Raw genomic sequence first — 72089 nt, 5'->3', positions numbered from 1 at the left:
ACCACCTCTTTAATACCTGTTTTACAAAGCTTGATAAAAGAGAAAAGATACCCTCAGTTTAGGTATTTGAATCAGTACCAGCAGACAAAAAGTTGGAGCTCTGCATCCCCCCTCCGGGAGATCAATTTATTATATATTATATGTTTTAATGGGTTTTATGTCTGTTATTTCCTTGGTGAGATAATTGCAGTAATGTAATTGCACCTCCCTGATCCATGGTCCTAGATCAGGGTTAGTTCTGGCTATCTTATTAAACCTAGAAACTAGTCACTTGGGCATTCGTAAAATTCATTACAGACGATGAAAATGTAAAATTACCACATGACAATCCTCTTAGCTACAAAGGTGGGGGAAACTGTTGTCAGGCAGGTATACCAACTTGATTTATGAGTACTGTAGTTTCTGTTAAAGTCTGTAGCGTGGCTATGTTTGAAATAGTACTCAGAAATTCTTGCTAATTTAATATCTGGGCATTTCTCGTGTACACAAAATCCACATACTTTCCAGTTGTAATGTATTACATAATCAATTTGATGTCATACTTATTATGAAGATTACATTAGTATCCGATTCTGAACACAGCCCATGTAAAATCAAAAAGAGCGCGGGATTTCTTTCTTGCCACACTAACTGGAATCCTGTTCAGAGTGCTCAGTGTTGCCGTTAGTGGCTGGAAGCTATATTTCAACAAAACTACAATGAAATTGGTGCCATTTATATACACAGGTTCTGAGGGATGTGTCCATATAAATCAACTATCTGAAAGGTTTGCTCACTAACCCTCAATCCTGTGAAATGTCCAATTTTTAATGTTCTGCAGCCAAAAATGTTACTACAAAAGTAACAAAAACTATTCCAATGCAGCTCTTGTGAACTATATCAAGAAAGGAAACAGCAAACTGCATTTGGACTGACAGCAAGATTGATTACCTTCAAGTGGTCGATTTTGGAAGGTGTCAGTGATGTGTGGCTGTCTCCCTGCTTTTAGTCTGGTCATAACCTATTCACGCCGCCTTCAGAGGAAAGACTTATCAGACACTGGCAACAAAACTAAAAGTGCTAGTAAAATGATTTAAGGTTGAATCACTGTTGTCACCATGACAAAAAGGAGTAGGCATTTATTTAAGCTCCACCTGTGACACAGAGCTTGCATTAAAACCCAGAAGGCTCTTATTGACATCACTTCATCAAACACAGCAGTCTTTCCTTCGCTCCACACCTTCACTCTATGACATTTAATTCAGCTTGCCCTTTAGAGTTTGTTGTTTCGCTTTACATACACAGTATATGTGAAAACCCTCCTTTTCCATCACTGTTGTCAGTCATTAGAGGATGATATATTGGACAGAAGCATAAGGTGTGTATGCTGATGCATGTTGCCATGTTGCATGTAGACATTTGAGCGTGACACTTGATGTAAGGTCACTTAAAGAAGGGCTTGGTGAAAATGCGCACAATATAGTGGGAGTCTGAATTTATAGATTATTTATATGGCTGTCAGTGACTCTCAGAGTCACACACAGCGGGGCTACGGGTGTAGGGAATGTGTGTGTGTGTGTGTGTGTGTGTGTGTGAGAGAGCCTGAGGAGGAGAGCAAAAGAGAAAGAAATGACCAGCTGAAAAAAGAGCATTTGAGCTCATCTTCAGAACCCATATCTTCCCAATCGCTTGCAACAAACACTGTCTGTAGCGAAATGTGCACTGACAAGCCCTGTAGACACAACATGCTTTCTTCAAAGACACACACACACTCAGGTGTCACTGAAAAGGTCGACTTTCTCTCTAGCTGTTCCTATCCATCAACCCTTAAGCATTTTGCTTACTCAAACGCTCACTCTTCCGATGGCTAATAGTATAGAAGTCTGCGTTGACTTAATTTTAACCACAAAGCTACATTTACTGCCCCTCACCTGCACATACATCACTAATGGACTGTATAGATTTTTACATAATATAGAGCTATTATCGACTGGGTTCTATTGGAGTCATTAACCGGAACATTTATAGACGTGCTTCAGGCCTCAATGATGTGTGTGTATGTGTGCTTGTTTGTAACATATAATGTACTCATTAAAGCAACATTTTGTTGTATATCTTAAATAACAGCAACAGTAATAGTTTGAATGACGTTTCTATCATTGCCACTGTGGGGCCAGGAAGCTTTTTATGGCACTATAAAATCCCAGGCAGGATTTCTGTCACGAGAACAGAGTAATTCTTTACTGCACCACAGCACATCAAGCTATAAGAAATATATCATGTCCAATGTAAGCTCGGTATTCTCAATATAGATATCATGGCAGAGGCTGCGAAGAGACCGAAGAAGACTTTGGAGGAAGCAAGGATAAGAAAAAGAGAGTGTAACCGAGCAAAATACTGAGCAAGAGTAAATACTGGACTGGCTTTTACTTGCCGGACAGATGCTGAGCTAGTAATAACTCATTAGCTGCCTTGCTATGTCTTCTGTTGTGTTTTTTACTCACTTTTGGTCTCTCCCACGACGTTATTCCTCTCTCCTACATCGTCCATCACAATTACATGCACCTGGCCAATTATACAAATTATCCAAAATTACATCATTTAGCAACTTCTAGCGATTTTTATGACAGCCAAAAGCTACTTTCCTAACTGAGGAGTTGGCTACACTGGTCTGTGATGTATATGATCACAGACCGATTTTTTTTTTTCAAAAAAGTGAAAGTATGAAGAACTTTGTGTGTATATGTGCCCACTGAGCAGCTTTTATTATGAATAGGGTGCCATCTTGGAGCACCTATCCAGTTTTCTTAATACGTCCAAGCAGGAAACAACATCCGTCTCCCAGTAAGTTAGGGTGTGATTACTTCTTGTTTTACTTTTGTGATAAAACTACTGAAATTTTCAGATCTGTGTAAAGTTCAAATTGATAAAGTGCCAGGTTCAACTCCCCATTGTGACACGTCCACCAATGTGTCCCTGAGCAAGACAGTTAACCCATAGTTGCTCCAGAAGCGTGCGACCTCTGTCATAAATAGCAATTGTAAGTCAATTTGGCTAAAAAGCGCCAGCAAATGAACAAATGTAAATGTAATGTACATGAGTGCTGAGCAACATTGCATTTTATCGCTTATCAATTCAAAGGAAGATTATTTGTCTTTCAAAAGTTAACTAGTTTCACTTTAAGACAAACTCCATGGATTCTCCATGCCAAATGTGCATGAGTCCTTCTAAATTTAAATAAAGAATTGGTATTGAATTTGAACGTACGTTTGGTATTTCAAAGTACACCAGTAAGCACTATCACTGCCTAAATTGTTGGGTTTTCAAAAGTATATACACATCATTTAAATTTCATTTTTTTTTTTGTAGAATAAAATCACTCAACTCCATCAGCCTCAGCAGAGTCATCAGCACCACCACCACCAGAGTTTGGACTCACGAGCATACAGTACCACCCTGTTGCATGCAACCACAAACACACACACACATTTACATAGGCCTACACAAATGCCGACACACGTGCACCGGCCCCCTGTTAGGCGTCTAAATAAAAATCCACCGGATGTGCATCACCGGTTGTCATGGGCACCAAGGAATATTCTTCCAAGGTTTCCAAGACAACAGCTTGGGAAACTCTTCGCCAGCCTGTCACTTGTAGAGAGTGGACGAGTGCTCATGATTATATGTGTGTTTCTTATGGCCACATGAGTGTGCGTGTGGAGAGTGAAGGGTCTGAATGACAGTCAGTGGGAGAGCTGTAGTGATTTATAATGAGGGAGAGAGTGGATGTGAAAAGCAGAAGCAATGAAATAGAGAGAATTTCATGTTTAGGCTACTTAATATTTTCTGAGTGAAGCACACACACAGAAACATCTCCGTGTGTGAGAGAAAATGGGAGTCTCTCTCTGTAGCAGCGAGTCATATCAAACTAGCCGCCACTCAAAGCGACGTAGACAGGGGACAAGGGAAAGAGAACGTAGGACCCAGTTGCCATGGAGACGCAATCAGCTTTCAGTCGAAGCGCTGGTCTCCAGGGTGCTGTCAATGTTCAATCTCACCTGCATGATAAACACATACATGAACACAGACACGCAGTGACAAGCGTATAAAGTAGCTACAGTGGAAAACAGCGGGGGGTTAGTGTAAACGTGTAGCTGCAGTCAGGACACTGGCAACAGGAAATATGAAAATATTTGGTTTATGGTCAAGGGTTCTCACATTATCAGGCGGATTCAACATTTTATTTTCATAATGTGCTTAAAATCTGATGTTTCCTGAGTGGAACTTTCTTGTCTTCCAGTAATGTACAATCTTCGTCACTCAGAAACAAAACAAGTGTCACACAGATTTCAGACGAAATGAAGCGATTGTCTCTGCTGCTGACTTCTACTCTTTCTTCACCACCTTTATCATTTGTTTTCTATTTTCCCTGCTCTTCTTCATCCTCATTTTTTTCTCTCCTCCTCCTCTTCCTCCTCCTCTCTTTCAGTTTCTCTCTCTTTCTCCTGCCCTATATTCATACTCTAATCTGGTCCAGTCGGACTTCTTGTCTGACTCCAGTAATCTTGTCAGGACAGATGGCCCACACACACACACACACACACACACACACACACACACACACACACACACAGATGCACATTTGCTCTTTCTCTGACCCAGATTGGCCTAAAACTCATGTTGCGTCATATTTCACACCATCAGACACTTGGATCTCATATTCCCCCCAAAACACACACACACACACACACACACACACACACACACACACACACACACTCACACACGGCTGCCATCCCACCGTCCAGCCCAGTCATGTGACCTGTTTAGGAATGGGCCAGAGATCAACAAGTCAGCAGATCAGATGTGAATGTTTACTTCCTCATACCTTGAAAATATATTGGATTATTGGTGTTCGATGTCAAAGGAGATGAGCAAGGTTAGAATTACTTAAAAAGCCACAAGCTTTTAGATTGCAGCTGTTTTTTGCTGATTGCTGTGCTGAGATGTAATGTCTTTATGTTTCTGTTTTATTATATTTGTCTTTTTCTTAAACTGCATATCAGCTAGTGAAAAGTGTCCATTGCATTTGAGCAACATAGTTCTGAAGGAACCACTGCTTACTATTAATTCTTACTAAAAATGTAGTGACTTTAAGATGATGATATTTGGTTCTTAAAATCTTAAAAGGAAGCAGGCTGTGATATATAACAGATTAAAATAATATAACAACATATTGACTGCATGTGGTGAAAAGGAAAACTCTGTCATAGGTGGATAACACTGCTGGACAATATAAAATGTTTATTATAAGACCAGTGTTGGCAAACCTATATAACTGGGTATAACCTTGGTGAACAGAGTAAAGTTCGTCTATGTCTAAAGGCGTTTATACCTGTTGCAAAAAGGTTCAACTTGAAGATAGGGCAAAAGATACATATACTTTATTTATCTCCATTGGGAAATTCTCATGTACAGAGAATAAAGCAAAAACAAAAGCAAATTTTGAGAAGAGTGAATCATACATATAACAGTGAAGAGGTAAAAATAGAGCTTGAGATAGAAGTTGCTTACATCCTCAGACCTGGCAAATTGGTACGTGAAGTGGACCACAGATTTTCAGTTTTGGAAATTTCGACATTGGAGAGGTGTGAAGGGGTCACTTGGGGGCAGCGCAACTAGATGTAAATACAGTTGTTATGGTGAATTAGTTACAAACAGTTGCCTATTTACATAGCCAGCAGACAGGGAGAAACCATTAGCATTGATTTCAAATTGTGTTTCTGGCCACCTGGCAAATGTGCGTCCATTATTCACCTCCTTTAAGCTTTGGGTCTCCACTAACTCCTGAGGGAAATGTTATCTAGATAAATGCTCCATTATGCACCCTGCTGCTAACTTTGTATGTCTATCATTCGTTGTTGAGTAGGTAATGCACAGTCGGTGTACCACAGCTTTATTAATAAAAATGGTTGTGTGGGAATGATAGGAACAGTGATGGTAAATCAAAATAGTTCATTTGTGAGTTGTAAAGTCAAAGCAATCACCTAAAAGATGCTAAAATGTTCTGTAGAGCTGAGGGGAACTGTAAAGTTGGGTGATCTGTGGGTTTGTGTCAATCTGTGAGCGACACTTTACAGGACCTAATTTGATCCATCGTTAACAATATTGCTTAGTGGAGCTTTAAAGAAAAGCTATATGTTATAAAGAAAGACTGGGTGATTTTGATATAAATAAGGGGGAAAATATCAGGTTGGAAAAGAGAGAGAAAAAAGACATCAAACATGTCACCTGAGTGGAAGATGGAGCAGTAAGTTAGCAAGGTAAAAGACCTCGCTAATGGATGACAAACTATTAGTCTTGTGGCTGCTCTGTCCAGACAGAACTAATCCATCTGAAGATCGTTTGTATGTCCTCTGGTGGTCTGTCACAAATTCCTAACGAGCTAATCGAATTCAGCAAGCCCAGGAAAGCATACCATGTACAGCCAGTAAAGAACTCAACACATGACTTAAGGGCTTTTTATACTGCATTGATTACCTTTGCGTGAGAATGAGGTTGCAATGTTAGCCATGCTGAACCTGGAAATTTACAACCCTCCTGTCTGTGCACATATCTGCTTGCTGATACAATGAGCTAACACTGCTTTTTAGTTTGACATTGGCCACCTGCAGCACATGTTGGTGTCTTGTGATAGACTTAAATGACAGGAATACAACTCTGATGATACTTTAAGATATTTTCTCCTTGAACTTTTAGGTACGATGATGGTGACATAAAAATAGGTAAGTATGTTTAAGGCTGTATGATGGAATGAAAAGGTATGGAGCATCGTGATGCTGTCAGAACCTACTCATCCCTCTACAAAGTCCATCCCTTCACCCCTCCATGTCTACTTACCTCTGCCTGCTTCCCTTTAACCTTCAGGGAGGGGAGGAGGAGAGATGAAAGCGAGGTGGAGTGTGATAGAGAGAGAGATAAGGTGAAAACGCAGATGAAAGAGGAGTGCCAGAGGGTAGCGATGGCCTTTACCATGAACTGTGATGGATCAGGAAGCTTGGACCTGAGCATTAAGACGAACAGGTCAGAGAGAGGAGAGGAGATGAGGCGCCCTGTAGTACCAGAGATGACTAAAGTTGGCAGCTTCATCAAAATATCCTCACTCCAGAGGATTGTAGCAGCTGGTAAGAACTACCAGGTGGTGTAAAACTTGGTCAGAATGTATATTTTTAGACATGATTGTAGATGTAACATTTGGCCATTTTAAGGTTAGTTAGCCTGTTTTCTTACTGTAATGATCTCTAATAGTACAATTACCACCTAGTCAATGTTTACCACCTTTAATAAAAGTGAGGATGATTATGCAATAGCTTGAGGTATGTCAATTTGTAGTGAAACCTGTCTGAGCTGCTGACACACGAAAGTGTTTTAGAGGTTTTTACAGAAACAACACTTGCAGGAAATATTACATTCATTGTTTTTGCATGAAAATATTGACGCAACAGATGGGCATCATACTGGCAGTCAAAATGACCAGGATATCCTGGTTAGTAAGCATGCATTACTTTACTAAACAATAACATTACACCTCATCTCATTAGATAGTCCTGTGTTGACAAATGACAAATAATCTACCTTGTACATTATCATTTTACCAACACAACTCATTATATAATCAATAATCAGCCAATAATTTGATTAATTTAATCACAGAGATTGTTTTGGTAAAATGTTACACCTGGAGATGATTACATCACATCTAGGAGAATCTTTTCCTTTTGATTTTAATCACCATTCAAATACTCTTTCACTACCTTTACATCATGATTTTAAAAAAAAAAGTAAGGCCCATCAATTGATTAGTGCACAGGAGGTAATGTCACAGGGTATGCATGTACAGTGACTGTGACTTGTTCAACAGTCTAAGGCGAGCATCCATATAAGAGCCCAGTTTTATTGAATGATGTGCCACTATGGAAATAAAAACTAGAGTAAACATTAGGGTGACATTAGGACTACTACTTAATACCTGTCAAGGTAAATGAGTGTGGGAATTTCAGTGGAGTTATCGCTATTATATTAACACCTACGCCCACTTTACCTATGTTTCTATTTAAAGTCCCTACATACCCAGACTCTTCTCGAGACTGTGTGGGCACATACAGAGTGTGACATCTCCCTCTTTAGACTTTTATGGTACGTAGAGTTTGGTGACTAAGCCTACACGTGTGCATTTCTTACTTTTACGTGTCAAAACGGCTTTTCTGAAAAGGGTCTATTGGTCTGCATTCGGCAGGATATCAAGGACAACTTGGAAAAGACCAGTTTGGTGCTGTACACATTTGTGCTGCGTGCAAAATCGTGATGTTCCTTCTGCAAATCTGATCCTATGGTGGTCTCCGAAAAACAGTGGTTATTTTTCAGTCTGAGAGAAGGTGAAAAGGCCAGGTGAAGGATTTCAGGTATTTTAGAGTCTTGTTTGCCAGTCAAAAGGATCATGATACTGAATAATATGTTTCAAGGTACAGTCTTGACACTTAACCTGAAAGTGAAGTAAAGCATTCAATTTACTCATCCATCTTTGGTCCAGTGTTGCATGGTCAAGCTCGTAGTAACTGACAATATGAATTTAAGCATATGAAATGAAGTTTGAGAGCACTATAAGGACCTAACACAAAAAGAGCCAGTTCAGGTGCACATGGAAATCCCTCTTTGAAGGAACTACAGTAGCGGGCAGGATGCCATGGGCACATGGGGATCATCAAGAGGAGCTGAAGAAAGCTGCTGGGGAAAACACAGCACGACTAACTATCTTCTGTCACACTACACATTTTCAAACCTGATTATTTGACATCTAATTATGAAAGGAACTTAATACTGATCAGTAAACATTAATAAAGGGAGAAAGGAAAGAGAAAGAGGTGATTTCTTCTTTGGTGAATGCATAATGTTTGGGTAATTCATATCACGTTAGCCTGTCTTTGCAACCCATCCCCCCATACACTCTCTCTCTCTTGGGTTTTAACTCTCACTTTCTCTCATATATACACACGCAAGGGGGGATCCTGCTATGGAAAAATATCACATATGGCATAGTAACAGTAGACAGGCAGATGGATTTGCTGAAATTTGGTGTAAAACAGGTTACACAGATAGAAAGTGATACTGGGGGTATTTTGGGAAGATGGATGATGTTGGGAATGGGAGACGGAGGAGGAGAAATGGAGAAGCATGTAGACAGGCAGCAACAGAGAGGGAGAAGTGGGGGTGAGTACATATTGGGGAGGGGGGTTGTGGTGGATGGTGGGAGACTAGGCTACATGACGTTTGTTTCCATGGTGATGGTCTCAGTCTCCCACACGTAGGGAGATGGTGCTTTATTGTGTGTGTGTGCGTGTGTGTGTGTGCATTTGCGTGTGTGTGTGTGTAATGGCATTTTTGTCAATAAATAACCAAGCGCTTGTTGTTGGCATAGTGGGCATTTTATTGATACAGTACTTCAGCACAACCACAGCTATGAATGATCCCATTTTCCATTCCCAAAGGCTTCCAGGCTTAACAGTGTAGCATACAGCACACCCTTGTTTCCTTTGGTGAAATAAAAGATGCTTATTCCAATAAAGACGCCGCACAAACCAATGTACAGCTAATTTGAAGGGCAGCTTTTACGTCTTCTCTTGCCACAAGAAGATGTTCTTGTGCCCGTCACAAGGTCTCACCATCCTGGGGTTCCATTTTGGAGACCAGACAGATGTATTTGACAGACCTTTTACATTTGAAAAATCCAAATATATTCTAAATCAATCTCTTGTCTGAATAAACTGTATCTACACAGCTACATGTGAGGCAATTCAATTATGTTTATAAAATGTGTCAAAATCTATGTGTCCAAATGCATGGGAAGACAGCCACCAAAGCCAATCAGTATGTATCATTTAGCAGTAATGTTCAGTTTGTTTTCAATTGGTTGATCAGTTGCAATGAATCAGTCTATTTTTCACCTGAGCTCTGTGTTGCTGCCATCCAGCCTTTCACTCATTGATGACAGTAACAATGGTTAAAAATAGGACTGAGTGGGCTGATGTCTTGCCATTTGGCTTGGAAACGCTGCGATATGATGGGAGGCTTTTAACTTTAATGAAAATAGCTGCAGTGTGGTGTAGGGCAAAGATATGAATTGAATTTGGGGTGGGGGGGTGGATGATTAAAATGCAGGACAGTATGCAAGCTTTGAGATGACTGTGTGTGATAGACAATGTGCACGCGTGCTCGTGCAGTACTTATATGCACATGTTTAGAGATGTGATCGTGTGTGTTGGAGAAACAGGCTGATATCTGTGTGGGGCGTGACCGGCATGGCGAGAGGATCCGACTGTCGCGCCAGATCCACCGAGCTGGAGGAGGAGGAGGAGGAGGAGGAAGAGGAGAATGTCGCTCGGGAATGGTCATGAATGTTGAAGGCAACATCGCCATCTGGTGTCTGATTAAAATGGAGGGTGTACAAATGTGAATGTAAACGATTAAAATGATACAGAATCACATGTAGAGCTGAAAACATGCATATACTAATTGTATGATACATGCACACCTTAAAATATGATATCTCTGTATCCAAATGCAGTACACACACACATACACAGTTGTGTTTCTGTCACTTCAGAGGGCAATACATTGACTTCCATTCATTTCCTGGAGACTTGCCCTAACCCTAACCACTACTTGCTTAACCCTAAGCACTACCCTCAAATTGTATCATTCATGTTATGAGGCTTAAATAGTGTCCCCAAAAGGAAGGCGAGTCTCACCAATGTGAGTGCGTAAACAGATGTATGTCCCCACAACATGAGTAATACAAGGCCTCACACACACTCCCTTATCCACATTCAGGCAGACAACCAAACACTCAATTAAGCATGCCAGACCAGCATTGTTCACTCGGAGGATTGGCAGATATCAGACATTGGAGCAGATGATTCAGATTCATTATATTATGCTATTCTATTAGAATTATAGTATTATTACTGATTTGAACAATGATGGTTTCTACCAAACATTAACATAGATGTATGAACATACCCACAAACTGTCAGACAACTCTGTCATGAAATGTATTTGTCTGTCTGCATCTCCATCAGCATGCTGGGATGGGCTCCAGTCCCCCGTTGGTTGTAATGTTTTTACTGGCTGAGGTAAAGGTCCCACCTTCAATTTCATTCTGTTGATTTGTATATTTTTACATCCTGTTTGTTTGGTGCCATTGAGTTCATATGTCACATGTGTTATGTGTGACCTCAACATTGACCTCAACAGTCTCTCTGTCTGTCTCTCAGACACATGCACACTGACCATATGGCAATTTATGTCTAGAGTAACAATAAACCTGAAACATGGGTTGTAAATAGCTGTTTGAAAAATTGACCTATACAGTTATTTTTCTTGTTAGGACAGGCTGGTAATTTCATGACAGACCCTTGGTACCCTTTTTGTACCAATTTTATTTCCTATTACATGAACAAAAAAATGAAATGACAACAAGCAAGCTTGGATAAGTAGCTGGTTAGTGAATAGGGATATGTGCAAATATGTAATTAAATTCAAAACATAAACATTTAAAGCTGAACAATCAACTAAGTCAAATAACTACGTGTAATTTGAACGGTGCCACTTACAGTCACAAAGAAACCCAACTCTTCAATTTCTCTCAGATCTATAAAGCGATTTTAGCATCTCAGCTCATTGTTTTACAGCCTCCATCTTCACTGTTTTGGTTCAGTCTCGCCCTTCTCATCAGCGTTATTTTCAACAGAGGCAGACAGCTGGTTTTACTGAAAAAGCTCTGATAAATCCATTGTACACTAACTGCCCAGCACCAGACGGTAGACAGTCAAATTTAGCAGCAAAATGCTCACCAGGTAGTTGCTAAAGAGCCACATACTTTCCTCAGGAGTTGGTGGAGACCATCATAAAGCCAAAAGGGAAGTAAATATACAATATATAACTTACATTGGCAGTTTGGCCAAAAACACAACTCCATATAAATGCTAACTTTGCTCTGAGTCCGGTAGATGGGTAAATGGGACATTGTTTGCTAAGATGTTAGGGTTATCAACTTTCCAAGGCCATAATATATTGCCAATATTGTGTTTACAGCTTGTTCAGCGGGTCACAAGCAGCCTTTGAATTTAATATTAACATAAAATGTTGTATGTTCTGTTTAAAAGCAATGGCACATCTTTGTTTTTAGTACCATTGTGTATACAGTGAATAAACTTCCTTGTCTGGTGACAGGTAAATATTTTTGCTTGATGCAACAAAAACAACTTTTGTTTTAAGATTTCAAACTAAAATCACTGTTTTGACAGTCAGAACTGAGCAGAGCCACAAGTGACCACTTGAGGGAGCTCTAGGTTTGTTAAGGGACACCCCGAGTCTGATGGCCACCTCTCTTTCAAGATAGTTCTGTTCATCTGTATCATGCCCTTCAGCCTTTTGATTGAGACCATCCATATCTGTCAGCTTTAACCCCCTGCATGAATTTCTGAAATCACCCAGGAGTTGAAGGTCATACAGGAAATTCACCACCTGCCCAAGCTCAAGTTTAGATATTACAGGCCAGTCCAGTCTTTTTGACACATATACAGTAACAGATCATGTACAGATGGTTAGTGTAATTACTGCAGACCTGTGTAAAGAAAACACAGATCAAAGTGGTGGTGCTGGTATAGTGCTTGTAATAGTTGTAAACAGTTTGCCACCTTTACTTTGCTTAAATGATAATGTAAATAATCCTTAGGCAGAAGGTTGCACGCTTCATTTCACCACCTGATGCATGAAAGACTTCAAGCTCTGTCTGCAGAACAAATGAGATGAAGATGTTTGTTTTACATACTAACTTCAGGATTTCCTAAATCACTTATAGCAAGCAAATATGGGTCAGTTAAGTTGTTCATTTCGTGTCCAGCTCACGCTGACATACTGTGTAAAATACTTAATGATTTGTCAGAAAAGAACATAACTTAATTCATGTGGCATTACATTGCAAGTACAGTACTGTACTTAAATACAACTTCAAGGTACTTTATACTTCTACTCCACTACTTCTCAGAGCCATGTATTGTACTAGACTATACTGTGTGGTGATGAGGCAGTGGATAAGACACCTGCCTTTGGTGTGAGAGATCCAGGTTCAATCCCCCACTGTGACTCATCCACCATTGTGAGCAAGACACTTAACCCCTACTTGCTCCAGAGGAGTGCATCTTCCTATATATACAGCGACATAATTGTAAGTCGCTTTGGACAAAAGCGTCAGATAAATGTACACTACATTTGTCTGTCAGACAGCACTAGTTTCTTTTCAGATAGAAAATATAATATTTCATACCCTTCCTGTCCAGTGAAAACCTTGTATCTCCAAATTTGCTAATTTAAGGATAACGTGTTCCTGTATGGGTCTCCTACTTGTTAAGTTAAATAAACAATTGAAAACAACCTTGGATTAGCTGGAAAATGCATTCTCACAAAGCTGAAAACAGCGTTGTTTTTCTTAGTTAACAACACAAACATATGATGATCTTATAGAATTTGATGCATTACAACAGTATATGAAGTATTGTACATTTTGCAATGTACATTTTTTGGTGTTGTTTTTGTTTTTGTGTTGTGGATTGTAACTTAGGTTTCTTTTAAATAATAATTACAACTTTAAGGTACTTTGAGTATTCCTAATTTCAGATTTTTACAGAACTACAGTCGCTAGCTACTTTGCATATTCAGGTTTTACACACAAAACATTTGATCAGTTTGTAGAATATGACGCATGTCAACTACATTACAGCATGTAAAGTAGTTAAAAGTGACTTCACTACAAGAGGAAGATGCTGCTTGCACAATAACCCATCAGTAACAATAATCCAATAACATTACATTCTGATATTGGGCAATTCTTCCCCATGATGTTTCCTCATACTTTTGATATAGTGAAATACATTTTTCCCTTAAAAGTTCAATACTTTTACTTTTCAATCTGATTGTAATAAACATTTTCATATGGGATATGCATAATACCTGTTGCTTTCGTGTCTTTGCCTTGTAATGTTCAAGGTCACATATTCAATTTCACCATCTTCATTTGTATGTTTCTGCATCCTGTTTCCTAAAGTCATAACCAAAGGAATGGCATTAGGTTTGCATAATTACTTTAGAAAAGGAGGGGAGAAACCGAATAAAAGTATGTTACTATTCACTAAAGATTTGAGTTGAGTCGGAACAAACCTCCCAGAACTGGAAATTTCTTCAATCTTGTGCTGTCGTTTATTTCTTCTTCTTCTTTCTTTGAGTTATAGCACTGATAAGTTGTTTCCCTCACTACAATAGAAGACGAGAATTATACATGTGATATGTAGGAAAGATTTAGAAAATGTAAATGCAAAGGTAAAGTTGGAAAGTAGAATTCTGCCTTTTATGCAAATAACACTTAAGCCATCATGCTGAGATTCAAGAACTGTTTTCCCCAAATTTGGCTCAACGCTAATCCAGTGCACATATTAATTTATCCCATCCCTGAGATTTTTCCAGGTATTTTTACTTTAAGGCAAAAAAGATTTTTTTCTGTTAGGTTCCTGCAAAGTACAAGATGTTCCTCTATTGAGGAGAAATGTGTTCTGCGTGTTTCTCTTTCCAGGATGAAGAAGGCAGTACTGTTTGTCCTCACTCTCTCAGGTCAGAGAAATTATAGTGTGTGAAAGTTGTGTGTAGGTATACATATTCACAATGGGTGGATGCAGTAAGACAAACACTTGACAGTATAATGCAATCCAGTGCAACATCACCCCACTATTGCTTTAAATTGTGCACAGAATTGAATCACATTATCTCTTTGACAGCCTCCAAAAAAGTGATCATTATATACATTTAACAGTCATTGTATTTGTCTATCAGGGCTGTCTGTTCTGGCTACAAACGTCTTCAGAGAGTACCACTATGTAAAGATGTTAAAGACCTGGGCTGAAGCTCAGAGTTATTGCAGAGAGACGTTCACTGACCTCACCACTGTAGACAATCAAAACGACAACGACAGGCTGCTGAGTGTATTGCAGGGCCTTGGAGAATATGCATGGATAGGGATTTATGATGACCTGACCAGATGGAAGTGGGCGCTGGGAAATGCAGACTTCAACAATGATACAGATTTCAGCAACTGGAGACTACAAGAGCCTAACAATGTGCACTCCCAGGAGAACTGCACTGTGATGATATCAGGTGGGCTTTGGCTTGACATTTCATGTCAGAGACTACAACATGCAGCCTGCTATTATGGTAAGATTATTTTTTACTGTTTATTTCCATCTTTAATAGAGTTTTAACACAAAGGAAAGAAACAAGATTGTTTTTGTATGTTTTACCCATGTGACTGTGGTTTTACCTATCCTTTTTTTTAACCATTAATTTTCTCTTTTCTGTAGAAGGGGGAAAAAAGAGCTTGTTTCTGATAGTCAGCCACACTAGTAAGATAGCGGCTCTGTACAGTGGTACTAAAAGCTGAATGCAACATGCAAACATGTTCACAATGACAATTAACATGCTGATATTTAGCAGGTATATTGTTTGCCATGTTTACCATGTTAGTTCAGCTTGTTAACATCCTACCATTTACTAATTAGCACTAAACACTAAGAACAACTGAGGGTGATAGTGGGGACATCAGTTTTGCTGGTATTTGGTAATAAACAAACAAAATGTTTACGTGATGATGATGTGTTACACAAAAAGTTAAGGGAGGAAAAACAGATATTACAATAACAATCGATCAGTCACTAACAACTGGACATATTTGTCATTTTAAAATTTCATATTTGAGTTCATTTTGAATGTATTATTTTCCTTGATGTAAGCCAGTTGTTCGCTTGAGCCGAAATTGGCATCCTAATGACCAATACCAAGCTGACAGTAGCATCTGGAAAAAAATTGGTTTTGGGGTCACTCTGTGGAAGAGCCATCCTGTATACCCTTTCTTTCTTTTTTATTTCTGTATAGTAGCCTATAGTAGAGTCCTTTAGCATAGTATCATATAGGTGGCTAGACCAAAAATGAAAAACAACTTTAAAAATAGCTTGAAAGAAAATTCTTCCAAGAAAGAATTACAGTCAATTAAAGTCAAAAATGCGATGAATCATTCCTTTATAACGCACACGGAGAGAAAAGATATGGTTCTCTCCCGACATTCAACATCTCTCTCCCTTAAATGCTCTCAAGTGACAAGGAGCCAAAAGGCATGGTGACCTCATGCAAATATTTATTAAGCCACGCCCTGAACTTTTACTCTGTGATTGGTAGGCTTTAGCTTCTGTCTTTTTGTCTGTTTGACAGCCTGAATTCAACCTTCAAATGCACAATGCAACTGCAAAACTGTCTTCTTTCTGAGATAGCTTTTTCCAAAAATTAGACAATATTTGTCCAGGGTGTGCAGTAATAGACAGTGGCAGCGCTGTGATAAAAGTCCGACAGGCCCGACAGTTTGTTGGACTTAGCAACAGTAACTGAGGGGGGCGTGGCTTAGTGAAGGGTCAATATTGGCATTTTGCATACAGTCATGTTACAAAGTGGTGTTTCTGTATGGCATTTGCAGTCCTGAGCACATCCTGAGCTCACAGTCACATTAATGTTCTAAAAAAGGTGTCATAAATGCCCCCTTTAAAATTGACACGTTGATCTTTGATATATAACACACTTTGATTTAAAAAAAAACAACAAAATTATTTCCAGAGTTAAATACAATGATTCCTAATAATCTAAAGTAGTACAATCTAAAATATTTATTTCTTACAATGGTGCAGAATGTAAATTATCAGAAAGCTTCCCGCTTTACCAGTAGGCCTATTAAACCAATTTGCTTTTGTTTACAGTTCTAACCAGTGTCATTCTAAAATGCAAACCACAGCCTAACCTACTGTCCTTACTTTCCTTCTGTTTTCTTACAGAACAAGGTCCCTCCATGTACATTTTAGTGCAAACCGATATGACTTGGGACCAGGCTATGAGATACTGTAGGTCTAATTACACAGACCTCGCCAGTGTCAGGTACATGTCTGAGAACAATCTCATCTCCTCACTGCTGACAAAAAGCACTTGGATCGGTCTGCACAGAAAGCTCTGGGCTTCCTGGTCTGACCAGACCCCCAGAACCTTCACAAACTGGAACAAGGGTCAACCTGACAACGATGTGCCTCCGTCATGTGCCGTGGTCAACACAACTACAGGAACGTGGTGGGATATCGACTGTGAGGCAAAGCACTACTTTATCTGTCAAAATGTGCTGAGCTCTCACTACAAAACAATGTTAAAGTTAAAGTTCCAGTCTGAGGCCGACCTGATTGATCCTGCAGTTCAGAAGCAGATTTTAGAGCAGGTACACTAAATCTGATGCTGCTCTGACCGTAATGCTTTTACTGCTAAAGAGTTTTGCTAGGGTTGTTGGGGTGTGAACCCACAGAGATGCTAACGTTAATTGAACTCTCATATAGCAGCATCCAGGACTGGCTGTTTTTTAATAGATTTAAAATGTCCAACAAGATGTCTGTTGAAGGTTGTAATGTTGTGATATTCACTTTTTTTTAAATTTCTCAACAGATGCATGCTAAGATTGAAAAATATGGATTACCAGACGTTAAACTCAGCTGGATTCAGACAGATGGGCAAACATTTCACAGGGAACAAAAGAAAGAAGAAGGTATTCCGTTTTTCTAAATAGGGGAGATGCTTGGTTTTTTACTTGAATGAAATATTTAAAGCAATAGCTGACAATATTCACTTTCTTGTTGAAAGTTAGATAAGGAAATCAAAACCACTCCCATATATCTTCAGTTATTATTAGCAGCCAGTTACAGCACAGAAAGGGAAAACAGCTAGCCAACCTCTGTCCGAAGGTAACCAAATCAGCGCACCAGAACCCGTAAAGCTAACAAATTAAAATTTTATCTCTTTTGTTTGTACTCCTGGCCAAGAAATAACCACAGACAGCAAAAGCCAGAACAATTAACCAAACATGAAATGGAGTGGTGCCAGTCTTCTCATCTAACTCTCTGCAAGAAAGCCAATATTATATTTCCCAAAATGTCATACTTATTAACTGCCATATATGACTTCAATTTTCTGCCTTTTTTAGGGTCAAGTGGCTGAACAGTCATTGTGTGGAGGACATCATGGCCTTACAAATTTCAATTAAAATTTGAACTGCTACTGTGACACAGTGCTTCAGTTCTATTTTCAGTTTCACTACATTTTTCCAGGGTTAATAAATGGCATTTGTGTATTTATTTATTTATTGGGTTGCATACTGTGTAGCTACAGTAAATCATATAAGCAATCACTTGAGTCTGCGTTGTTTGCATCATTTACAGTTCACTGCAAAATATTATAACTTAAAATGTTTATTTTACAGTTTGCAGTTAAATAAATGTTGAAAATACAGATATCTGCTTGTGAGGTTTGAAATGAGTTTGATATAAACATGTTTTTGTTTGTGTCATATCTAAATGTTTTACGAGTGCTTGCTGAATCACTTGAAATTCCAATTGTTTAATGCTTGACGTTTAGCAGTTTTTTCGTGCTTTGAAATTTGTGATCCTGTTAATGATCAGCATTTTATTTGACAATTAGTTGGGACTCAGCAATGCATTTCTTACAATGTGTTTTATCTTTTGTTTAAAGCAATGGCATATTTTATTGTATGTGGGATTATTACATATTGAGACTTACAGTATATTGAAACACACACATGGAGAGAGAGAGACAAATAACTGAAAGTGTGCTTTTGGCAGAATGAGGATAAACTGTTATTAACATTGGGCTTAACCAATATTAACCAATCAATGTTAAAGTAGGTTTGATGCCTGTTTGTGTAGTGTGTAGAAAAGAAAATATTTGATTTTGCATGTCACTTCAGGCCAGATTTTAATAATGATGTAAGAGCGTAATTTATAATTCAAATAAAATAGCAGATAGCATAACCTGTGCGTTTTCAAGACGTCCTTGACTGAGAAGTGCAGTATGTGTTGTGATGATTTGTCATCTGTCTGGCAGTACAAGCTTTGTTGCTAGTAGGTGGCATGAGGGGCCACAGAAAGTGCGCTGTTATAAAATATCAAGTTAGTGCAAGGTCATGTTCAGGCCAATATTAGCACTATGTGAAAAAATAGCCTCCCCATTCCTTTGGGGGTGCCAACGCAAAGGTCTCCAGCAACAAAAGTGAACCTAGCTCAACCTCTGTCGCAATGCTATTCTATACATCACCCAGGAATGCCTTGTGTTGGCCAATTAAATACATCCAAGTGCACATTCCTGGAAGATTGCTGCTGTCTCTTGGTCATGCCCCTTTCCTCTATACAACATAAGACAAATCAGGCCTTACCTTCCTCATTACACCACCCAGCTTCTGGTACAGGCCATGGTTATCTCTCGCCATCAGAGCAGGGGCGTCCCATTCTAACTGCAAGAAGCTCTTGAAAACTCATCTCTTCCAAGAACACTATAACACCTCTAACCCCTAACCTCTAACATCCACTTCCTGTACTCTTCTTCTTCTATCCCCTTATAATTTTTATCTACTGATAGCTCTTTCTAGTATTTATTGCTGCTCTTACTTGAGTCTATTGCCACTTGCAGATTGTTGAAGATTTTTATTTAGTCATGGTGTCTGAATGTTTTATATGCCTAGCTTGATTAGGATAATATTGATAATCTTTACTAGAGTAATGTTTGAGGTGTTTATTGAAAAATACAGTGAAACTTTGAGGTGCAGCTTTCTCACTCAGCCTGTTGCTCTCAGGCTGCAGCCGTCGTTGTAGAAAGACACAGAATTCACAAGACACACACACGTTGCCAGTCAAGCAGTGTTGCTAATTGGCTGAAGGGGAATTTTGGGTGAAGACCATGATTCAAAATTAATTAGTCATCAAAACGAGAGACAATGGGGCCTCGTTGGATTCTTACATAAAGTTGATAGCACCTGGGCCGAGGCTCAATAAGAGTAAACTAACATTTATAAACATAGGAGGCCCAGGAAAGGAGGGCCGGAATGGGAAGAAGACTAAGTTTATGAATACAAAGTGGCCCTTGCGAGAAGGCTGCAACTCTGAAGGTCAACATGTGATACAGCACACAGCACACAAACTTGTGTTAATGTGTTAACTGTGTTGACCAACTATGTAATTGTTTCATGCATATACATTGTTTGCTAATATCAAAATGATGTCTTATTTCTGATGTCACATTTCAGTTTTATTTCTTTGGAGGTATTTTATGTCTTTAGAAGTGCTGTAGGGTAGAATACACTATTGTTTTAATATTGATATGTGTGAAAGTGGAGGTGGGTCTGACCCTAAGAGCCACAAGAGGAGGAGTGAGACAGGATGTATCCATCAATGTAATGCAGAGTGAGATACAAATGTATTTGTTTTATTTGTTTGGAATTATAATTAAACTTGAGTTGATTTGAACTTTCTGGAGTCGTTGTCTCATTGAAGATTACCATTACGAGGGAAGGACCACAATCTAATCTAAATGTGTATATAACTGTGAGTTACAAGTTACATCCAAGAATACAAAGTGTGAGAGTGAGAGCCTGTTAGGCCTCTGGCCCAGTCTGAGGGGTTTTCCTCCCACAAGATCTCTTACTTTACTAATGATTAGGGATGGGGATCGAGACCCGGTTCCAAAAGGACCCGATTCCAAAATTTCTCAAAACCCGACAATCAAAGCAAAGCGAGGGGCTGTGCTGCCGCAGTGGAATACAGTGAGTGTTAAGTTGGCTCCAAACTACTGTAACGCTCGTTACTGTAAGTAGGTGCAATAAAACCTTTGCAAGTAAAAAGACAATACTACCAATACATCTGTCTGTAAGGTAACATTAAACATGTAGAAATGGTTAATTTAATCATCTCTGTCCTCAGTATCTCATCCTGTATGTTTTATACAATCACAGCTAACGCTAGCTTGGCATTAGCCAAATGTTAAAAACACGCTGATAGAAAGCTGTCTGTCTGTAGCACAGACTGGTCTGTAGTCTTAAAAACTCAAACCAACCGCTCCTCCTTCGACCTGGTAAAGTTACCTGCAGCCAGCGAGAGAGGAGGAGGGACTGATACATACTGTATTTCTTTCTAAACGTCACTCACTACTTGTGATGTCAGAAGTTATTGAGATACTTTGCTGTTGTAAACATTAATGTTGCTGCTGCTCTAGAAACAACATTTAGCTGTATTTGAAATATTAAATTAAAAACAACCAGGCAGTTAATATGTACACTTCAATATGTTTAATTATCGCAAGTGATAAGTCCTTTCAATATATAACGTTATCGCTCATTAAATATTTTCCTCATACCGTGCAGGCCAACCGCATGCCCGTTGGGTCTGGTCTTACCAAATAACCATCACTAAATAATAGTAAAGTATCGATAGTGGTATCGATAAAGAATCAGATCGTTAAGCAGTCTCAATAAGGGTATCAATATCAATAAAAATGAACGATCCCTACTAATGATTGTATGCTGTTCCTCAAAAGTAAATGTAAAGCCAAATGAGTAAATGTAATGTACTGTTTACATCATCAAGATCTTTTGGCTGCCTTCTCAACTAGGCATGTCCTGATCAAGTTTATTTGGTTCCTTTACCCATCCGAGTCCTTTAACATTGGCCATCTGCTGATCCCGAGTCTGATCTGATACTTTAGCTGAATGTTAGTTAAATATGCATCTGACACATAACAGGTGTTGCCTTCTAAATCAGTCCCACTTTATTTTTCACAAGCTATTTGATCCAAATCCTGTATGCCAGGCTTTCAATTACTGCTATAGTTTTCAACTGGAAAATCTCGACTCCTGAACACTCCTGACACAATCAATTTCTTGCGAAAGTAGCTTCAAGACCAAACAGCATACGCGATTCAAAAAAGTTAATTTGCATTGGACAGAAAGGAAATCATCTGGAAGCACCTACAATGGCAACCCGGTCTCACTCCCAAGTCGTCACATATGGACGCTTGGTCAAGAGCCATAATCGTCAGTTTGTGAGGCACTAGGGATCCCTTTGACGTCATAGTTCGACGTATTGAGGGAAGCCCTGTTGTGTCAGTTTTTGATGGTAAACGCAAGTATGATATTTAAGAGAAAAGACGAAGTAAGGAGGTGATTGGGGTGGATAGAGGGCCAGAACCCGGACCTTGAAGCAGGAGAACAGGGTTTGTGTCCCGTGCGAAACAAAACATTAAATGTTTTTATTTAGGCGAGTGAGGTAAATTGACATTAACGTTAGTTAACTTAAGTCTTAATTGACATACATAGCTATTTTAACCCAAACCATGATCTTTTCCTAACCTTAACCAAGTAGTTTTGTTGCCTAAACCCAACCAAGTACTTTCTGTGCCTAAACCTAACGAAACTGCAACGTTTCACGACTTTAATTATGCGCGTTTCAACATGGCAATGTATCGAAACGTTACGTTTTATCTTGAAAGTGTAACCGGATATTGCATATTTATTGTTGCTAAGCGTTGCTAACTTGACTGTGGATCCCTAAACGTCAATAATTGATGCAAAAGGGCTACCCAAGTCTTTAAAAAGCGACGACAAAGGGCCTTGACCATGCGTCAGACATTTGACGAGTAGGGAGTGAGACTGTGTTGACAATGGATTAAGAGAAGCTGTGACAGCCAAGTGTAGATGTTCCGCAGTACAGAGAATCTAATCAGGCCTAGAATATCTCTATATAATATATTGTAAAGAGCTTTCTGCCAGCAAAACAATTCCTGCTGTTTGTAATTAGTTGCGGCTTCCCAAAAGGAATGGCAGGTGGGCAGAAATCATATGCCAATCAAACAGTGTGAAATACCGTCACATGTCTCCCACCGGATATTCTGTAACCAAGTTTCTCTAAGTAGCTTTTTGTGAATACACAGTTCTTCTGCTTTGTGTTACAAACCAGGTCACCAGGTGTGTACAACAGCAAATATGTTTTCAGGGGCTGGCTTGAACTTAATTGGTTACATCATCTTTAAAATGAAATGCAAAACTTATGAAATGCTCCAGACTATTACATTACATTACTGTATGATTTATGAGGTGACTAAATAATCTATCCACTGTCATTTTGGAATAGAAATCATAAAATAACCCACACGCTCACCCTTCACCTATCCTTGACACCCCCCATGAAGCCAAAAACACCCACTGCATCCCGATTATATGTCACCAGTCTCCATGGTGACCCCAGAGCCATCTGGAGCACAACATGACACATCACACAAGCACACACATATACAAACATAATGCACAAGCCAGTAATTATCTCTTTGAGTCAAAATTGGATTCCCTGCTAGTTATCATTTCTTGTGTTAAACTCCCCCCCAAAAAACTCAGGCCTCAGCTATGTTTCTCATTAACCAGCACTGTCTGTGTGTGTGCTGCTTATGATAATGCACAACTGCATGGGCTTGCATAATTGCAGGTGCCACCGCAGTCAAATTGCATTAAAAATTGCAGTCACATGCACAGTGCTCATCTCCACCTGCTGCTGCACATTCAGGCACAGACACATACGCACAGACAGACAAACGGAGAGAAATAAAACAGTAGCAGTGCGATCGTAATTCAGCCGTGCTATCAGCTGGTGCAAGACCATCTCTGGCAACACCCTAAATTAGTTCTCGTGTCCCCCGCGGCAAGATGGAGCACCGCTGATAAAGCAGAGCCGCAGGCCTCTGCATTCTAGTTTACACTGCTACTAAATCACAGTTTGTCTCCTGCACTCCTGTCGGCTATACGTTCAGCAGGAGGACGAACTGCTAGCAGAGAAGGCAATTACATGGGTGAAGCCTTTGCTAACTGTGTGTGTGTGCATATGTGCGTGCGTGTGGTTATGTAGGTGATTGGTGAGGTGCACAAAATGATCACTAAAGTGAGCAGGAACTGGAAAGAAAGAAAAAGAAACAGTAATAAAAATTTTTTAATTCTAATGGATCAACTAACTATAACGTAAAAGGTGTCACTTGTGGTGACAAATCCACAGAGATTTACCCAACTTCACAGTTCCCCTCAACTCGACATAGCCTTTTTGCCTTTTTTAGCTCATTGTTTTGGTTTTCAGGCCCACACTCATCAATCTCTTATCCAGCAAGAGTGGGCAGTTTTTCTAGCCAGAAAACACCCCAGTGTACACTACTTGCCCAACACTTAACATAATCTGCAACTACAACAAAAATCTAGCTAAAGCAAAAAAGTGTTTTATCTTAATAGCTGGCACAAAATAGAGATAGGAGGAGAGTGAAAATTGGACATATATTTAAGTTTTATATAAGTCCAAATGAATACTAATTTTTCTCCATGTCAGATCACCACAAAAACTTTATTAGATGATAATATGGCAGAAATGTTTTCAGCTTGTACCGCTGCCCCCAAGAGACCAAACAATAAATCAATGTTGCAGCTTTAAAAGACCAATTTAATATCCTAGCCTGAACATGTCCCTCTCATGTTTTCAGCTCATTCTGCTGAGACTACGCTCCACCTGTAAAATTCATACTCCAAAAATAAGCGGGCAGCATATTATGTATCAGGCCACAACTGCTGATAACTGCCGTTAGCCAGTTAGCTCAGTTAGCTGTGCAACTAATTTATCAGTCCTATTAGCTGATTAGTCACCAGCACCGGAGCAAACAGGGGTTAACCCTGCTTTGGAGCAGGGCCAGCAATCCCTAGTCAAGGTCTTCCTAAGTGACAAAAAAGAAGACCACTCCCATAATGACTTACTGTGGAGGGAAAAGTTCCCTATTGAACTTGGTTAATGCAATAACTCAGTTCTCTTCCTCTTTTTACAAGCTGCTGCTGTTGAAACAACTGATCTGTTTTCTCCCTCTTCCAATAAACAATTCAATAGAAGGCTTTTAATGGGACTAGCAACAGATTCCAGTTGACACCAGCTCCATCACAATTAGATATAAGCTGTTTTCCAGCCCCCCTCTCTGTTTCATTTGTGCTCCATGATGTATGTTTGATGTCAGGGTTTAATTGTCATTCAGACTTGCTGTTGTCATTTTCAATCACTGCTGTTGAGGCAGATTATGACTTTAATTGAATATTGGCTCAGCACACATGCTCATTAGTGAGTTGAGTAAATAAGGTGCAAATCTTAAAGTAATTTTGCCAAAAGTCAGTTGGCAGCCATTAGTGCCAGCCAGAGAAATACTGTGAATGCCAGGCTGCCAAATCACGTCAACTCCAGTGTGGTTGAATGCAACCCTCAACAGAAACCTGTGATGATGATAAACAAAAGAAAAGCACATATAATGGAACATATGCCTTAATTAGGGGTTTGATTACCATTTGGTGGCATCTAAACTGATGTCAAAGTGATATAAGTGCGAAAATAGTGCAATGAAAAGGATAAACTACTTACCACCTGCCAAAAGGATCTATTGAGTCACATTTCTTGAAAATGAAAATGAACACTGATTAGGCCTTATACCATCTGTGTCTTTTGTCACACATGCACAAATACAAATGACAGCGCTATTCTGCACAGCATAATTCCTATAAAACATCTCCAGGTACTGCTGGGTTCATTACCAAACCTTAGCTGCACTGCAATTATGCCTCATTTTACCTCATTTCACACAATAATATCTGATGAGGGCTATTTGGAGCTGTCACTCTGCTCAGCCTTGACACTTCAAAAGCTACTCTGTCATCACTTGGTAAAAGTCTGACTATGAACTCCTTTTGATGGAGCGTATGTGGTGTGCAATCTGCCTCAGTTTCACTTCTCACTCGCTGGCTGTTTGACGAAGAAAAGACCATCTGAATGCATCACAGCAGGGGTATTTCTGATAGGAATGTTTGTTAATTCATGGTTTTTACTCTTTAACAATGCTCGTAGATGAAGGAGCATTACATTACAGCTTTGATTTAGATGTGTTTTTAAACTGCTGAGAGGATATTTAAGCAAAGAAATGGGAATTGTGTTTTCTTCTTGCCAGAATTGTATTTATGCCTATAATCAGCATATCAAATTCAAACACTATCATTATTATTTTCATATCAGTATTTTATTGTTGCTTGTGTTAAAGGTACATATTTGCACATCAGTAACAACGCCTGTGTTTGCAAGTCTGAATGCATGTATTTCCAAAGCATGACTAAATAGACTGGTGGTTTACGGAGCGATTATTTAAATACTTTTGATGAATTATTTCCAAGTCATCCCGCTATCAGTTTTCTAGCTACTGATTCTGGCTTGTGTGCAACAGTTCAAGTCAGACGTCCTTCTCTCCAGCATCCTCCAGCCTTTCCTGGGAATCCACAGGCATGCTGGGTAATAGTTCTTATAGAGGATCCAGAGGCTGCTCAAGGGTGCTCCTCCAGTTCAACACCAGTCCAGTTCAGCAGTTGAACTGTGTTCTTTTTGTGGACACTTTAGAAAACATGAAGGCTGGCCGGTAAATCTACATCAATTAGGGATACTCCTTGATGTGTGGAGTCAGACAGTGGTGGAATGTAAAAGGGTAAAGGTGCTTTATTGTCACATACACAGCTCGATTCATTCTTTTATCATGCTCAAGGGTGCAGTGAGCAGCCACTGGACAGTACCCAGGGGACCAACTCCAGATCTGAGCCAGTGCCTTGGTCAATGGTACTGACCGCAGAACCTAACCTAACATTTATTTTGATGGCGGGGGATACCGGAGCAGACACTACATTATAGTTTACTCTACACCATTTAGAGGGTAATCTTGTCCTTTTTACTCCACTACATTTATTTGAACATTTGAATATGTTAAATCTATTTCCTCTTTTTACATGATGTGACTCCACATCCAGCAAGAAAGACCAACCCATATGCTTTCCCTCCTGCAGGCCACCAATGCACTTCCTGCCTCGCCTCCTGCTGGGTAAAGGATTGAACTACAGTAATTTTATGTATTGAAATGATAAGTCCTTCTTCTACCTCTCCCTAGACACCAAACACTGCTTTAGAGAAACCTGAATGAGATTTTAGAGGCATCGAGAAACAGAGAAAAAAAGAGAATATGGGAGAGGAAGGAGATTTTGTCTGCCAGGTGACTTGTGACAGCACACACACCCAGTCCTCCCTCTGCTCACAAAGGCATTGTTGTGAATTAGTAATGGCTCCAGCTGATGCCTTGCTACCAAAAATAGAGACTGTGTGCACAGGAGCAGAAAGAAGAGCATTATTAAATAACCACTGACCTCTACCTCTAGACATCCTCCATCTGTGTACAGTATAGCACTGGGGTTACACTGTTGGTCGTCTGTTTTGATCTTCTACTAAAAATCTGATTTGGCTGTGCAGGTTTGGCTCCGTTGCCTCTAGATGCTTTCCCGCTCAAGCACTAACTTTGCTCACATGTCCTCTTTGCTTTGTCTTCCTCGACCATCAATCACAATCACTCAAACATCCTCTATCAGGCATCTTTCATCTGTTATCTTCCACTGTTGTTGTTGGTCGTTTATACTTTTATACTTATGTAAAAGAATCAACAAAATGTAGTATCAAAAAGGAAAGTACACAGACGCAATGCCCCCTGTCAGTACAATGTAATTATATATGATATATTTTCAATTATTTTTGATTAATTAATGTTTAAACAAAATTTTAACGTAGTAGCTGTTCACGGTGGAGCTAATATTTTTACTGAAATGACTGAATGTCATCATCACTTGTTTTGTGTAAAGAAGCATAAAAAATACTGCAGAAATGAGAACCTTAGTCATTTCTTAGTTAGATTTCACCATGGGGATTTCACCATTTCAACATACAATATTAGGGGACGCTAAGAGTAAAAGCAATATTCTTACAGGTGTGAATGTTACCAAACAAAGCAAAGTAAAACACAGTGCCAAATGAAACTTTTCATCAGACATCAACCCTATTTGTATTCTGAGCAGAAGAAGACCATGTGAACAGATGCACTGGCTAGTGAGTTTACTTTGTCTTGCTGCAGTGCTCCTTTTTTATGTATATAAACTACTGAACAGCGCACTGCATAACGCGCACTGGCTACAGTTTATGTGGAGTGTTTAAGTGCAACTTTTACCAGAAGACCCAAAAGCTTTTTATCAATGTTGTTTTGAAAATACAGAAAATGCTGAGTTACTGGCATTAATACACAACCCCTGGAGATATAATGGTAATGGTTTGTACTCATGAGCACAAAAATCATACTAACTGCATCTTAATATGATAGACAACACTTTCACATCAATTCACTTTTCCCACTGGCTGCACCATCATTATAATGCTAATGAAGGAAACGCTTAGTGAACAGCAGGATCATTAAACTGTGTGTGTAAAAGGATGAATAGAATGGAGACTCAGACAGGACTCTGGTGGTGATGTTGATGGTGGATGGATGTTTCCTTGATATGAAGGCTCAAGCCAAAAGAAGTTTGAAAGTAAAGCGAGGCATTTACTCCGCTCAGTCCAGCAAGGATGAAATGTGTCCCCATTCCCCCTTTATGAGAGCACACTGGCAATAATGTTTAAGCCTGGAGCCAAAAAAGAGAGAGAGGGAGAACAAGTATGGCGGTGTGTGTGTGTGTGTGTGTGTGTGTGTGTGTGTGTGTGTGTGGAATCAGTAGCGCCTTATAGATTGGAAAACAGGCCTGTGATGAACATTAACAATTGTTGGCTATCTTTTTCCAGTGCTAGTGTGCAACTCTTTGAGATCAAAAGGTAGAGAGACAAAGAAAGAGAAATAGAGAGAGAGAGAGAGAGAGAGAGAGAGAGAGAGAGAGAGAGAGGGAGAGTTGTGATGATGGCAGAATCCCATTCATCAAAAACTCAGGGATCAATCTATAAAATGTATTTAGAACCTGTTACTTTGCACCGCACTGACAAAAAAACGAACAGAAATGGTAATGACAGATACTGGAATAATGTGCGACAGACGGGGATAGTGACTCACACTCACACACACACACACACACACACCAGGTCTGTTACTGAAGTGTGCTGTCAGCATCAGCACTGCAGTTATTCATCAAAGCCTCTCCTCCCTATCGTCTTTCCCCTCATCTTCTCTGCTCCTCTTCCTCACCATCTCTTTGGCTCATCCTCACACACTCCCACATATGTGGCGGTGTGGGAACTAGCCTGACGATGAATGGAATTACACAATGTGGGAGGTACAGAAAACATTAAATGACCAAATTCCAGTAACTTTTCCGTAATCCAATGAGAGCAGATGTGAAAGAGCAATTTACCTTGTACTGATTTAATCACAACTCAGTGTAACGTCAGTTGCAGGTTTAAGGGACTTCCGCATTCGCCTCACTTCTCAGACCCGGAGATTCCCCCTCTGGCAAAAGGAGAGAGTTTAATTTCACAATAATGTGTTTCATGAAAGCATGTCTAATTAGAACATGAATCAAGCAGGACTATGTCTAGGAATAGTCATTGCCATCACCGCTATTATCTCCCCTCAGACATTGCGACCAAAAAAGCTCTACAGTATATATATACAATATTATGAAGTGGGGGTTAATCTGATCAAATGAGTCTTTTGGGCCTAATCTGAGCAACATGCCCCCTTTTATCTTCATCTGACAATGTGCGGGGATGAAAGTGACTTTAACTCTGCTCTACGTGGAGACGCGCTTACACTGTCACACGCATCTCTGGAATGTCACTGCATCTGAGCCAGCAGTATCTCCTTCCCATTAGGTAACAGAGGGGTTTGCGCCCTCAGCAATGGGCACCTGTACATGTCCTTGTAGGAGGAGGGACACACTGGCAAGCTAAGAAAAGACGCTGACATCGGGACAGCAGCCATTTACCTCCCTCTCTCTCTCCGTCTTTCCGTCGTTCATCTCCTTCTGTTCCTCCTAGGACAGTCCCTCTACCTGATGCCAACACTTCAATCGGGACCACTTAAGGAAATAAGCTGCTGCCATTTTTCCGCAGCTCTATGTTTCCACCATCGCACGCTGCAACCTGACCAGGGACCAGAATATCCCCCTTGGAAGACAACAGCATCCTTTCCATGTTCCCATGAGAATTTAAAAAACGAAGGTCTTAAAACCAAATCATTTGTCCCTAACCCCAACTTAATAGTTTTTGTGCTTAAACAAAACTAATCTGGCACCATTATGTTTAACAAAACCTTAAACATAATGGTGCCAGATCAGAAAACTGTGTTATTTGTGAAACTGCAGTGGCATCCTTCCAAAAGGGGTGTCAGATCAGAAAACGCTTCTACACTTCGTTCTAACCAACAATGTATTTTGTTGTTTGATTTGGAACATCCAGGCAATAAAAACTCTTATCATGTCAAACGATATGGCTTGAGTGGTGCATATTCCCAAACACATTTTCAAACAAACTGGCACAAACTGGTTGACACAGAGTCCAGTTGTCCATTTGCCCAGTTGCCTTGACTGCAAGTCCCTTAAGGCCCCTACACATAGCCTTTTTCGTTGTCTTGCCTGATATCATATCAGTGCTCATATCAGTGGGGAGATAATGACATCCCTTTACTGCCATTTTCTACCTGTCAGTGTGTAAGTTTCATATGAGGTGTACGGTATACTGTATATTTCCTTAAGCTCATAGTAAGGAATCTTCGACTGGGCACGCACAGTTGACTTCTCCATTCAGGCAAAAACATAACTGACATTACGGCCTTGTAATTTGTTAACAGGCCATATGGCAAACTTGGGACCATTATAGCCCTGAAATTCACTGAACAGCACAATACAACAGTAGACTTTAACTAACAGAGGATGACATTAAGAATTGCTTATATCATACTATTTCCTGTTGCAAGAACACTCCATATACAACTGACTGTCTCATAAAGATGAAAATGTTTTGCAGTGCTACAGTAACGCACAGTGGAGACATGAGAAAGGTGAATTGCTTTAGTCCCGTGAGATCTGCCTTAAAATTTGATTGTACCGCCAAAGACAAAAAGGACAAATATTCTGATCATGTCAGCAGCTCTTCGGTGGAACACTGTTTCAGGATGGCAGAATGCAGTGTGTGTGTGTGTGTGTGTGTGTGTGTGTGTGTGTGTGTGTGTGTGTGTGCGCCAGTACATGTGACATTGCGGAGGTGCCACTATGCTGAGTTGAATGAGTTCAGTTTGGCATCAGGGGGACTCAGTAAGGTAATGGGCTGAAACTCATTTTATTATCTCTATATTACACTCCAGACACTTTTCTTTCACTTTTTCTCCTCTTCACCTCTTTCAGCATAAAAAGTCTCTGTGGAGAGCTCTGTCCTTCTTTCTCCTTCTGTCTGTCTTCCCTTCTCTATTATTCAGAGTTTTTCTGTGTAATTTTAACAGTAACTTTAACTGTTTCTCAACTCTCTCGCCTGTAATAATTTTTCATCTTCATTTGCGTGACTCATCCATTAAAAATGACTTCCCAACACACACACACAGACACACACACACACACACACACACACACACACACACACACAGACACACACAGACACACACACACAGACACACACACACACACACACACACAAACATATAGTGTAATTAAACTGTTCCAAGGGCAGTTTGGGGGTTTGCGATGGAGGAAGCAAGGAAAAAGTGAGCGATAACCGGAACTTCAAAGCTGCTGCAGACGGCGCACATTCCCCTGCAGCTTCAGATGGATTAAGGCCACTTCAGACTTGCTTGTACCCCATCAGCTCCATTTCAGTCCCACACGTAGAACAGAAAGCTCTTCAGACCAAGTGCTTCCTTTGAAACTCCAAACTCTCAACATCCTCTGGAAAACAACCCAATCAAGTGGTCAGTATAAACTCGTAGATATCTCTATAATAACGGGTATTGGGTAACATAGAGATTGGCATAATTACTCCAGAGTTACGGTGTAATCTTTTGTACGATACATACGTTAAAGTACCAGTACAGTATATACACATTTAGAGGTACTGGGGGAACAAGATGTGAAGTTACGGGATAAGGGGTTAAGAACTTGGGATCTTACAAATAATTTATACTGTAGGCCTAGTTATTTTTTAACTACTGGGTACCTATTCTATTATTACAGGGTATGTCGAACCTTCTGAGCAATAATCTGGACCTTTGGGAGGAATTTAGACATAACTCATACTGTAGTTACAGTTGTTTACACACTAACACTGGTACGTGAGACAATGACCACAGCCTGCAATTCATGTACCCACCCCCTGAACCAATTCTGCTAAAATACAAGAACATTTCCTGTTTTTAGATGGCAGTTCTTTCAGTTTGTTTTTTTGAAGCATTACGCACAATTCTCTAAATTTGGCACAAACTTCATGAAGATGTTTCGGGCTGTAATCTAAAGCGGTAACGAATATTTAGGTAGTGTAATGTTTTCTGAGTCAGATCAGTGAATCTCAACCCAATCTTTAGGAAGCTAAGAAACCAGTAGGATAATTTACTGAAGGAATCACTGTTAATGGGAACTTTCCCTAATCCCTAGCCTTCCCTGGTCTAAGATATATTTTTTAAAACTAGTCTTTCTCAGCATATGAAGTTTGTTGTCTTACATATATGTTTAGTTAAGTTTTAATTATCTGTAAGTTTAATAATTTTCCTTTGTAAGAGGGTCAGCTTCTGAAAGTGTTCCAGCATACTGGTTAATGTGGGTTAGCTTGCAGACAAAAAATGTTGTCAGTTTTTTTCTAATTCTTTTCAAATAATCTAATCTAATCTAATAATTTAACCATTATTATTTAATCACACAAATCTGATCTCCAACACAAATTACATAGATAATATTTATGTTTCTACTATGAGTACAGACTTGAAATATCAGGTGTGTTATAAGTGAAAAGCAATTCATAAAACATCAATAATGAGTGGCTAGTGATAACTGTGACTTAAGCATAACCACTGAATAGTGTAGTATAAGATGTAACCACGACTTCAAAACATAGCCAGTTGTTCTCAACTAGCATTGCCACTGGGGTGGACTATGGATAAAAAAAATCCTAGACTTATGACTCAGACCACATTTGTTAAACTGATAAGAAATAAAAACCCCTGTCACGATTATATGATTAATCATTCTAATGATTTAACCTGTGTCAGATATCTCTGGTCATTTTATGGCTGTAAGTTATGAAGATAACACTAAATCCACTACAACAATAAAATGCATTCTCAACATACAAACAAAAGGTAAATGCTATTTATTGCAGCTCCATTTGCATTGTTTGTAAAGGTATTTGTATTTCTCATGTATAGTAACTGCAATTGGTACAAGATTAGAATTCAAACTGGACAGCACAGCAAAAATACTTTTTACGTCACACAAAAGCTCTTTTTTGCCATTAGGTTCGTTAATAATTATTACCACAGACACAGTACAGAAGTAATTTAATGTTTTATTGAATGAGTGAGTTTGTGATTCATGAGTTTGTGTAGAGGTCAAACAACAATCTTCCTCACCTCTTCAGTAGTTTATAATGTGTTCCTCTCATTCTCACCCACATCAAATCTGCATACACTTTATAAGTATTTGCACCAAATACATTAACCTCTGACGGAGGTTTTCGAAAAGATTATATAAATCTGATGGAAATAACGGATGAGAACAACAATAGGTGAAAAGGCAATGTCATTTTTGCATGCTGGAACTGCTGAAATCAGAGGTCATTGGAGGAGACTTCACTCATCTGAACCTGAGTTGAGTGATAAAACTGTCAGAGGCAGAGCAAAGAGATATGACTGTTGTCGTCTGAAATCTTTCTCATAACCTTCAGCTAAAGACAGTGAAGAAAAGACGAGCGGAGAAAGAGAGTGGCACTTCTGTCACTTCTCGTTGAAATGAAAGGGACATTAAGAGGCTTCTGGAATGTTAATCGTGTATCGATCTGTATAATCTATGGCTAACTCTTGTCCCTGGGTCCCTATATGTGTGAGCAATGAACGTCATTCTCCCACACTGCAGGAGAGACAGTGACCCTATTGTATCTTTAATAAGGTACACATGTACTGCAGGACCCCTGTTTCCTCTTTATTGGCTGGACAATGTATATTGTTTCTATGTCCTTTTTAATAGACCATATAGGACCCAAATTTCCCAATTTGGACCAGTTATAAAACACCTGTTCCAGTTTATCAACCAGATATGGGACCCATAGGTCCTTTTAATCGAAATATGACCCCTGTATCATACTTATAGACCACAGTGGGGACTGATTTCCTGTTTACACTGGGTACACCCTTGTTGTTATCTGCATAGAGCAGACAGTTCATGTTTTATGGAACCACTTCTTACATATATACATAATCTTGTGTAGTTTAACAACATAACAATGTCTGATTGTCCATGAATTCTAGAATGACACACAGAAGTGTTTTCTGATCTGATGCCGCTATCGGCACAACAACATAATTTGTCTGTGCCTTCCAAAACTGTTAGAAACCACTGTAAATCTGTTTGGCTAAGAATTCATTAAAGGTCCCATATTATCAGTGTGCCACACACGGACCTGTACGTGTAGCCGTGTGATGTGACATCACATACCGAGCCTTGGGCTGATGTCTGCGACTTTGCTGCAGGGGAATAAAGACACGCGCGACTGAGTTTACTTTCTATTGTGATAGTTATTGTAACACCACTTGTGAGAATGATCAGAGTCCAGCCTGGACACCTCTTCCTCTAGTGAGGAGGAAACTTTGATATGTAGTGGCAGAAACTTGTTTCCATGAGATGAGAGATCTCTCAATTCAATTCAATTCAAAATTAGCTTTATTGGCATGAATGTATAACAACAATATTGCCAAAGCATCATACAAACATAAGAACAATCAGCATGTGTGTGTGTGTGTGTGTGTTAGAAAAATCTCTCTCTCTCCCTCTCTCTCTCGCCCATTGCCATGAATGTTTAGGTTGTTTAGGTTGCAATGTTGCCAGTGCACAAATTCACATATAAACAATAAAAAATATGTAATTAAATAATAATGTGATAATTAAGTTACTTTATACACACAACAATGGTTCTCCGTTTGTTGCATGAGGAAATACATTTAGCTGCAATGATATGGCAGTAAGTAGGAGAGTTTCTGTGTGTCTGATTTAGCTCTCTTTTGCACACACACACTGTTTGGAGCAGGTTTTTAGTCTTTCTTCTATTGCTACTGTAGAATGAAGTTAGTTCAATATAAACTAGGCCTATACTGTGTGTGTGTGTGTGTGTGTGTGTGTGTGTGTGTGTGTGTGTGTTGATGTGTGAGTGTGTGTGTGTGTGTGTGTGTGTATATATATACTGTATATATATACATATATGACCTAACTATAAAATATTAAAAAATTAAAAGTAGATTAGATGTAATTAAGCTACTTTTGCCACGTTGCTGTAGCTTAGTTTGCTACATTTCACTGGGGAGTAGCTTCTGTGTAGGGAAGCTTCATTTAATGTAGAGTAGCTAGTAGCGTAGCTCACTACATTTTCCAAGTAGCTTTCCCAACACATATATTATGCTTATTTTCAGGTTCATACTTTTATTTTGGGCTTTAATGTTCAAAAACAAATTATTTTTCTAATACTGTCCTTTGCTGCAGCACATCTTTTCACCCTCTGTCTGAACATTTTGTTTTGGTGCCTGTCTCTTTAAGGCCCCCCTCCCTAAAAGCCAATTTTCTTCTGATTGGCCAACTTCTGGAAACCTGCCATGGGGCAGTGCTTGTGGCCCGCAACGCCTTATCCTTGACAGCATATGACAGCTACAGTAAATTAGCTAGGAAAATAGCAATATGGGGCACTGAATTTAATGAATTTACAGCATCAAACCACTAATGAGAGTATTAGGTTGGAAAAATAATAGACACAATAGAGTGTTTCTGGCAGCTGGCCTCAATGATTACTGGACAAACACATAACTTTATAACTTTATTTACTGATTTTGGTGAAACTAGATCATATTTTAACGTAGAAAATGTTTTCTGGTTTTCCCTCTGATGTCCTCTGGCTGCTCTGCCTCAACTTTCAGTGTTTTACAGAGTTTCCTGATGGACAGATAGCTTTAATATTTACTTTTCCTTCACAACCAACAAAACACTTTACTTTACGGGAGTAATACTGAGCAACCTCCAGCGACAGAATGATCACTTAGTGTTGTTAATAAAGTTAAAGTAGGCTCTGCTGGGGACATGGCTGAGGGAATTTACTGTATAGTTGTAACATCACAGCCTTATGGAAGTCCTGACGGCTTGTTAGGTCCAGTCAAGCCCCCAGGAAGCCAATTGACAATTTGACATAGTGGCCAAATCATTGAATTACAACTTCCAAGGCAGTCAAGTGATGTACACCTGCCCCAAAATACTTTCCCCTATAGACTTACACTGTGAAAGAAGTGGCTGTAAAACAGTGGATAATTTTTTTTCAGCATCACAACCCTTGCAAATTAGAATATGATTAATTCTGTCTTTTATCCCCATTTAAGTTAGCAGAGGGCTAAACCAGAAGTGGCCGCTTGCTTGCGGAAGTCTCTTGTGCGCTTGCTTCTATGGGACCACACAATGAGGAAGATATGGGAAAGATCATAATTAATTAATAAATGAAAAATAAAAATGTGGGCTACTATAGAAACATGCAGGGTGCGATTTGTGTAAAAAACAGTTTCCGCGTCTCCATGTAGAGCAGAGTTAAAGTCACTTTCATCCCCGCTCATTGTCAGATGAAGATAAAAAGGGGCATGTTGCTCAGATTAGGCCCAAAGGACTCATTTGATCAGATCATAATATTGTGGTTGACCATTTAGTATTAAACTGTAGAACTTTTTTGGTTGCAATGTCTGAGGGGAGATAATAGGTTTCTCCTAAAGATGACTCCACTCTCACTTGGCTTGCAGCCACAGGAAACAAAACACTGATGGCATTTGTTTTTCAAACAGAGAAAAATTCACATTTAGGAGGCTGGAACCAGAGAATGTTTGTCATTCTTCATGCTAAATGATTTATCCATTATCAAAATTTGCCAAAATGTAAGTCAGACAACTAATCCATTAAACCTCTTATCATATTAGCACTATAAACATAATTTAGGTTACACGTTTTTGATAGAACTTATGTTTCTTTGGATATTTGGCAATACTTACTTAATTAAATAACTTGCCAAAGGTGAATGAGGGGGTTGTCCAAAAATCAGCAGCCCACTGTGCTTGTGGGATCCCACAGCTGATGCTGGACCCCACAATTTAAAAGTTCTGTTTCAGGGTAAAGATTTGTTTTTTGGATTATGCACTTAATTGTGATGGTTATGGTAAACGGGCAAGGAATGAATTATATCAGTGACTTATTCCCACGAAGATAGTGACACTAGGCTCTTGTGTGTGTTTTTGTGTGTGTCTGTATGAGAGAGAGACACACACAGAGCCATTAGCTGTGGCTGCACGTTACACTCTGCAGCACTTGCGCACGCCTTTGACGCTGCGCTCACCTCTCCGCGTAGTAAAGCCTCTCCACGCCGCCGCTCCGTCACCAGTCTGCCGGAGTCTGCCGGTGGTCTGAGGGCCGTCGCTGAGACTCCACCAGCAGCGAGACAACGCGGCATCGAGCACCACCCCCTCCCCTCCTCTTAACCCTCCTCATCCTCATCTGGCTGTTTTTGCGCTTCTGCTGCAGCGTTCAAGTTCAGGTGAGCCTCGTCACTGGCACAACAAGTCCTCTGCCCGGGACCGACCGGGATGCTTGCTCCATGCCGTTCAGTGGTATGCTATAAATGGGCCGCGCAGGATGTAAAGCCTCGCTATAAGAAGCAGGAGGATGGCGAAACCAGGCTTGTCTGCGGCGGTGCTGCTGCTCCTGCTGGGCTTCTTGTCGGTGTCCTCCGTTAATGCCGGTGAGTTTTACCACAGGTTGACGGGCGATCATCGCGAGTAAACCGGGGATGATGTACTGGCTGATCAAACCACCACGTTACTGTGTAGTAGGCCTGTTAGTATGTTTGGACCCCAGCTGTCTAATGTGATGCATGTAATGTGCAGCGGATAGCACCTGGCAGGACACGTTGTTATATGTCGGGATCAGCATTTGCATCAACTAGGTTGAAGTAATAAGCTTTGTAATGCCAACCATGGCTGACACAAGTTAGTATCATACTGTATCAACACTTAGGCTATAATATGGTGCTTTTTAATAAAAGTTGTTCTCCCTAGTTTGAAGAATAGGCTAGAAATTTTTATTTTTTTTCCAAGAACAAAAATAATCTTTGCTGTACTCTGCCTATGGTTGAAGAAAGTTCTTAATTTTTAAGGGGAAACACATTTAGAAAATACAATTTTTAAACACCACCAAAGACTAAATAAGTTTTAGAGTTAATACAATTAACTGATTAATTATTTGATACAATTAGTTGATAATGATTTCAAAGAAAAATGGCAAACATTTGCTGATTCCACCTTGAGAAATGTGAGGATTTAATGCATTCCTGACATTTTATAGACAAACTGATTTCTCGATTAATCAAGACAATAATCGAAAAAAAGGATTGTTAGTTGTAACCCTAAAGTGTGTCACCCTGCCTGAAAACTTCCAGCTTCAACATCCATCAATGTCCTGAAGGGTTATGAAACAGTATTAGATTAAACAGGGGTGTGGTATTCATATTCAAAGCTCTCCATACAGCATAAACCTAATCAAAATATATTCTGCATATTGGATATAGGATCTCATCTATCTTTCATGATATTGCATATTTGTAACCTGCAGTGGCTTATATTCAAGAAGACATTCATCTCAAGTGTAAGATCTTGGTTACATTGTGTCCCGATGATAAGCAGAGAAATGACAGCTAGTCCTTTGAAAAGCTGAAATTGTGGTGATAAGATCCGGTGGAATTTATCTCAGCCTCCAGAGATTTGATATTTGGCTTCTTGAGGCTAGAAATGAATGTAGTTTTAAGGGGGAGTTTTGTGATTTTGCAGCCAGCTTTAAGCTCTTTGGCAGCAAACGGCTTAAGAATGGATGGGAGTCCCTCTCTGCTATTGTATTGTTTCTCTGTGTGTGTGTGTCTGTGAGAGAGAGAGGGGGAGAGAGAGAGAGACAGTGCCGGATGATCAACTGTGGGAAAACAGCTAGTCATAGCAGCATATCACACACGTACTTAAATACACCACAATCTACTCAACATAAACAAACACACATTTGAAACCACTGAGAGAGTTTGGCCCCAAACAACTGTTACACTCCAGTTTAACAATGTATTTGAGTGATTGTCTTAGCATTGGACAGACAAGGAGGGAGGCAGAAAGAGACACAGAGAGTACTGTTCTTCCTGTAATATCATTATATGAACAAGTCGGAGGCCGGGTGTTCAAGATTCCCAGAGGTGTGTGAGACAATGTGTCAATCTAATTTGCAAAAAGTGACAGACTACAGTTAATGCTCGTAATCTAGTTTATAAACGGAGAGAAAGAAAGAGGCAATTGGCTCACTCAGAAACACGCACTTAATGAAGTGGAGAAGGTAACACCTGGACATGAGAGCATACAGAAGAGCAACGTATTAAAGCAAGAGTATGTAACTTTTGAAAGACATAAAAGCACATTTTCCTCTTACAAATAACAAGAAGCAGGCGGCGCAGTAGTGCAGTGGTTAGCCTTTCTGTGTGGAGTATGCATGTTCTCCCCGAGTCCGCATGGGTTCTCTCCGGGTTCTCCGGCTTCCTCCCACCATCCAAAGACATGCAGTCTGAGGTTATTTGGTGTCTCCAAAAATTGTCCTTAGATGTGAGTGTGACTGGTTGTTTGTCTATGTGTGACCCTGCGATGGATTGGCGACCTGTCCAGGGTGTACCCCGCCTTTCGCCCAGTGTAAGCTGGGATTGGCTCCAGCCAAGCGGTTGGCGATGGATGGATGAAATAACAAGAAGCATCCAAGCAATAAAATGCACCTTTGCTCAACTCAACACACACTTGTTCTCTAATGACCAGTAGTCTATGGTTACTAATGTTAGCTAATGTTAGCAAACTTTAGATATATATTGCCGTGTTCCTGATGGACTGATGAACTAGCGAGCCGTGCTGAACAGATAATAATAAGAATTAAAGGTTCAGTGCATAAGTTTTAGTGACATCTAGTGGTGAGGGTTGTGAATTGCAATCAGCAGCTCACAGTGCATTCACATGCTCCTCGGGTGGTCCTACTTCCAGAGTTGTGAAGTCGTTCTTCCGACTTCAGTGTGCGTTCATATGCTTTTAAGTCGGAATGTGGAATCAACATGGATGCTACTGCAAAGATTTGTTGGATTAGCATTATCAGAGCATATAAACAACACACAGAGACACCTAGTTCACTCTTCATGGACAAAAATAACTGTTATAATTATATTACAAATTACATGTTTGCAAAGTATATATATGCAATACGTGATTTTGTACGAATCAAAGTTCTGTATACTTCTTTATGTCCAATGTACACTTTATTTCTCTTTTTGCAATAAAGATTTAAGGAGGAAAAAAAAGATTCTGATTATTCTGACACCACATGAATGCACCGCTCCCCCCTCCCTTTCCAAGCGTGCAGGAGAAGCTGACAGAGTGCTAAATAATAAGTGTGGACCTCCATTTGTCCAAATTCCTCTTCTTTTCTCACTTCTAATAAACCAGAACACAACTACTAATAGTAGTACTAGCGTACTTGTTCTTCTTCTTCATACATATTCAACGTAGTGACAAAACATGCTCTGTTGACCAGTTTGTCCGTTTGGGCTACTGTAGAAACATGGCGCCGCAACATGGCGACGTCTGTGTAGGAGGACCCACTGTGTATGTAGATAGAAATGGCTCGTTCTAAGGTCTTTATACACCGCTGAAAACATAGTTATGGATATTATATTGCATTTCTGTCAATAGATCCTCCTCAATATTACACTCTGAACCTTTAAGGTGCAGAAACATTTTGGACTCAACACCATAAATAGAAAGATTGAGATAAAGGTAAGGCACTTAGCTTTATCACATCAAATTTAAAGTCACCTGTTATGCTGTCACTGAAGTGAAGCAGTAGAGGAACTAAATCATAGCTTAGGGTTAAACTGTGCGGGTTGGGACTTAGTGTTAATTCTCTCTAGTGCTTTTTGACCACATGGGGGCAGTGGAAACATGCTGTAAATTCAACACTTAACATAACCTTATGAAGTTGAATGAGAAAATGTTAGCAAACAGTCCTGTTTTGCTGTAAACAGATGCCTGATGTGGCCGAAAAGGACGCTGGAGAGCGGTGATAGCGAACCAACAGTAAAGCTTCAGCCCAGAAAATCAAAACAACAAACAAAAAGATGCAAAAACGCTGCATAGAGCTGAGGGCAATGCGGAGTTGGTGATAATTATCTGTCAGTTTGTCTCTTTGAGTGAGCAGATTCACATACAAGTATTCATGTGATCCATTGTTGAAGAAACAAATTTGATTATAGTTGCTTTAAGACACGGTATACACGGAGGTGAAGTTAATTGGTTGTCTGTGCAATCATCCTATTTCGACCCATAGTTACGTATATTGTTAGGCTGCAACCTCTAGTGGCCATAGTAATTATGACAGGATCAAAGAAGGAGATCCGGTGAGGTTGTATAAAGAGCAACAAAGTCTGCGGAGGGATGAGGTTGGTGTAGATAGGTGGGTCAAACACAGGACACTCACCCAGGAGCCCGCTGTTCTTGTCCCGCGTGAAACCAAAAGTTAACATACGTAAGTAAAGTTACATATGTAACATAACCAAACTGTGGCCGTTAACCACGTGTTTATTATTTTACCATGACAAAGGTCTGGTACGCCTGTCACTGGTACTCTCCACGGTCATATGTGTTGTGTGGGAGTCACTGGCAAATAACCTATTCCTTCATTTAGGTATGAGGACGTGTTGACAATGTCAAGGTCAGACTCTAACGTTGCTTAGACAGATCAGGCTCATGGGAAATACAGCCCTGACTCTGATCATAGACCTTGAGATGGTCTCATCTCACACACACATACTCACTCATTCACGCATGCACAGACGCACAGACTAGAAATCTGGTTTCTGCGGTCCCTTTACAGTCAAGGAAGGAAGAAAGTTGGGCAAGACTGTAATTTAAAATCTATCATACCCAATCTCCTGATCAAAAAACATTTCATTGAATTCTGGGATGGGAGTTTTTTTAGACTAAACATTCAAATCAATTGGCAGCGTGACAGAGAAAATACATTCTCATGAGTCACACTTTAATGAGATGTGCGTGGGAGAAAGAAGAGAGAGAAGAAAGAAGGTAAAAACAGGAAAATGTTTGAGAGAGAAACACAGAGACAAGACAAATGAGAAACAGAGCCTTTTCAAGGGAAACACCAAGAGACCTCTGCCTGGTTAATTAGGCCTGGTATTAATGAAAGCAGAAAGATTAATTTGTTGGAGGAGATGAGAAGATTTTAGGGAAGGCGGGGCGACAGAACAAGAGAAGAATGAGTTCAAAGAGAGAGAGAGTGACAGAGATGGGAAGATGTGTGTTCAGGTCTACACTGTAGCATTGATTGTATGTATTACAATAACATTAATGACCTGTGTGTGCTTTAATTTGTTTCTTGTGGCTATGCTACTGTGTGCGTGTCAGACACCTTGCTGTCAGCTCCACTCAATGTGACCATCAGAGAGATTGAGGTCAACTCCGCTATGGTCACATGGGAAATCTTGGAGGGGGACCCTGTCATCGGATTTGCCATCACACAACAGGTACCTCTATGTGTGTCATGTACTTTGTGTGTGTGTGTGTTCAAACAGTTAGGAAATGCCCTTCTTTAATTGCCCGGTAAATAAAAACTGTACCCCCTAAGGGGACTTTTCTCTTGATCTAGCAGAAACCAATTGACCTGAGCAAGCAATCCTAGCTTGATAATAATGTACATTTTAAGTAGAACGTACATGGCCAGTGAAGCAGAAAAATCCCTGGAGACTTTATTTCAGCTTTTTCCCAACTGTTAACTAAGAGGAACCTGTATGCATTTGCCCCATTTCAGCCTCAACCAGAGCGCAGTTTCTGGAATTATCCGAGCAGGAAAATCTGACTTTGCCACCAGAAATCAACATTTGATAGAACACGCATCCAAGGAATGTTTGCTAACATAGAACCCTAACCTCTCTTAACATTGTCTTGAGGGAGCAGAGTGAAGCTGAATCTGTGGTTTTAGTTAAAGTGATATGGAATTCTGAGTGCAGATATTGTTACTTTGTGCCAATATTATCTTGAAATGTCCCCATTTTCATGTCAAAGAAATTACAATTAGAAAGATGGTTCCCCAGAACTTTTTCTTTGCACGTTGGAAAAACTTCTAACACATTTAGAATCAAATATCAGACTGTGGCCTGATGCATCAGTTTAACCTTGAACCTCTCTGCTGATTTGGTGCCAAAGAAAAGAGATCTTCTGTTCAGGGATCAATAAAGCATCATATTACATGAAGCCTCCTGGCCCTGATTTCTCTAACTCGGCTCTTCTGTTCCTTGCTCATTTGCAGAAGAAGGATGTGCGCATGCTGAGGTTCATCCAGGAAGTGAACACCACCACGCGCTCCTGTGCATTGTGGGATTTGGATGAGGACACAGAGTACATCGTTCACGTTCAGAGTATAAGCATGGGAGGCAGCAGCCCCCCCAGTGATCCGGTTCTCTTTAGAACGCCCAAAGAATCGGAGAAGATGGCGTCTAAAAGCCCAGGTGAGGGACTATAACACAATTTATTCATCTAAGAATGTACCTGGTTTTGTGATTGTTTTTTTACTTACTGGTGCTTAATAAGCAGCTCATTTGTCTGTATTTCTATCTTTACTTTATGCTACTGTAAGCTTTTTCTGACCTGTAAGTGTTGTAAGAGGACCCCATTAATGTGTTCTCTTGGATCCATGAAATCTCAAAAACCCTTGAAAGGATGTATTCCTTGGCAAATCCTCATTCTTTTGTTGAAATTGTCAAAGTCAAAAATGATGTTGAGCCTTACATGAACAGTGTGAGTTTTCACTTCTGCTACAAACACCTACAAATAGGTAGATCATTGAAATTCAAAACATGCAAAAGCACACAGAAACAGAAGCAATCATCCATTAACACAGCAGCACTCAGAGAGAGAGAGAAAACAAACGAACGTTCTTTTCCCCTGCTATTCACTTGCTGACAAACAATAATCTATATGCACAAATTCATACATCGACACACACAGGTGTATGCATACACAGCTGCTTTTAACCAGAGGCAGTAACACAGCAGAGTACTAATGTTTTGTTTGTGCTTTTACCCTTCATAATGAAAAAAGAGAATGGCTATTTGACAATTTGATACAAATAAAATGCAGAAATTGTTGTCATTGTGAGAGTCCCCCCTCCTCCACCCACCATACAATGTATTGTTCTAGTTTTCAAATGTAGAGGCTGCTGTTATCTGGAGCGCCTTGCAGTACTTCCAATTTTATCATGTCCGACCCAGTTACAGCACTGAGAGCAGCTGCTTCCGAGGGATACAGCAAATGCTAAATGCTCATCACCAGCAGTGATAAGAAAGGAAACAGGGCACATTAGGGAGCAATGTATTGCCTTGACACCAAGCCCCCAGGAAGTGTGCCGGGCTTTGAAGCCAATTACAATATTTACCATAGATTTATATATATAATGAAAGAGACTCAAATCTATAACAAATCTCATCCTGTGAAAACACCTGAGCCCCCTTTTTGCAGTACCTCCAAAGATGATTCTCTCCAGAAATGGCTCCTTAAGTATGATTCACAACAGTATTATTATTTTCTACTTTAATTAAATTTAATTATGCACCTGTCAGTTTCTTTGTACTTTATCAAACCTAAAAGAAAAAACAATGTGCAGTTTGTCCCATTGGGTCTGTTTGTCTGGGACTGTCTTGTCCGTCTGATCCATTCTAAAGTTGTAAAATTCACTAATAGCCAAATCGAAATTTATTTTTCTAGTCATAATGAATGTGCATCAGAGCCACTTAACTATGTTACTGAACTTTAATAGGGCTTACATGTGGGCTTCTAGATTGCTAGCACCTTTGACACTGACACGTACATACCAGCTCTGCAGGTCATGCTTTCTGTTTCACAGGGATCCTGACACACGCATGCACGCACGCACGAACGCACGCATTTTAGCAAATAGAACAAGGGGGACGTTTTGCTCTCAAGAAGAGAAGCGGCAAAAGGAGCAAATATTTGTGTAATGACATCCTGGCTCTGGCTAAATCTACATCTGTCACCTGGAGGAGTAACTAGTAGGGATGGGGATTGCTAATTTTTGTTGATATTGATACCCTTGTTGAGACTGCTTAATAATCCGAGCCTTTATCAATACCACTATCGATACTTTACTATTATTTGCCAACGGGCATGAGGTAGGCCTCCACGGTATGAGGAAAATATTAAATGTGCGATAACATTGTTATATATTGAGGTGACATATGACTTGCGATAAATAAACAAATATTGAAGTGTGCATATTAACTGCCTGGTTGTTTTTAAATTGATTACAGGATTAGACTTTAATATTTTAAATGCTGCTAAATGTTGTTTCTAGAGCAGCAACATTAATGTTTACAACAGTAAACTCACTATATATAAACTCAATATCTGACATCACAAGAGTGAGTGACATTTAGAAAGAATAAAAACTCAGACATCAGTCGGTATCAGTCCCTCCTCTTCCTCTTCCTCCTCCACCTCCCCTCTGCTGTTATTCACTGCCTGCAGGTAACGTTAGACTTACCTGGTCGAAGGAAGAGCACCTGGTTTGGCTCAGCCAGAAGTTGACTTTACAACAATGTGCCAAATTTTAAGACTACAGACCAGTCTGTGCTACAGACAGACAGCTTTCTATTTAGCTTGTCTGTAACATTTGGCTAATTGCCAAGCTAACGTTAGCTGTGCTTGTACATAACATACTGGATGATAGACTGGGGACAGAGATGATTAAATTAACCCTTTCTACATGTTTACCCTACAGACAGGTGTATTGATAAAGTATTGTCTTTTTACTCACGAAGGTTTTATTGCATGTAGTTAAAGTAACGAGAGTAGCTGTCGGCAACTCGAGTACTTTGGAGCTAACTCAACTTCACCGTTTCCACCATAATGGAGCGGTGGTCTCTGCTGGGCGGTGTGTGTGTGTGTAGGAGCCGACAGTGAGCAGGCAGGCTGCAGTCTGATGATAAATTTAATGTTAGTATAATACGAATATATCTATGGGTTACACTTTATTTGGCTTATGTCTGCCTACAGATTGTTTATAGTTGGCCTAGTAGGCCTAGATAATAGTATCCTATATAGCTAACACTAGTATACTATTAATTTTATTATTAATTCCACATATTCATTCATTAAATCATTGTGCAAGAGAAATGCTCTAAATGGTGGTTAGTTTCTAATTTGTTAGTGCTAAAGGCTAACTTGTCAATAATCATGACCATTCATACAGAATGAGTTTGCTTTAGCACCACGTCAGCCTTTTGTAATGTCCTGCCCCATCCAGGCTTTGATTGGTCAGTTCACGAAAAGTGGCATTGATGAGCAACTTTATAAACATGCTTGGATAAAAAAAGCACCCGATCTTCTCTCTTTAAATACGTGTTTTTTTTTTCAAAATACTAAACTTATCTCCCAGACCTACCTAAACCTCATTGGACGTCACGCCCCACCTTCACCCCCTTAGTGGATGATTCTCTCTCCATCACAGGATTCCCAAACACACCAGAAAATAAATGATCTGATCTTGCCTTGTGTTTACACCTGGTATTTTGAATGTGTTCTTATTATCCTCATTGAGATCAGGGCCCGTATTTATCAAGCTTCTCAGAATTACTCATAAGAACGCTGCTAAGAACTGACTTAAGAGTAAAAAAATTCTTGGCTCAAAGCTGTGCTTAAAAGTTAGTTAGTTATCAAGCATCATAGTCCCAATTTGAGTGAAGTGTAGGACTAAATCTTAAGTGTCAGTCTCAGTGCTGATTTACGACACTTTGCTGTGCTGCAAACAGGATTTTGCATGACGATGTAGCTAAGGACCAATCACTGAGATTTCCTTCTTTAAGAATATTCTCAGATATATTCACATTGAATGGTGAAATTCCTAAGAGGAGTTCATATTCAACACACGTTTAACAATAAAGAATTTTCGAGATAATACATTATGATATAGGCCTACACATTAATAAATGAAATATGAGCGCCATCAATGCGCCTACTACTCCTGCGAAGCCGGCTATTTGCATGAACTTTGTTTGCTCGATGAAAGTCGATGAAACGCGTGACAATGTGTGGAGACTATTCGGCTTATTGATGGTTGTGAAGGCCAAAATCATCAGCATTGCCGCGTTTGTCCTGTGGCAAATAAACGAAGCGTCATCAACACCTTCAATTTAACTGAAAACGCATTACTGTGTAAAGTCAGTGGTGAGATGACGTCCCTCACCAACTCGCTGACAAAGATTATGCCTGCGCTGTCCGACCCCGTCTTATTAAATGCGCTTCGTCAAATAATTCAGAAACATTCTTCCTGTTCTGAAAGATTTGTGCATGTCTCTGTCTCCACAGTGCCGTCACAAGCCCCTGTGGCAGCTCCTAACCACTTGAGAGACCCCTTGAGTTGTCTTAAATAACTGGGAGAGTAAGAGTGATTCTTAGGTTTGAGAAATGTGAGAACTTGCCTTGATTCTTAAGTTTAAGGAGTAAATTTCATGAATTGTCTGCACTTAAGACTAAAATGGTACTTTGAGAAGCTTGATCTTTGTGAAACGCTGTCTACGACAAATTCTTAATTATTTGTCCCCGCTTGAAAATTCGGCAAATGTTATTATTTTCTTTGTATAAAAGAATATTGTGTCAGTTTGTTTATGGATTCCAGCATGTTAGGCTACTCATTGAGTTTATCTAAGATTCGAACACAATGCGAGTCAGACTACCTCCTGATGTGGTCCTTTCACCTTTCACCGCGAGTGGATATGTTGGTGCCTAATACATTTTTAAAAATGATATTTTTACGACTGACGTGCCAACTTATATTATTCTGTTCACTTCTAGTTCCGTTTATTTAGAAAAACGGTCATAAATGCATGTGTGTGTGTATAGGCTTGTTATTTTACTTATAAATTTGTTTGTTAATTTTGTGTAGTAGGACGGGTGGCTGTCATGCAGCCTTAATCTGTGAATTCCACACAGCTTGTGTGATAATGAAGTTAATTGTAAGGATTAGCATATTGCTTAAGAAATAAGCTGTTTGTTTTGGTGAAAAATATTTGTAGCCTCGGGGAGGGTCAAGATAAAAAAAAAATGAAGTTGTTTACTAATGTATACTGAAAGCTAGTTAGCCTGAATTGCTAACGATTGCAGCTTACAGCAGAACAGACAAACACACTGGTTAACCCATTCCTCCCACTTTCGCTCTTATGTTTTTGGTTTATAAAGGCAAAAAAAGAAGACACAACCCCAAACCTTTTCAATGCAGAGTACACTCTTACTCCGGCCCCATGCTGCACACTGCTTCGGCACAAAGAGTAATCCAAAGTTTGACAGGTATGGCTAACCATGATGCAGGGTAGAAGCAGGCATGTTAACAAGGGTAACGCATGACTTGAACACAACGGGAGCACATGGCAAGTACAACACATGATCAGACGGACACTGAACAGAAACACAGGCAATATACAACAGCAAACAAGCAGAACTAGGAGCACAAACAGGTATAACGCATTAGGGAATCGACCAGACAAACACCAGGAACAGATGATCACCACATTAAAACATGAAGTGGGACAACACCCAGAAACAAGGATCAGAAGAGACAGAATACTCACATACAAAACCGCAAACAGACAGGAACAAACATGAAACCCTTCACAGACTATTATCCAAACAAACCGGGAACATACCAATACCAGACCCAGCCAGCGTCAAACACCTGACACAGACCATTTCAAAATAAAACGTGAAAACAGAGTGAGACACAGACAAAACAGCTAGACACACAGACCCTATCCTGACATACAGTAGTGGACACAGTTTAGCACCTAATTTAGAGACACTTGATGCACAAAACCTTTAGGAATAAGTTAACATATTATAGGAAAAGCAAAAATATCTCGCAAGTGTGGGTGATGTCTTCCGTAGTGTTAAGGAATATAAGACTTTAAGACAGACATAAAAATGTCTTACGTTATTTTGCTGTGAATTTGAGGTGATGTGTGACATGTGACAAGTGTTTAGTGGGACAATTTGTCTTGATGTTGAGGGGCTGACTCGTTTTGTTTGCTCCAACTTTGATCGAAGTTCCCTGTGTGTGTGCCTGTGTGTGTGTGTGTGCCTGTGTGTGTGTGTGTGTGTGTGTGTGTGTGTGTGTGTGTGTGTTTATGGAAACATCCATTAGCTGTCCTAATTAAATCTCCCAGCCATTACTGCTTTCCTCCCCTTCTAAACGGGTATTAATCTGCCTGACACCTATTTAGTATCTGCAGGCACAATTCAACACAACACACAACCTTTCTGTCCATTTAGCTCTCTTTGTCTCAATCTCTGCCTGTAGCTTATATCCAATAATAGCAAAATATGGTAAAAATCCTGAGTGCACTTTTCATAAGTTAGTAAAATCTTTGGTGGCTAGTGTTGAGGTATGTTTTAATGTTGGTTATCACATTTTACAAGGAGCTGCAAAATCTGCAGTCTTGTAAATCAGTCTTTTACGGGAGTAAAACATTACGGACCCTACTCACTGATGGAACTGTTTCAACCTTTAATTTATCTCTGACAGTAGTGCAGCAGCAGCAGCAGCCTGCGTCACATTTACACAGTTACCCACATACTGGGCAGTATGGAAGATGCCACAGTACAACCACAGTGATCTGTTCTCCCCAGTACAGCTGCAGTAGACGGGAGCACATAGGCCTACTTGTGTGAATGACACGCCACACTGATTTGCTAAATTATTTTTATGGAGTTTGGCTTGATGTTTTCTACTTCGAACAAAGAACAGATGCTTTGCTCTACAGATCAAATCATGACAATACTGTATAAACACTTTTGAGCAGGGCAGTAGATCTCATGTGTTGGAGTTTGTTATTAGCCTCATGTTTGACACACAAGTTGACAGTGACCTAGTCATTAGATTCTAACCTGACTGAGCTACTTTGATTATTGTATCTGTCATGTGCAGTAAACTGTCACCTGGTTCTCTTAGTTGTGTTAGTAATTAGTCATTTCAAACTGTATTTCCTTACTGAAACAAGTAATCAAATTGCTGTAAAGAGTACTAAGAAAGTAATCCATAGCTGCCCAAGACTGTTGACATGGCTAGTTATTCAAAGGAAATAAAACCTGTTATTGTTTAACTGGACTATCAAACGCAAGTCAAAACTCATATAATGCAATCATACTGTAATATAGAACTCAGATGAAGACCTCAACTTACAGCTTCATGTCATACCCAACACAAGCTTATCTTATTCAGAGAGCGGTCCATCAGAGGTCTGCCCTTGTAACAGAGACATGTAATCCGTTATTACCAACTTTATAATCGCGTACCTCCAATGTGTCAAGCTTGAGGCCTCAGCTAGACCACAACTAGCCTGACCACAGAAGCACCATCGTCCTCGACTCATCCAGACACTGTAAGATGGGGATGGTGACCACACTCGGGGAAAACTCAAGACTGCGTATAGAGAGCAGAAGTCATGGCGTCACTGATGCTGAGTTAATGTTGTTATGCACAGTTGATCAAAATGTTCCCATCAATTTCTACACTTCTAAATGTAATAACACAATTAAATTAATACCACCTTATAGTATCAGAAAGATACTACAAAATGGTTATTTTATTGGCTGTGGTCATTTCATAAACTGCGTCAGTAAGCTGCTTTAGTAAAATGATGCTGCATGTACTATGTTATAACAAGGCCAACCCCTTCAGCTCATGTGTTCTAGAGACTTCCTCTTTAAAAATACAAGTAAAGACAACTCTAAAGACACCCCCGTCTAGAAGTGGGAGAGGGTTTGACCAAGGGAAATGTGGGGTAGGACTAGGCTTGCTGTTGGCAACAGAGACTGAGAGGTTGTAGTCCAGACAGTGTTCAAACCCTTAACCCTGAGATTGGTGTTACGCTGCCGCTGCCAGACTCCTGTCAGCAAGAGAAATACAGTGAGTGATTGGTTTGGGATCCAGCTCTCTTTGTCTCTGTAGACCTCTGCTCTCACTTAGCTGTAATTACACTGATCAGAGTGGAAGATTTACACCAGGCGGCCTCTCTTCTCTCCTGTCACCCTGTTTTATTCTTTTATCTTTCCCTGCAGAGGTTCAGAGTGCTGGCAATTTCACATCTTCTCTCTGGGACAATGAATCATGTCCTCAGTGGCACGTTGTTGATTTTGTGTGTGTGTTCTCTCTCCAGATGAGGTGATGATGGAGGAGTTTGGTCAGGCTGCCCAGCTGAGGGCTGGAGAACTCATCATCATTGTAGTGGTGCTCATCATGTGGGCAGGTAATATTCCTCTTGAGCAATGTACATTTATCACTGCAGACCTCATAGAAATCCACTTGGGGCAAATAAGCTCACTGACTGAGGTCCTATTATAAGACAAAAAGCTGGTATGGTGTCATCTCTCTGTGGTGACTATTTTGTGCCCTGCAGTGGTTTTGGGATGATGTGATGATGGCCAAAACTTTTTTTCTAGGTTTAGATTCTGTACACTCAGCCAGATATGCTTGTCAACACAAAGCAGAGATGATGTTAATGGGAATTTCATTAGTTATGCAGGTATTACATCATAAACCAAATAAAACTTTTGGCCGGATAACGACACCAGATAAAAAGGGATTACCAAATTTATTACAGGTTACCATGAGGGGGCAAATAATGTCTGTGCCAAAGTTCATGGCAATCAATCCAACTGTTGCTGGAACATTTCACTCAAAACTACAAATGTCAACCTCGTGGTGGCGCTAAAAGGAAAAATCAGGGTAGGTATCATTAAAGTCATTAGGAAAAATCATCAAGGAACCATGAATACCAAATTTTGTTCGTAGATGTTTATATATTTCACAGAATTAGTAAAAACTTGAATTGCTGGTAGGGCTACAGAGTCGACAGGCATCATCCCTCGACAGGCCCTTGTGCATATCTGTTTAACATTTCACTTTTTTTGTGTAGTCTGGAGCAAAATGGTTGACCTATTGCCAAAAACAATATAGAGCCACCTTAGTGCAAATAAATACTGTACCTTCTTAAATCTCTTTAGTTTGCATTGTATTTACATTGATTAAATGCGCTAGCTAGAATAACCTGGGGATGCTCAATTGACGGCTTTCACTTTTACGCCTTAGTGTTAAGGAAAATATTGTGAGCCAGGTTCAAGTGTGACTGTTGAAGATGTACAACAGTGCATCACTATTAACTCAGCTGTGCCAGTCAGTCAACAAGCAGCAGAGAGGAGAGACAGAGTCTGACCTAGAGATTTGGAGAGTCTCTGGCTGTCACCTCTGGCTTACTTTAGCGAAGCAATTGTCCCTATCATGACCAGGGAACCTGTATCATAGTACCCATAAATTATTCCTTCACACTTGGCAGCTGCAGAAACTCTGACTCACACATTCTAATGTGAACAAACTGATATCAGCAAAAAAACATGTCAGCAACTGTACTCTTACTTTGGGGATCATTCAGACAGAAGCTGCTGCTCAGTCAGAGATGGAGAACTCAGCTCTTACATTCACATAAAAGTAAACTTTTTTGGCAATGGATTTTAAAATCATGAAAAGAAACAATCTGTTAACTGGTTTGTTCGTACTGTATTTAGGGATAAATAAATAAGCAGAGTCAATTTCAGGGTGTCCAAGCAAGTGTGGCCAGTTGCAACTACAAGGCTATAAGCCTGCTTCCTATCTATGCCTCCCAGTCATTAGCTCTCTGTTGCAGTTATTCTTTTGTGTATTTCAGCACTGTTTTACAGATGTACACAGCTATAAATAGCCATTCCTAACCTATTTCACCAAGTATAATGAGATACAAATATTATATTATTATTGTTATTTTTTTATTATTACAATTATTATAATTATTATACTGTATATAGCAGTAACAGGAAGAGGCCTGGATCTCTCTTTCCAATGTCGTGACGCAGACAATGAGACAGGGAGATTCAAAGAGAGTTAGAGAGGGAGCAAAACTGAGCAAATGAGTCTCGAGAACAGGAAAAAGGAGGACAGGATGGTGGAAAAACACTGAAAGTGAAGGAGGCGATTGTGTATTTCAGCTTTTAATTGGGCCTGTGGGGCATGCTGGGGGATACCACAGTGAGATATCCCATCTTGCCCTTGGTATTGCAGTGATCAGATGAGCAGAGGCTGACATAAGCAGAACAGCCAAGACAGAAGCCTGTTCGGGCCAGATTCCTCCTGCCTCAACCCTCCTTCTCCGCCCTCATGAATTATTCTCTTTCTCCTTCTTGTGCTTGTTCTCTATCTCTCTCCGCATCTATCTCTCCTCTGCCATGTTTTTAATCTTTTCGACTGAAGGCAGGCTTCACATAGTTATCTTATCATCAAGTTCATATCTCCGCTGACATGTTTCATCGCATTCATGTCTCTGTTTCTGTCAGTTCAGTTTGGTCGACTTTATTGAATGGATGAATAGCGATAAATAACATATCAATAGTACATATCATCACATCCTCCATCTGTTATTGAAAGAAAGGTGTTGCTGTGTATCAGTATTTCAAGGTGTAAACTGAAGGTCTTGAAACCAGTTTTCATAAAGCATTATAGAGGGTTGAATATAGAGATGTAGGCTTAAATTAGGTGAGATGCGATTTTACAATATGTGTTTTAGAATTGGCAAAACAATTTCTACTCAATGTTCCACTTACTCGTTCTGGGGCTGTTGGTCATATCACATGGTCCTCATAAGCAGATGAAGTTTGCTCAGTTGTCATGAAATGGTAGTTATTCAAACTTGCCATTATTGTCATTATTCTCTCATTTAGGATTTCTTGTAAATGTTAAAGGTTGAGAATAAATTTGAAAATATGTGATTAAAACAGGGTTTTAGAGCTAAGAAGTGTCCATGTAACCCTATTATATTATTAATCCTTAAAGGAATAGTTTGACATATTTGGAAATACTGTTGTTTGCTTTCTTGCTTTCTTTCTTAGCTTAGCTTAGCACAAAGACTGGTAACAATAAGCGCCTACCAGCACCTCTAGCTCACTAATTAACACGTCATATCATGTCATTGGCCTGGCATACGTTAGCTGTTTGCCCCCGTCTTTGTGCTAAGATAATCTAGCCGGTTGTTGGCTGTGGTTGTAATTTATTGGCCAGGAGCAGTAAAACAATGAGATATAACATGTCTTGTAAATGTTTAAAGCTGAGATTTAATTTGAGAATACATGATTAATGCAGGCAGGGTAGAGCTAAGAAGCTTCCATGTAACCCTCTCGTACTGTTCCTACTGAATTACTAATCCTTAAAGGAATAGTTTAATACCTTTGGAAATATGCCTAATCAGTTTTTTGCAGATAGTTTGATGAGACGATAGGGACCACTCTCATAACTGTCTGTTAGTTAGCTAAGCTTAGCATAAAGACTGGAAACAGGGGGGTACAGCTAGCCTGGCTCGGTCTGCTGCTGTTCAAATAGCTGATCTTGACCTTTAACCTTACCAAAATATACCAAAGGAAAAGGGAATTTTAACAGCCGTTATTGTTCTAACAGATAATTATCATGTCCGTCTCCCAGGGGTGATCGCCCTGTTTTGTCGTCAGTATGACATCATCAAAGACAACGAGCCCAACAACAACAAGGACAAAGCCAAGAACTCCTCAGAGTGCAGTACTCCAGAGCACCCACAGGGGGGGCTACTGCGCAGCAACGTCTAAGACCAGCCCTGCAAAGCCTTGCGCAATAACCAACTCCTTCAACCTCAGGACAGGTGAGGAACAAAAAATCTTTATTTACTGTCATCAACATAAAAATCTCAGCTTATGTAATAGGCCTACCTCACAGAAAACCAGGTTGTATATTTACTTCTATGTTTTTCTGTTTTTGCTCCATTCTGTAAATTACACTTTAGCAGCAACCTAAATCACCCACACAATCTTATCCTCAAGGGGCCAAGTCTTCATTAGGTTATGTTAGGTTAAACATTATTATATTATACAGTCAGGGGGCAAAAGTACTTTAGTAGTAGGTCAGAAGACTGTAGATTACGTATTGTTTGTAAATTCTTGTTGACGTAATAATAAACTGCCCTTTCAGAGTTGGATCTGTTTCTTTGTGTTTCATTTCGCATATTAATATAACATGCGTGACCGCGCTGCAGGTCAGCAAAAATGGACATAATGTTGTTCAAGTCAGCTGCTAGCCAAAAAGCTAAAGGAAGAATGGAGAACGATGGAGAGAGGTGTTCTTTTCACGGCTGTAAGTCCTGCCATTAAACCTGGCTGTGTCACACCCAGAGATGCAAAGAACATTCTCTTCCGGTTTTTTTTGTATTGAAGCATCTGCTAAAGCAGCACAGTAATGTTAAACTGAAGCATCCACGCAGGAGAGAGTGGCAATAATCAATGTTATGTGTTTTGTAAAAGCACTGAATACTTCTCTTATAAATGCATGTGCAAAACAGTAACTTTAGTTCTGAAGTCGAGACACTTGCTTGATTTTTTTAATCTCAGACAGTATCGTTAAAAAACATTATATGCTTCGTAAAAATCTTACTCCTTGATGCTGTTATGAATATGCGATTAGTTCAAATGTTGGGAGGGGCCTGCTTTGCTTTTTATTATTTTTAAATAGCCTATATCCATAGCCTATACGATACAGCATCCTCTGGTCTGAGAGGCAGCAGCGTTTTCAGTTCGGCTGGTTGTTGACTCCTCAGGTTAATTATTGTTCCAGTAAAGTGGATTCATTCAGAAGTTTTGCAAATAACACAAAACAAACACTATGATAGATTTTTGACCTAGAAAGCACTTTTTGCTTCGAATCCTTACAAAATGTTATCTGAACTTTTAATTTTATCATTGTATCTCACCAAGTACAGTAAATTTGTTTCTTCCAGACCCTGAGACCAACAGAAAGCCATTCTCAGACACCATCGTTCTGAAGAACCGATAAACCATTAGAGGAACTCTTCAAAAACAATGGACACCAATCTGAACTTGCAAAATCAAAGGCTGCAAATGGTCAAACAGGAAACAGAAGAGGACAAAACTACATTCACCTTTGTTGTGACCACAACTTCAGTGTAGCCTACTTTGAGTGGACAGCCAGTATAGACACAAGACATAAAATGGCTGTCAATCAAAGCACCGGAGGGAACGTACAATCTTCCTCACAAGAACTGCTTTATTCATAAGTAGGCCTACTGGTTACTCCTAATTGGTGGCATTGAATCCCAAGAACGGATGATCAAACATGAATGTCATGAATGTGTTTTTTTTTTCTTTTACTTCTTTTGTTATCACTGGTCAGAAATGTAGGTTGCCACGCAAGAATAGCTGGTCCAGGTATCAGTCAGCACACAACTAAACAAGCTATGCTCTGTTTTAAACCAAGGACTTTCTCTTTTTCTATCTCTCCGTCCACATTCCCTCCTTTCTGTCTTTGTTACAGCCCTTTGTGTAGCAGCTCATCTGTATCCCTTTCTTTCAGTGTCAGTGTCTCTCTAATAATAACATTGCCGTTTGGTGCTCCTCCTATTGTGATTGTTTGAGCCCTCACAATCCCAATCTTTATTACGGTATTGTTTTGTTATTGGGTCAGAAGTATTGCACATTGAGTCTTGTCTCCTGGCTTTCTCTCTCTGCGTCATCAGTTAAGTGATGCATCTGTTTTTGTCTCTCCTCTCTGAACTGGAACCTTAATGCCCTTGTCAGTTCAGGGATAAAATCTGACAAATTTGTTTTACAGCGCCCCATATTTTCCTTATATGAGTTGAATGACGCTGTCTGAGCCATGATTCAGACAAAGTTCAAGGATTGACCAGGCAATGTGTCATCACAGCGGTGTCACATTCCAAATCAAAATCTGGCAACGACTTCCAAGTTTTAAATCCAGAAGTTTACTTCTATGTCAAACTTTTAAAAGACTTGCATGGCTGGAAAATGACTGATTTGGGTTCAAATTGAGATTGATTGTTGATATTCAGCACCATATGGTGCCTGTGGTCTGCAACAGGGTGTGCAGGGAATAAGCATTGAGATATGTAGGGTATCATTCCTACTGTATACACTGGTCAAAGTCTGGTTGGGTTTCCACTCTGGTTTGGCTGAATACCAGCAGGGATGGCAGGCAGTAGAAGCACAGAGATGATTGGTTACGTGGCTGAACCCTGTTTTGAAATTCTTTGTAAGACTACATTCATCATAAGCGATCTAAGGCTGTAATGGGAAAGAGAAAAAATATGTAAAGTCCAGGTGTAAATTCATCACAAATGCAATGCAGATTTGGTTGCCCAGCTGCCAGCACACAGTACAACTTTCATGGACTGGCAGTACAATTAAAATTTACCTGAATATGTAATCTGTATGCTGATGATGAGATTATCTTTTTCTTTTAAGAATACTGTCATAAAAATAATCCGGGTACATTGCCCGGCAGTGTATACAACTGAAACCTTAAACATGTCTCTCATGCAGGATGCCAGTCTAAACAATGAAAGGTTTTGTTGTTTTACTTTCATCCCATTAAAGGGTTAACTGTTGGCAGGCTGATCCACATTTACAGTAGGATGCTTGCCACTATGTGGGACAGTCATTGGGAGAGCATCAGAGTTAGCTAGTATCCTTACTTCTTTAACTGTTGCTGAAATAAGTAATCACATATCAATTAGTTTGACAGAAAATTAATTGATCAAAATTTTGAAAAAATTCCAAACATTTCCTGGTTACAGCTTCAGAAGTTTGGTAATTTACATACAGTATCCTTCATCGTACAGTACCATACCATAAATACATTTGTGTTTATTCACACCGGGATCTGATAACTGATTGCATAGAAGAAGTAATCAATTTAAGGTCAATATTCTATATTTTCCTTCTTGTCCAACAATCTAATGAAAAAAACAAAATAAAAAATGATGAAGTGTTACATGTCTAGCCAAAGCCTGATATGTATCTTATTCCCCTGTGCCATAGAGCTCCATTGTTGTCCAAAAACAATGAACCACATTGTTTAACAATGAGCAGGGGCACTGTAGTTTATAGGAGTCAATCCCACAGCTACTTCCTGCTGTAGAAACTCACTAGTGTGCCACATGTGCATTAATCTACAGCTGAAAATAGTCCAACTAATGCACAATTTAAGTAACATTTGCAGTACCCCAAATCTTTTACTGAGCTTTTCAAAAATGTAGCCTGATATTTGTGAGTTGTTTTAAAAGATTGACTTCTTCAGCAAGAACAAATTGGCTTAGGCTTGGGAAGTTGGAAAGTATTGAGAGACATACTAACATATGGTTTTGTTCTTTTCATGGGATTTGTTGAAAAATTAAAATATAGAATATAGAATAATGGCAGCCTAATCCTTAAAAGCAAAAACAATTAGTAATCAACTAGGAAAATTTTAATTATTTGCACTCCTAGTTATTAAGCACTCTAAAATGTCCCATTAAATCATAGCATACGTATTCTTTGTCCTTCCCACTTATTTAGCTACTACTTCATCAAAGGTTTTATGTGAAGGAGCATCATGCAATCAGAATACTCCAGCTAAGGATAAAGTGTCATCATCTTCTTTGGGGCTTCCTGTTCAATTATTATGTGCTAGCCATATAATTGCAAATACAATGGACCCCCACCCCCTGAATGCTGACGCTCACCAGTTCACTGATATGTCAGACGGAAAAATGTTGTGAAGCTGAACGCAGCAGACTTGCAGGCATATTAGAGATAATGAGTGAATATCTGAATGCCCCCCCCCCACACACACACACACACATGCTGAATTTAAATACTGTCATGTGCTGCTCTCAATCATCACTTCTACCAGCACACTGAACCATCTCCCTGACATTCATTTTTCACTCTCTCCCTCCGCCACCAGCCTCCCTCGTTCCCTCTGTATCTCCAGCCATCCCCATCTGCCCTCATTACCCAATTTATGGTTTCCCCTCACTTTCTATCCCTCTGTCACGATGCTTTCTTTCTTATATATCATTCCATCCTTCCTAATTTCTCCCCTTCAGCAGTCTGTCCTCACTTCACTTTCCTCTCCCCTGTTTCTCATTATATCCACTCTCAGACCCCCGTGACCTGCCTTCTCCCTCTTGTGTGTCTTATTTGGCCCAGGCCCACTGCCTATCCTTCGCTTCTCTGCTCATTTATCACCTTTTTGTCTCAAACTGGCCTGGATGGACACTTCACCTGGTAAACACGTAAGGCAAAACACACTAGAGCAAGGAGGAGAATGAAAGAATCAATAAAATAGGAGAGCTGACAGCTAAGCTAGAGATAAGAATGGTAAGCACTTTTTACACTATTAACACATACACATACCTAAAGGAGTTTTTTGTTTTGATATCTAATAATACTATATACACTGTTGTACAAGAACAATGCTGTATTTAAATTTTTTTTGTCTTCTACGTGTATCATCAATTGGTGAACAAGCAGACTTTTGGCCTGGAACATGTAGCTTTAGCCTCGTTTACCATGATAACATGCAGGGAGTCATCATGTGCATTTTAAAACAAGGCATCTGTAGACACTAAAAAGCCACCCAGAGACATTTTCAACTAACCAATGGATCTAATGTTAGCTTAATCTGCTAGCTAGCCATAGCTGATAAAAATCTGGCAAAGTGGTTAAAAGTGAGGTTAACGATTAACTCAACACCATTTGAAAATCTTGTCCTTGCTGGCCTCCAGTGATTTACCTTCTCACATTGTTGCAGTTTTGTACAGGTCAGGACATAGTGACAACACCTGTCACCACTGGGTGTGGTACAAAGTACATTTCAGACCCTGTTCAACCCCAACTCCACGGTGAGAGTCTTGCCAAGGACCTGTGCCTCTTGCTTTGCCCAGTCTTCTTAAAGACTAAAGACGAACAGTGATTGACACTGCATTTGAGAATTATCTGGCTTTGATTGACCAGATTTTTTTCTTTTCCGTCAGGATATAGTGACAGTTTTAGCAAATATGACAAAATGTTTTCCCAGAATTCCCTACTGCTGCTTTAAATGTAGGATGAAGGTGAAAATAATTAACAGTTTAACACACAATCTCTCAAACTAGAATGGGTGTAAAACAAATGCATCTTGAGAGCAAAGAATGACTGTGTAGAATGAATAAGTGACTCAAGTGGTGGTCTATTAACTCAAGCTGGTTGTAGTGAGAAACCATCTGACAGTGACTGCATGCAAACAAAGGGGAGGAGACTAAAACAGCAGATTTGGTGATCTTTGAAGCATATGATACTTGAAGCGATGACAGAAGTGGAGCATCATGGCAGTCCTGTAGAACACAGCAGCATTAAAGAACAGGCGCGTCTGACAAAGCAGAAAGTGGAGATTTGAATGTCAAGCTTTTTCCAAAGGGAGCGTAGGTGGTAGTGTCTGAGGGAGCCTGTTAGAAGCTGGTAAAAAAATGGTAGTTGTTGCTCCGTCTGCGCAGATGGAAGTGGAGGCAGGGGAAGACACAGGAGATGGTGATGTACAGGAGATGTATATGGTGAGTGTGCCACCAGCTTTTTGTCCCAGGATCTACTTTTCAAGGAACTAAAAGGTTCCTTCAGCCCATTGTTGTGTGCTTTTCCACCGCGGTCTAAAGACCTGCGAAGATTAGGCAAATTAATCAGCTGACATATAGCCTGTGCCATAAAAAGCGATGGACAGGCATCATTATTTAGCAACCACGATCCATGACCAAAATGTATATGTGAACATCAGATTTGATAGGAATATAATGAAAAACTATAGGCTATGCTTGACTACTAAAAATAGCTTTTTTATTTGTGAGCATAATGAAGAGACACGATTTGAGTTCGTTGCAAATTTAAAAACAAACTCGATAAAGAGATCAAGTTCTTAAAAGAACTCCGGCACAGGGAAAGAAACACTAAAATAAAATCACAGCAGATCAGCTCACAGCACTCACGTCTGTGTCTGCCTGAGCGTCGGAGGAATGTAATTTTAACGCGTTTATTACCTGTTGTAATTAGCTGGTGCGTTTGTTTTGGAGAAGAAGAGACGTACTTCGGCTCCATGTAAAAACTTCCTGAAAACTTAAACGACTCCAGACTTGGTATTTAGCGTAACTCCATGAGCTGTTAGCTGTAAACACATCGCTGCACGATGGCTGCTATTTCCGAGAAATAGATTTAATGCCAACTACGATCTCAGGCGGACATCGACGAGACTTGTGTGTGCTATTTGACTGTTTGTGATTTATTGGTTTGCAAACAATGGTGGAAAAGAGAGGAGTTGTACCGGTAGTACCGGAAAGTCCTACCCCCTGAGCAGGGACTTTTTTTGGGGGTGAAATAAAGACCCTAAAACTAAATTTAAAACCTGGTCACTGTGGTGGAAATGCAGTTGGTTCCTCCAAAGGTTCCTATTTCCGTGTTGTAGTTCTTGTAGTGGAAACACAGCTTAAGAGGTGAGGTAACCTGTGCCCTTTTGCAGTTTAACAGGTAACAAGCATATTATGTAAAAGGTCAGACGGTTCCTTCTAACTTTTGACGTTACGCTCTCTGCAGTTAGCTGCAGCATGCTCTCTTGCCTTCAGAAATCAGAATGACTTTGTTCTCTCTTATGTGATTGATCAAAGGAAACAAACGCTATTGACGTTGTTCTTGCCATCATCTTAAAACACACATTACAAAGTTTATTTTTTAAATTTATCATTAAACCGGTTGCATATGGGGTTAACATTATCTGGATCACTGAACATTAACTTGATAAAGTGGGTGATAAAAATGAATGTGCTTAGTAACTGTAATATGACTGAAGCTGAAGTGGTAATTTTCCTGTATCTGTCTTATCCAAGCACACATACTCACTTAAACACTCACTCATGCATCAAGTCTATTCTCCGGCTGGCTGCGGTCCAAACTGACATATTGAGGGGAAGCAGCAGAAGGCAGGTCTGGCCCAGACAGCTCTGTCTCTGTCTATCAGACGCTGCAGGAGACGACTCAACAGCTGCTCAAGGTGAACTTCCAATGAGGCATGTGCGAATATGGAGCCTGAGGCCGGGAGTGAGACCTAAAGACAGAGAGAGAGAGAGGCAGATGGGACGATGAGTCAGAGAGTCAGAGGGAATAGCATTGGGAGTGACAGACACTGAGGGAGATAAAGGATCATTACACCCAGGCTACGTCCACACTACTACGTTTTTGCTTTAAAACGGAGACCTTTTGCTACGTCCCAGCCTGTTTCCCACCGCCACAGACACTTTGGACTCTTGGACTTACTTTCAGTAACAGTTCCACCTCATTGTCGGTCCATGCAAAATAAATATCCATTCTAAAATGCTGGTGTGGACAGAGATTGTAGGCGTTTTAAAACTCCATTTTTAAACAAAAAAGCAGTAGTGTGTATGTGTCCCCAGTGGGGTTTGAAGTGTTAAAGCTCCAAGTTTAGTCCAGTATGATGAGGTTTTTGAATGTTAACAGGGGTGTTTAGTGTGTTGTGGAACAATCAGTGTGATTCCAAATGTAAACGTGAAAAAATATGAAAGTAATGTTGGCAGAAATGTATTTATAAAACCACAACTAGTTAAAGTAAAATTTGCATATACGTGTCCCAATGGCCAAAAATGATATAATCAATCACTGCCTTACTTTGTGCCCATGCAGGTTCTGGAAGCAAATTATTTTTTTTATATATTTGCTGCAGGCAGCTTTACCATAATTTATAGGTTTTAGTGACCTGACATCCCTAGATTTGTTTGTGCTTGCTTGACTTTACATTCTTTCAAAGGTAATATTATTTTGTTTGTTTGGATGTTTTAGGCCCTCATTACTTATGAAACTATGACTGAAGAAATTTTAACATAATAAATAATCCAGTAGTGCAATTTGTCCCATTGCGACACCCTAAGCCTCCCTAACCCCAGCCTCAAACCAAAGTCCTGCTTAATTAATTATCATGTGCCAACGGAAGACTATAAAAATGGTTAACGTAATCCCTATTTAAACTGGTTTGCCTGTACTGTAGATGACTGGATTGTTGAGAGCCTTGAATAATCACCCTAAGGTCCTACACATAGAAAAGAATAGGGCCGTTTACTTATGGCAAATATTTGTACTTTGTGTCGAAGCAAATAACCAAGAAGCATGGATCTACAGCAGAATAATGGAGTCAGTGTTTTATGTACAATCATGGTGTCTGTGTTTGAACCGTTTTGATGTTCATGGGATAAAACCTGTTCATGAGGGCTAGCATGACTCTGCTATTGTTCACACCCATGGTATATATACTATTTCTATGAAAATATAAATGTCTAATTATGTATTAACACAGGAAAGAATTAAAATATTTTCAATGCACCATTTATGTGTCTTGGTCAGTTAAAGAAATGTCATTCGTTCTTGTCATGATGGGAAAAGCCATGAAACTGCATGTACTGAGACACTGAAACTCTACCACGGATACGTACTATATGATAATGAAATGATTGAAATGATTGATGCTAATGCTTAAATGATTAGTCGATTGATAGATCAGTTGACCAACAGAAAATTAACCAATAGAACAATTTTTGTATTTTTTCTTGTTTTTACTTTATTCTAAATTGAATGTTAGTTAAGAAAATAATCCCACCACAAGGCTCATTTAGTAGCTATTTTATTTTAGTAGCTGGAGTTCAGTAATAGCGTATGATCTTCAGCAGTTTTTGCTTACATCTGATGTATGAAAGGTACTATACAAATAGCCTATTATCTTCATTTGTGGTTAGAGTTTGCCAGAAGACATGGAGTTGTAGACAATTTTCATTTATTAAAAAATATTTATTTATGTTGTTTCATAATTCATTCATAACAGAAGTTATCTCATTACACTTTTCATGTTGAGCAGGTCTAGACAGTACTCTTCAAGGTACAAATCAAGGACTTGGTTGAAGAGACTTGAAGACGTTTCGTTCCTCATCCAAGAGACTTCTTCTGTTCTGACTGACTGGTAGGGAAACAGCTATTTAACCTCTGTGGAGTCGTTGTCCAAGATGATCGATACCGCTGGTTCCTTAGTAATATTATGTACAGAGACCCAACAATTCCCACCACCAATAAGCACTTAGTGACAGTGGTTATGTACTTGTCACCAAGTGGGTGGCCATTAGCCTCGGCCGGTGGAGAGAGCAGCAGGAAAGAAAACAGTAGCAATGTAATTTCCACATAGAGATGTAAAATAATATGTAGTTGTAATAATACAAATATTAATAAAAATAATAATAGAAATAATGAAAGCAATAATGATAATAATAGGACTAACAAGCACTTTAAGTAAATAAAAGATGAGGTTCAATCTTCACCTTCAAATATCAATAATAAAGGTAATATAGCGTTACACATTTCTACCAGACAGAGCCACATTTGTAATTTGGCTTATTTATTTATTTATTTATTTATTTATTTATTTATATCACTTAGCACAAAAAGGGTCCTGGGCCCACTTTGCATAGTTTTCAGCCTGGTTCTGTGGGTTTTGGATAAACTGTGATGGGAATTTGTTTTACATTAACTCCGAACAATAAATCATAGAAATTTATGATTAATCAATCATGAAAATAACACTTTATGGAATCCAGTCAAACATCAAAATATCCCACTTTAGTCCAGATCAATCACCTCCAGTCGCATCTGGTTCAAGGCGAAAAGCTCTTTAGTTAAAATGGTTTAGTGAAAAACCAATATCAGACAGTTTCCCATTAAAAATGTAATCAGACTCCATCATGTCCATCAAATAGGAGGCAGGTGACATGTCATGCTGGCTTACATCTGATCTTAATGAAAGACCGCTATCGGTCCAATATATCAGATGTTGCTATGCTAATGGATGGTGTCAGTGGCCAAAGTAGGCCTCCAGTTTATGGGTTGTGACAAGGTCAGGTTGTGATGGTTGTGGTCCAGGCCTTCAAACTCAAGGCTGGTTTATGAGGCTGGACCATCAGCCGCCATGCATAACAACCCCTAACAGACACACAAATGCACTTATCTCACCCATTCTGGGCATTCAGTGGAACCAAAAACATAAATTATACTGGGGATCCAGCAAGTGTTCAAGTGTTTCTCACACTTAGGCCCACATACAGTACACACACAAGCTAATGATGTTGTGCCAAATAAAATGGTGATATTTGCTTTATAATAAATGGTGTAAACAGTAGTGGTAGATGATGAATCAGTAGATTGTCAGAGGAGGCTCATGGAGGCTAATGATGCAAACGCTTCTGTTCTTGGTTCTAGCTTCGGATGGCAGGAGACGCTAGTGTCTGTCAGATGTGACGTGGATGTCAAAAATGAAGACAAGGACATGTAGACACAGACATAGCAGATACAGAGAAACACAATCATGCTTTTTGCATCAAAGCAGCGCTATTCCCTATCCAAGTCTTTATAGTGCCCTTGATCTCTGCTTGGCTTTCACTCTGCACTCACCGCTGTTTTATGAATATTTAGATACAGAAACAATGCAAAATTAATGTTACATTTTTTTCCCCATCCAACTGCTCCAATATATTACTTTTGACAGGTCATATTATGCACGTAATTTATTAGATATGTGCATTAAGAATGACATCTATTGCAGGTCCTTTAAATGAATGTGCTTTGAAGCTTAAAGCTTTTGAGCATTGAGGATGGCTTGCACATCAGGCTGGAGGTGGTGTTCATAGGCAGATGATGACCAACAGCCCATAGCTTTCAGCGTTGACATAGGAGCTATGGCTGCCGCAGTTGTTGCTGCTTCTATGTGGAGAGAATGAGCAGTGTAGTGCCCATGACTAAATAATCAAACAATATGGTGTGGTATAGTAGTCAGTGAATTAGTAGTATGAATGAAATGATAAGTGAGAAAAAGAAAGCAAAAAGAATTGGGAGCGTGGAGTAAAGGGAGCGTTTCCCTCTTCTCTGTCTCCAAAGTGCCACAGCTAGGATGAACACCAGGCGCCCAGGTGGCTCCGATACTTGATGATGATGACCCCACCTACTGACATCTACAACAGAACACACACACTAATGAATATCCCCAGCAGCCAAACAAGACGAGAATGTCCCAAGGACATCACAGATGCAACTAAGAATACATTTACACTGTAATGCAATCCACCAATTGTTTAAATAAAGTTGGCCTGTGTGAAGTTTACCACTTTTTATTTGCTGCTAAGACTGTGCCAATCTACTGTATGGTAATTTTGAGTCTATAGTGTGTTGAAGAATACTTTGCCTCACAAGGCACTATATGTTGGGGTTTTCAACATGGGGTCAGGTTTGGTTACTAGCTAAATATCAAAGATATTCTTGAAATATTAATAAAATAATAATATTCAAAGGCAATTAACTATCAATAAGAACTATGGGGCACCACCCTGGAATTTGGGACTATTAACCAAATATGATCTGTCTAAATGAACTATTCTAAGTGAAAATTAAATAAAGCCAACAAAAAAACAAAGCATACAAAACATACAAGAAATCAGCAGGCGTGCGTGTGTGTGTGTATGTGTGTGTGTGTGCATGTGCGTGTGTGAGACAAAGGAGGGGGAGAGACTAAGCGAGAGGGGAGGGACACGACCACGTGGGAGAATCGCAGACCCGGTTTAGAATGTGCTCCGGCTGATTTTGGAATTAAAAGGGCGGCTGATGTCCCTCTCTCCTGAACTACAAAATGGCGATGCACGCTGACTCTACGCTGCCGTGGGTCACACGTCAGTAGTGATGGGAATTACGTCTCTTTGAAGGGAGCCGGATCTCATGGCTCAGTTAATTTCCGAAGCCGGGTCTTTTGACTCCCAAACGACTCTCCATTTAGGACCAATTCTGAAATCAACTTTATTGTCATTATGCAGAGCACGGGTACAGAGCTAATGAGAGTTAGCAGTTCTAACCAGGAGTGCATAAGTATAGTGTTTTTACAGATGAGAGCTATTATGTTGTATCGTACAAGAAAAATAGTACAGAAGGGGGTGGACAGCGTAAGAGGATGGAGAGCGCAAATGTATGGATGTAGGTACAGTAAGAACAGCAATCTATGTATATGGTAAGTATGCAGTATGAGTATAACAACGTACACACAGTAGTTATATATTATTCACTAGCAAGGACCACAATCAACAGGTATGATTAAATGATTTATTGAGTAACGAACAGAAGATGTATGAAGCTTGCAGTAGCTGAATAGACATTAGAAAGCGTTGTGGGGAAGCTACGATAGGGAAATCCGGCGTAGCACCCGGGCACGACGGACCCCCTATAAACCTATGGAGAGGAGGAAGGAGATCAGGAGGCAGGACAGAGAAAGGGGTGGGAGGGAGGGATGCAGGATACGGAGGGGAGGACTTAGGACGTGTGGGTATTTATGGAAATGCTGGCGATGACGCGCTTGATGTGTGGCCCCGCTCCTGAAACTCTGCTAATTAGCACCACTTAAACCCCAGTGTAGGGGTTTGGTCTGTGCAAAATATGGTCACTGCCTAAGTTACATTCTTATAAATATAAGAAATAAATATGCAAGATTCTTGATCTGCAATACATTGAAATATTCTGTCAAACTGATGGTTAAAACGTGGGATGGGTCAAGAATCATATCCTAGTTGATGAAGTTAATGAAAATTAAATAGTCTGGTTAATGAATAATTACACAAATCAATACATACACATACTGTATATTTCAAAGAGTAAGAGTAATTAGTTTAAGCCTCCCATTTTTCTCTTCAAAGAGCCGTCTCGTTAGCAAACGACACATCACTACATGCCAGGCTGGCTGCAGAGGTCACATGGTTTGTGTGTGTGTGAAGTTAGTAAACAGGCAGGAAGAGAAGAAAGCCACAAAGCAAAGCTAGAAACAAGAACTAGTCTGAAAGTGCAGACAGGCAGTGTGTCTATCAGTGCACCGATCATTAAACATGCTCATGATTTTGGTGAATTGATCGTGTCCGTTTGTGAACGTGAACTCATGCAATGCTCTGTTAAACTCATTATAAACTACTCAAGTAACACAATCCACATTATAAAAAAAGAAGCAAGGAATCGATGCCAGACAGGAATTAAGTTTATCTTTAATTTTTGGGCAAAGCCTACATCGACGCGCCACTGACAGAAAAACATGGATAATCCATGAAGGCAAACAAATTACAGTGAAAAGAGACAGTTTGGAAAGTTATTATAGTCAGTAGTTATAGATAATTCTTTAATCCATTAAACCCCCATCTTCCCATCTTGCAACCACGGCTGCCGATAATGAAATTTAACACACAGCCAGGCTCAACTACTGCAGCTAATTTAACTGTAACATAAAACTTCTATTTTTTGGTGTTGTCTTGCATTGTCTAATAGTAAGATAAAACAAATACACGCTAATTAGACGTTTTACCTAAGGCCACTGTGCGTGACAATTTTCAAGCCAGCCTTAAATACACCATTGTCAAATTTAATACCTTCAGCAAATTTAGTTGTGTTCTTGGACCCCTTTGTTTGAGCCATGCCTCATGGCCAAGCCTTGGGCCTGAGTCTTTGTCTTTTGATCTGTGAGGCCCAACAAGTGTAAAGTGTTGTTGTGTTGTCGTATACTGTTCAGTATGTAACTGAGGGGGAAATATTAGATATGCCATCAAATGGGGATGGTGGAAGGGGCAGAGCCAAATGTTGTAAACATGCGGGGCTTAGCCCAAACCTAGGGGATCTATACACTATCTAGGAAAAAGATGATGGTTGCTTTGGAAAATAATTGTCCTGTAGAGCCTACAACCTATTTTTTTTTATTTAATTGTTCACAAGCTGTAGTTACTCCAAAACCCAACATGTTGAGGATCACTCATTTTCACTCCTGGCAACTAAAAAGAAGCAAAACTTATCTGATGTTACTATTTTTAAATTACATAACCAAGTTACAGTAGGAATATGGTGTAAACAGCCTTACTAATCTGTGAGAGTTCACAGAATGAATGTTTAGTTTGTGTTTAGCTAAAAAATCGGCTATCTGAATCTATGCCACAATAATTTAGGTTGCTCTAATGGCAAGAAGCAAATGCAACAGTGCCAAGTAGACTTGTTCTTCAATACTACAAGACAACATGACCATCTATTATTATGTTACGGTACTTTATTTGATCTACTACTGGTCACTCTTCTCCTTTCCACATCTTTTTGTCTTAACTTCCGTCACTCTCTCAGAGTCAGCTCCACCCATCACGTTAATGTCTTCCACTGAAAGAAGAAAATACAAACCAAAGAAAGTTTTAGGTTTCTGTAAATGTAAAAATACATGTTTTGGGTAGTGAGATATTTGTGTGTATTTTGTTTTACACATCTCCGTGGTACACATTGGACAAAATTCCACAAATGTGTAAAAAGGAAGTTACAAATATAACGACCCACAAATTGACAACAATCTGCAAATGTGCAAAAACTTTTGTGTGTAGAAATCACTCTGTATTTTTGTGGATATGATTTTACACATCACAAATGTAAAAATACCTATTTGTAGATAGCTGAGTATTTGCGCACCATAGTACACATTTGTGGATTGTTTTCCGTGGGTTACAAATATTAAAGTCCAATAAAATCTTCCATAAAAACCTGCCAGTTTACTCCACTGCGACTTGAAGGGGAGTCGGTGTGAATTGTAACTACTCTTCTCTTCAGTGTTACATCAGCTTCTTGTGGCGCAGCTCTATGCTGCCTTCTTGGGAACAGGAAATCAGAGTAAATGAGTAGTAATATCAGCCACATCGTGTTGACTGTATCAACTCTGGAAAAGGGACGCTATCTTTCTTGATATTGCTATGGTAAAATGTCTTTCTCTTAAAAGCATTAATTTCCCTGAGGAATACACTGTGCTTTTTTGTGCGCCTTGGAATGATTCATGTACCACAAAAGTTTTGTGCATATTGGTGATTCAGTGCGCAGGGGCTGCATCTTTGAAGGGACACTTCCTGATTCCAGCTGGTAGACCTGCTCGGGCCCTAACTATAAAACAGCAGTTTGTGAAAAATACAGATCAAACATCAAAGACAAACTGGAGAATATCACTCTCATCACCACTCCTCAACACCTAGACCAACAAGCATCACTTCTAAGCCAAATCCTTACTCAAGCCAGAGAGGAAACGATACTCCCAACAATCAGCAAAACTGCAGCATTACCCTGTGGCTCTTCCTTCTGTGTGCTGTTTTGCAGTGAGTCCAGGCTGCTTGTTTGTCGTACAATTGACACGCAGCTGTCTCACACAATGTGGAGAAAATCTGCGATAACAGCGGTTTGAATCTAAAAAAATACATGTTTTGTAAAGGCAACACTAAGGACATGCAGTGTACAAAAACACAAAGCGAGAAATTTGCTTTACGCGATTGATCAACGGAACGAGATTGTCCAAATGTCACAGACGCCTTTGGAGTGTTGTTTTGAGAGCACCAGGCGAGTGGTGTAATGACAATCCGCTGCCCGACGGAGAGCTGCTAAAGAACAGGGAAGTGTACGAGGAGCAGCACTGCAGCTTTGGACAAATAAACACCTGTAGTCAGTCTGGATTATGCTCTGACAACTACGCCGTTTACTCGCAGGGGGAGCTCAGAGTTAACTGCTTTTATTAAATTAGCTTTTTACTTTAGTTTTTGGGATTACAACTGGATTTATCTTCACTCGCACTTCTCGGCAGCTAGCTTCCATGCACATCCGATTACACTGTTGTTGTTAGCGTCTCATGTCACCAGAGTTCTGCGGGACTACTTCTTCATATTTATATAAAAACAAAATTGGACATTACTTGGAGAAAAGAAAGCCAGGAAGTTGAACTACCAGGTGAGTAACTTTATTCCAGCTATCGTTGTACTTTACAGTGAAAAGGTTAGCATAGCATAGCTGAGCTTGATCCGAACTCCATTCAGAAAACAAAGATTTTAAAAGTTGTTGTCTCGTGTTATCTCGTTGTGTGTGAACACTCAAAATGTCCAATGGTCAAACTCTTGCAAGTAAAGCGAGGCGAATATTAGCTTCACTTTCAGTGTGAACACACCTTTAGGGTTGAAACATTTGGCACAGGGTGTCTGTGTAGTGGTATGTTTGCACGATGCGTAACAGTTGCTTCCATGGGCTCATTCAGGCAGAGGGACTGTGTCGGTGATGACGTGATTACGCACAAGCTGCGTGTTTGACCGGGGGCGGAGCTCAGCTTGCACACACCCGACAGCAGAGCAGAGGCCGCGGTGGAGACAGTAAACCAGGTGAAGTGAAGGGCAAAAGTAGAAAAGCGATGTTTCTTTTTACGGTTCTGGTGTGGTGGGTGTGGATTTTGAGTGTTTCCTGTTTTAGTTTGTAGATGCCTGCCTTGAGTGTCATTGTCTTGTTTTACTTCCTGTGGTTGTGGCCTCACTGATTGTCTAGTGTTTTCACCTGTGTATGATAAGTTTCTTCCTCACCTGTACTGAAGTGGTTTGCTTCCTTCACTCAGTGCTGGTTCATTGTTGGCCAGATTCATGTCTCTCGTGTGTTTCCACATTTTGGATTACCTGTTTTCATGTTTCATGTTTTGCATGTTACCTTTCTAGGACTCTCATTTTCAGTTGCTGTTCCCTGTGTGTGTATTTGGACTGCCACAATCTCAACACTTGGTTCACCTGGTTGTCCCAATAAATCTCACCCACTGCATCCGTTTTCCGTGTCTGCGTTTGGGTCCAGACCCTGATACTCTGTGTAGCCTCACAGCTACACGTAACAGTTTCTACCTGCTTTGTCCGTTGTTGTTATAACCTGTTAAGCAAATACCAAATTGTTATGAACAAGCTAAAACCAAAGCCGCCTGTATGTATTATTTATTTATATATAGTGCCAATTTATTAAAGAAGTTATCCAATGGCGCTTTTCATAAATAGCAGGTCTGAACCATAGTCTTTGTGATATTATTCAGACAGAGCGGTAAGTTA

General features: G+C 39.8%; 1 protein-coding gene across 1 annotated transcript; it reads left to right on the top strand.

Moving 5' to 3' along the window:
• The first annotated feature begins 37463 nt into the window (after positions 1–37463).
• On the top strand, positions 37464–63501 carry fndc5b (fibronectin type III domain containing 5b). Its single transcript, XM_038725803.1, has 6 exons — positions 37464–37847; positions 42589–42707; positions 43490–43688; positions 51405–51494; positions 54749–54941; positions 56070–63501. The coding sequence occupies exons 1-5, from the start codon at positions 37772–37774 to the stop codon at positions 54886–54888; spliced, it is 624 nt and encodes a 207-aa protein (XP_038581731.1). The 5' UTR covers positions 37464–37771; the 3' UTR covers positions 54889–54941; positions 56070–63501.
• Positions 63502–72089: the final 8588 nt, after the last annotated feature.

Source organism: Micropterus salmoides, unplaced genomic scaffold (genome assembly GCF_014851395.1).
Source record: "Micropterus salmoides isolate LMB-PRFRI ecotype aquatic unplaced genomic scaffold, ASM1485139v1 Ms_hic_scaffold_17, whole genome shotgun sequence".
Classification (NCBI taxonomy): Eukaryota; Metazoa; Chordata; class Actinopteri; order Centrarchiformes; family Centrarchidae; genus Micropterus; species Micropterus salmoides.
Note: the sequence above shows the minus strand (reverse complement) of the source record. Positions and strands in the feature narration are given on the sequence as shown.

Coding starts and splice junctions, on each gene's coding strand:
- fndc5b (XM_038725803.1), top strand. CDS start 37,772: ATGGCGAAACCAGGCTTGTCTGCGGCGGTGCTGCTGCTCCTGCTGGGC. Junction 42,708..43,489: donor GATTTGCCATCACACAACAG/GTACCTCTATGT, acceptor GCTCATTTGCAG/AAGAAGGATGTGCGCATGCT. Junction 43,689..51,404: donor GATGGCGTCTAAAAGCCCAG/GTGAGGGACTAT, acceptor TTCTCTCTCCAG/ATGAGGTGATGATGGAGGAG.